General features: G+C 38.7%; 1 pseudogene; it reads left to right on the top strand.

Moving 5' to 3' along the window:
* Nucleotides 1–16,073: 16,073 nt before the first annotated feature.
* On the top strand, nucleotides 16,074–66,412 carry LOC100299976 (UV radiation resistance-associated gene protein-like; annotated as a pseudogene).
* Nucleotides 66,413–72,089: the final 5,677 nt, after the last annotated feature.

Genomic DNA, 72,089 nt, shown 5'->3' with positions numbered 1-72,089 from the left:
GAATGAGATTCTTGCTGGGTACAGTAATCTGGGCTGTAGGTTATTTTCTTTCATCACTTTAAGTATGTTAAGCCATTCCCTCCTGGCCTGAAGAGTTTCTATTGAAAGATTAACTGTTATCCTTATGCGAATCGCCTTTTGTGTTATTTGTTTTCCCCTTGCTGCTTTTAATATTTGTTCTTTGTGTTTGATCTTTGTTAATTTTATTAATATGTGTCTTGTGGTGTTTTGCCTTGGATTTATCCTGTTTGGGACTCTCTGGGTTTCTTGGACTTGGGTGATTATTTCCTTCCCCATTTTAGGGAAATTTTCAACTATTATTTCCTCAAGTATTTTCTCAATGTCTTTCTTTTTGTCTTCTTCTTCTGGGACTCCTATGATTCAAATGTTGGGGAGTTTAATGTTGTCCCAGAGGTCTCTAAGGTTGTCCTCATTTATTTTAATTAGTTTTTCTTTTTTCCTCTCTGATTCATTTATTTCTACCTTTCCAGCTTCTACCTAACTAATCCTATCTTCTGCCTCTGTTTTTCTACTGTTGTTTCCCTCCAGAGTGATTTTTATCTCATTTATTGCAGTATTTATTATATATTGACTCTTTTATATTTCTTCTAGGTCCTTGTTAAACCTTTCTTGCATCTTCTCCATCCTTGTCTCCAGGCTATTTATCTGTGATTCCATTTTGTTTTCAAATTTTTGGATCATTTTCAGTATCATTATCCAGAACTCTTTATCAGGTATATTCCCTATCTCTTCCTCTTTTGTTTGATTAGGTAGGCATTTACCCTTTTCCTTTACCTGCTGTGTATTCCTCTGTCTCTTCATCTTGTTTATATTGCTGTGTTTGGGGTGGCCATTCTGTATTCTGGCAGTTTGTGGAGTTCTCTTTATTGTGGAGTTTCTTCACTGTGGCTGGGGTTGTATGGGTGGCTTGTCAATGTTTCCTGTTTAGGGAAGCTTGTGACGATGTTCTGTTGGGTGGAGCTGGGTTTCTTCTCTCTGGAGTGCAATGAAGTGTACACCAATGAGTTATGAGATGTCAGTGGGTTTGGAGTGGCTTTGGGCAGCCTGTATACTGAAGCTCAGGGTTGTTTTCCTGTGTTGCTGGAGAATTTGCATCGTATGTCTTGCTGTGGAACTTGTTGGCCCTTGGGTGGTTCTTAGTTTCAGTGTAGGTATGGAGGCGTTTGATGAGCTCCTGTCGATTAATGTTCCCTGGAGTCAGGAGTTCTCTGGTGTTCTCAGGATTTGGACTTAAGCCTCCTGCTTCTCGTTTTCAGTCTTATTTTTGCAGTAGCCCCTAGGCTTCTCCATCTATACAGCACCATTGATAAAACATCTAGCTTAAAGATGAAAAGTTTCTTCACAATGAGGGACACCCAGAGAGCTTCATAGAGTTACATGGAGAAGAGAAGAGGGAGGAGGGAGATAGAGATGACCCAAATGAGATGAGGTAAAATCAAAAGAGGAAAGAGCAAGCTAGCCAGTAATCACTTCCTTATGTGCGCTCCACAGTCTGGACTGCTCAGAGATATTCACGAAGTTATACAGAGAAGAGAAGAGGGAGGAAGGAGACAGAGGTGGCCAGGAGGATAATGGGGGGAATCAAAAGGTGAGAGACAGATCCAGCCAGTAATCAGTTCTCTAAGTGTTCTCCACAGTCTGAAACACACTAAGAGATTCACAGAGTTGGGTAGAGAAGAGAAGGGGGAGGGAGGAGATAGTGGAGACCTGCTGGAGAAGGAGAGTCCAAAGTGGGAGAGAGCAGTCAAGCCAGTAATCTCGCTCCCAAGTAATAATGGGTACTGAAGATGGGGTTCTTAAAGGTACAAAACTGATAACAAATACCAAAAAGCAAAGATTAAAAATCTAGAGTAGAAGTTGGATTTTCAAAAGTTCAATATTAAATTAAAAAAATCACAAAAATTATAAATAAATATATATATATGAAATCTGCTTTATAAGATAGGGTCTCTTTTTTTTTTGAAAAGTATTAGTAGGTTATAAAAATGAAAATTAAAGGAGTAGTAGAGGACTTAAAATTAAATAAAATGAATTAAAAAAGAATGATAGTAGAAATATACCTAGGACTTTCCTTGGTGTTGTTGTGCGCAGCGTGGGGTCAGTTCATTTTCGGATAGTTCCTTTATCCAGCTTATATTTCTCAAGATCTATAGGCCCCTTCCTATGTGCTACTGCTGATGCTGCTAAGTTGCTTCAGTCGTGTCCGACTCTGTGCGACCCCATAGACAGTAGCCCACCAGGCTCCCCCGTCCCTGGGATTCTCCAGGTAAGAACACTGGAGTGGGTTGCCATTTCCTTCTCCAATGCATGAAAGTGAGAAGTGAAAGTGAAGTCGCTCAGTAGTGTCCGACTCTTAGCGACCCCATGGACTGTAGCCCATCAGGTTCCTCCGTCCATGGGATTTTCCAGGCAAGAGTACTGGAGTGGGGTGCCATTGCCTTCTCCGCTTGCTTGTAGTTGGTACTAACTACAGGGTTTTAATCTATTGCACCTGTCACTTCCAAGGACGATCCCTCTGTTTTAGCTTCTTCTGTATGCTGGTCTCTTCATTGTCTAATTTCCGGCCTGACACAAGGGGGCGGTAGTGGACACGTTTTTAGGCTCACTTGTTCAGTCGTGCTGTAGGGAGGGAGGGACGCTGCTAACAAATAACAGTGACATGTGCTAGCAGTGTCTCAGCCAAAGTGGGTTTGCCCCTGCTCTTGGAGTGTGTGCTTTCCCTGTCAACACTGCTTAGGCTCTAGGTTGCTCTGTTGGGAACTGTCTGAGGCTGGCCCTGGGTTGTATGCCCTTCCAAGGTCTAAGCCACTCAGGTTCAGGTACTCGGGTAGTCCTCAGAGACACAGATTCAGTTGGGCCTGTGTTTTCTGCCCTTCCCAGGTCCAAGCAGCTCAGGTGACCAGGTGTTTGGCGAGCTTGGTCCCTGCTACTTAGCACTTCCCCCATCTCTGCCGCTCGGTTTTCTGGGTGTACAACTGGCACACCTTCTCAGGCAAGACGTTGACCATCCAAAATCCCAAGAAGTCTTAGTTAGCAGAAAAGTCTGATTGCATTTTGGTAGATAATGCCTCTCTGGGGCCGCGATTGCCCTCTTCTGACTCTGGCTGTCTGTCATTGGAGGGGAATGGCCTGCAGCCAGCTAGTCTGCTCAGTCCTTTGTTAAGTGAGCGGGCCTAATGTTATCTTAGGTTAGGGCTTTTTGCGTAGCTCTGGTCAGTCCTTTGTTCTGTGAGTGGGCCTGGTAGTGTCTTAGGTTAGGGCTTTCTGCATGGTTGCTATCCCATGGTCTGGTTTGCTAGCCCAAGTTAGTTCCTTCAGATTGCCCTCGGGGTATTCAGGCCAGGTCCTTACTCTAAGCAATGCAGCTCTTGTCTCCCTGCCCAGCTCCCGCTTGCTAGTGGCGGGTGCAGGCGTCTGTGCTGCTTCTCCGCTGGGGGAGTTACTGTTGGGCACGTAATCTATGGGTTTTAATTATTTACTTTTCCTCCCGGTTATGTTGCCCTCTGTGGTTCCAATGCTTGCCACAGACTTGGCAGTGAGACTGTTTCCCGGTGTTTGGAAACTTCTCTCTTTTTTAAGACTCCCTTCCGGGGACAGAGCTCCATCCCTACCTCTTTTTGTCTTTGGTATTTTTTTCCTACCTCCTTTTGAAGACAATGGGCTGCTTTTCTGGGTGCATGATATCCTCTGCCGGCATTCAGAAATTGTTTTGTGGAATTTACTCAGCGTTCAAATGTTCTTTTGATGAATTTGTGGGGCAGAAAGTGATCTCCTTGTCCTATTCTTCCACCATCTTAGGACCGCCTCTAGAGAAATTTTATACTTTGTTTTCAAAGTTTTAATTTGAAGTAAAAATGAAACATACAAATAGTCTAATAAGCAATTCATTTATGTGTGTGTGTGTGTGTGTGTGTGTGTGTGTGTGTGTGTAGAGCTCAGGAAATAGATGTAGGTTTAAGCTACAAATTTGAGAATCATGAGCTTATATCCAATAGTTGAAGATATAGAAGTAGATAAGGTAGTCTAGAGAAAGCACATAGACTGAAATGAAAGGCTTAGGGCAACACCCAGGGAACACCATGATTTATGGAATTATCAGAGGAATTATCAGAAAAAGATAAAGAGTAATCAGAAAAAGAGGAGTTAAAAAAATGTGAAATGACAGAAACCAAAAGAAGAAAGTTTTTCAAGAATAAGAAGTAGTTGGCAGAACCAAATGCTGAGCAGAAGTCAGATATTATGAGGTTATATATAAATTTACTGTATTTAGCAGTGAAAATATCACTAGGGATTTTTATGAGAAAAACTATTTGAAATGAATTAGGTTATGGCTTTCAGTTCAGTCAGTCACTCAGTCGTTTCTGACTCTTTGCAATCCCATGAACCACAGCACACCAGGCCTCCCTGTCCATCATCAATTCCCAGAGTTTACCAAAACTCATGTCCATTGAGTCTGTGATGCCATCCAACCATCTCATCCTCTGTCCTTCCCTTCTCTTCCCACCCTCAATCTTTCACAGCATCAGGGTCTTTTCAAATGAGTCAGTTTTTCACATCAGGTGGCCAAAGTATTGGAGTTTCAGCTTCAACATCAGTGCTTCCAATGAACATCCAGGACTGATCTCCTTTATGATGGACTGGTTGGATCTCCTTGCAGTCCAACAGACTCTCAAGAGTGTTCTCCAACACTACAGTTCAAAAGCATCAATTCTTTGGCTTTCAGCTTTCTTTATAGTTCAACTCTCACATCCATACATGACTACTGGAAAAACCATAGCCTTGACTAGACAGACCTTTGTTCGAGAAGTAATGTCTCTGCTTTTTAATATGCTGTCTTGGTTGGTCATGACTATTCTCCCAAGGACTAAACGTCTTTTAATTTCATGGCTGCAAACATCATCTGCAGTGATTTTGGAGCCCCAAAAAACAAAGTGAGCTGCAGTTGCCACAGTTTCCACTGTTTCCCCATCTATTTGCCATGAAGTGATGGGACCAGATGCCATGATCTTCGTTTTCTGAATGTTGAGCTTTAAGCCAACTTTTCACTCTCCTCTTCCACTTTCATCAAGAGGCTCTTTATTTCTTCTTCACTTTCTGCCATAAGGGTGGTGTCATCTGCATGTCTGAGGTTATTGATATTTCTCCTGGCAATCTTGATTCCAGCTTGTGCTTCCTCCAGTCCAGCATTTCGCATGATGTACTCTGCATATAAGTTAAATGATCAGGGTGGCAATATACAGCCTTGAGGTACTCTTTTTCCTATTTGGAACCAGTCTGTTGTTCCATGTCCAGTTCTAACTGTTGCTTCCTGACCTGCATACAGATTTCTCAAGAGGCAGGTCAGGTGGTCTGGTATTCCCATTTCTTTCAGAGTTTTCCACAATTTATTGTGATCCACACAGTTAAAGGCTTTGGCATAGTCAATAAAGCAGAAATAGATGGTTTTCTAGAACTCTCTTGCTTTTTCGATGATCCAGCAGATTTTGGCAATTTGATCTCTGTTTCCTCTGCTTTTTATAAAACCAGCTTGAACATCTGGACATTCACGGTTCTTGGCACAGGAGTGGCCAAGAGGAGCTACCCCACGTCCAAGTTCAGGGGCGGCAGCCGAGAGGAGCTACCCTGCATCCAAAATCAGGGGCTGTGGCCAAGAGGAGCTACGCCACATCCAAGGTAAGGAGCAGTGGCTGCACTTTGCTGGAGCAGCCGTGAAGAGATACCCCAAGATATCCAAGGTAAGAGAAACCCAAGTAAGATGGTAGCATTGATAGAGGGCATCAGAGAGCAGACAGACTCGCCAATATGATCACATGGACCACAGCTTGTCTAACTCAATGAAACTAAGCCATGCCATGTGGGGGCACCCAAGACAGACAGGTTATGGCTTTGCTCACTGCTAAATTATAACTTTATTTAGATGGAGTGAAAATTGTAATTGGTCATTTATGTTTTAAAATGAACTACTTCTCTTGAAAGCAGGTTTCAGTAAACTAAAAATAATAAGAAGGCCTGAACATTAGGTGTGTAATAGGGATGAATGCATTATCAAAAATGGAGAAAGGAGCAGCAGAAAGAGTATATGCCAGACCTAAAACCAGCTTTCTATACTCCCTATAGCTTGCTATACTCTCTTATGGCAAAAAGCAAAGAATAATAATAATAAAAAAAACTATTGATGAATGTGAAAGAGGAAAGTGAAAAAGCTGGCTTAAAACTCAGCACTCAGAAAACTAAAATCATGACATTCGGTCCCATAACTTCATGGCAAATAAATGGGGAGCCAACAGAAAAAATGATTGGACTTCATTTTCTTGGGCTTCAAAATCACTACAGACTGTGACAGCAGCCATGAAATTAAAAGATGCTTGCTCCTTAGAAGAAAAGCTATAAAAAACCTAGACAGCATATTAAAAAACAGAGACATTATTTGCAGATAAAGGTCCATATAGTCAAAGCTATGGTTTATCCAGTGGTCACACGTAGGTTTGAGAGTTGAACCATAAAGAACGCTGAGTGCTGAAGAATTGATGCTTTTGAACTGTTGGAGAAGACTCTTGACAGTCCCTCGGACTGCAAGGAGATCAAACTAGTTAATCCTAAAGGAAATCAGTCCTGAATTTTCATTGGAAGGACTGATGCTGAAGCTCCAATACTTTGGCCACCTGATGTGAAGGACTGACTCATTAGAAAAGACCCTGAAGCTGGGAAAGATTGAAGGCAGGAGGAGAAGGGGACGACAGAGGATGAGATGGTTGGATGGCATCACCAACTCAATGGATGTGCGTTTTAGCAAGCTTTGGGAGATGGTGAAGGACAGGGAAGCCTGGCATACTGCAGTCCATGGGGTCACAAAGAATCAGACATGACTGAGCGACTCAACAACAGCTCTAGCTTGCAACTTAGGATCTTTAAACTTTGCATGTTAGATTTTATAATGAATTAGCATCTATGCATTCAGAATCTTTATTCAATCCTATGGGATACTTGAGTGGTGAATGTGCTCATACATATTCTGAGACAGCTTTCCAAAGTAAGTATGGTGGTACCTTTTCAGTGTCCCCTAGATACCATTTCATGTGTAACTACTACTATATCCCCAAATGTAATCCACATATTGACAAGTCTCTACCCAGTGTGGCAGCATCCAGACTTGGGGAATAGTGTGGACTAACAAGTGTAAAATGACTGTAGAAAAATTCAAATCTGAATAGAATTAAATGTTGAATAAAATGATATAGTAGGAAAATTATGATGAACAGGGCAAGAACTGGATTCAAGACCTGCTTATTTTGGAGTTTTCTGGGTGTCATTGGGCAAAGTCTTTCACTTTCAGGGCTTCAGATTCTTCATTTTAGCACAAAAGTCATATACTAGGTGATCCTTAGGTTCTATTCTGGAACTATGATTCTCTGACTCTTCAGTTTAGCTGAAGAAGTTCTAAGTAAAATGTAAGAAAGGAAAAGTTAACAAAAAGCTTAACACATGACAGTGTCATATTGCTAAATAAATGAAAAAGTATTGCATACATCTTGTATAACCCAGGACCAAGAACTATTCCAGTCACAGAGGCTAGTCTGTTTTTGCCCCAGTCTCTTTATTCTTCCTTTCACACAACTTTACCCAAAGCACAGCCTTTCCCATTGACTTTATAGAAGGACGGCCACAGACATATATGACTGCTAAATACTAATGATAATAATTGCTATAAATTAAGTGCTAACTGTAAGCTGCTGCTACTGCTGCTGCTAAGTTGCTTCAGTCATTTCCAACTTTGTGCAACCCCATAGACGGCAACCCACCAGGCTCCCCCATCCCTGGGATTCTCCAGGCAAGAATACTGGAGTGGGTTGCCATTTCCTTCTCCAATGCATGAAAGTGAAAAGTGAAAGTGAAGTCGCTCAGTCATGTCCGACTCTTAGTGACCCCATGGACTGCAGCCTACCAGGCTCCTCCGGATGGGATTTTTCCAGGCAAGAGTACTGGAGTGGGGTGCCATTGCCCATTCTGGACTGTAAGCTAGGTACTTGCAATAAGCCTGTTGTTATTTCCATTTGAAAAGAAGGAAACTAAGGTACATGGAGGTTAATAAACTTACCCACAATTAGTATGTGACAGAGTCAGTATTCAAAATTAGACAGTTTAACACTAAATTCTATGATCTTCTTCAAGATGCTAAATTACCAATGAAATGTTATTCATTTGGTTCCTTAATAGACTACATTCGGGCATTCTTGTGCCCTTGAAAAACAAGATAGTGGGCCAGGGGAGAAAAGAACACATTTTATTTCACTGTGTGGGCATAAACTACTAATTCTTATGTTTTCCTGCAGTCATGGAACAAAAGTAAAAAAAAAAAAACTTAAAGTTACCACAGAGTATTAGATTCTGTATAGAACACTGGGTTTTTTCTATAAACTTAGCCACTGCTTTCCTTTCCTGGGTCTTATTTTCCAATGCCACCCTCCTTGAGTGTAAAAGGAGACAGACAAATAATACAATTTGATATAGATAGCGTAAGCTTTCGTGTTACTCTCATCAAGAAACAGTAAGCTTTAGAGCAGAGCTGGATTTACACAGGCACAAAATAATTTATTAGTCAATAGTGATGGTTTGAGAGGTGCAAAAAGATCCCTTGCCCCTTTTATCTTTTGATTGTAACATTACTGTTTGAAATTATATCAATTCTTTTTTTAATATAAATTTATTTATTTTAATTGAAGGCTAATTACTTTAAAATATTGTATTGGTTTTGCCATACATCAACATAAATCTGCCACAGGTGTACACATGTTCCCCATCCTGAACTCCCCTCCCACCTCCCTCCCCATACCATCCCTCTGGGCCATCCCAGTGCACCAGCCCCGAGCATCCTGTATCATGCATCAAACTTGGACTGGTGATTCGTTTTACATATGATATTATACATGTTTCAATGCCATTCTCCCAAATCGTCCCACCCTCACCCTCTCCCACAGAGTCCAAAAGACTATTCTATACATCTGTGTCTCTTTTGCTGTCTCGCATACAGGGTTATCGTTACCATCTTTCTAAGTTCCATATATATGCATTAGTATACTGTATTGGTGTTTTTCTTTCTGACTTACTTCACTCTGTATAATAGGCTCCAGTTTCATCCACCTCATTAGATCTGATTCAAATGTATTTTTTTAATGGCTGAGTAATACTCCATTCTGTATATGTACTACAGCTTTCTTATTTAAACAAAATTATTTTCCCTTTAATCCTTTACCCCTTAAGTACAAATACTGTTTTAAGCTATAGCCAGTAACTAATATTTCAATGTTAATTGGTTCATTGCATTACTTATTCTATTTCTAGCAAGAGAATGTAGCAGGAGGGCTATGAAAGGCTTTCAGAGAAACCGTCATTAAGAATATACAACTTAAATATAACTTTGATGGGTGAGTATTACTTTGGGGGGCAGAGACAATGGGGTAGATATAGTACTATGAGATTAAAAGCTTCATGAAGCAGAGAGTATGCCTGTCTATATACCACCTTATCATCATTACCTAAAACAATGTCTAACATATTAAAACCATGTTAAAATGTTACATTAATTAAATAATATTTATTATATTTAGAGAGAAAGTTGCATTCTAAGGCCCAGATGGGGGTTGTTTTGTACTTGAATTATACAAAGTAAGCTAACGAAGAGAAGGGCCCCAAGTCCTGTGCGTACTTCAAAGAATGACTGCTATAGGTGGAGGAGAATAGGAAAGGCTAAATTAGTGTAATAAAACATTTCCTCTGTGACAATCTACAGGGATGGGGTGGGGTGGGAGTTGGGAAAGAGATTCAAGAGGGAGGGGACACATGTATATCTTTGGCTGATTCATGCTGATGTATGGTAGAAACTAACACAATATTGTTATGTAGTTATCCTCCAATTAAAAAATAAAATAATTAAAATAAGACAAAAAAGTTCTTATGGATACCCATCCGTCTTTCCCCTGAACCCACGACTCAACTATTCCATGCTTTTTCCTGCCATTCAGTGTATATGTCTTTGGGTAGGTTCATATAGAACTTTCTTTTCTCATCATGGAGGCAGCCAGGTCAAGTAGAAAGATTATTAGAGTGAGAGGGTGATTTCTAGCTACATTTCAAAGTCAACTATGGTGTTCTTTATCCTCAGGCAAGTTACTTTACCACTTTGTGCCTGTGCCTTACTAAATGAGATCATGAATATGAAGATTCAAATTATTTGAAAAGTTTTCTGTGAGTAGAATCCTCCATCATTGGGGCCAATGTGTTGGGCCATGAAGAAGCAGGTAATTTCTTATTGTTAATCTTTCTGGAAAGGTAATACTCTGCAACCATCTCTGCTGGCTTAATTTCTAGAAAGAAACATGAAATTCAGATGAAACCAATGGAGAAAAATAGTGGTGAGATTATTCTGTATCCAAGCCTTTGTTATCTAAAACCAGCAGCTGTGTCTAGCAAGCACTGACAAACAGAGGTGGAAAGCATTCATGGTCCCGTAGTTGGAAAAAAGAGGATGTGGTCTTCAGTCTAGAAGGATTACCATTTGCCTAAAAGATATTTGCAGAGCTAGTATTTCAAGAAGGGCTAAAAACTTTAAATGAAATAAATGGAGCTTGACACTCATAAAGCAATTTTAAGAGTCATAGTCTCTAAACAATATAGTCTAACTATAGGCCTATGAAGGGAAACTGGAGAAATCCTCAACAGGCCATTGACCAAGCCATGGGTGCTTGCAGTGGGATTTCAAGAGTAAGACTCTCTGCCCACTACTGGTGTCACCTCTGTTTCAGTGAAGTTTAAAGAAGATGTTTGTGAAGGGATCCATACTCATGGATTGAACCCATGTCTTTTATGTCTGCTGCATTGACAGGCAGTATCTTTACCATTAGTGCCACCTGAAAAGCCCCAAGTTTGTTAGATTTTTCTTAAAAATCCATTGTGGTGAATAAAAAGCTTTTTTTTTTTTTTCTTTTAAATTTTATTTTATTTTTAAACTTTACATAATTGTATTAGTTTTGCCAAATATCAAAATGAATCCGCCACAGGCATACATGTGTTCCCCATCCTGAACCCTCCTCCCTCCTCCCTCCCCACACCATCCCTCTGGGTCGTCCCAGTGCACCAGCCCCAAGCATCCAGTATCGCGCATCAAACCTGGACTGGCAACTCATTTCTTACATGATATTCTACATGTTTCAATGTCACTCTCCCAAATCTTCCCACCCTCTCCCTCTCCCACAGAGTCCATAAAACTGTTCTATACATCAGTGTCTCTTTTGCTATCTCGTACACCAGGTTATTGTTACCATCTTTCTAAATTCCATATATATGCGTTAGTATACTGTATTTATGTTTTTCCTTCTGGCTTACTTCACTCTGTATAATAGGCTCCAGTTTCATCCACCTCATTAGAACTGATTCAAATGTATTCTTTTTAATGGCTGAGTAATACTCCATTGTGTATATGTACCACTCCTTTCTTATCCATTCATCTGCTGATGGACATCTAGGTTGCTTCCATGTCCTGGCTATTATAAACAGTGCTGCGATGAACATTGGGGTACACGTGTGTCTTTCCCTTCTGGTTTCCTCAGTGTGTATGCCCAGCAGTGGGATTGCTGGATCATAAGGCAGTTCTATTTCCATTTTTTTAAGGAATCTCCACACTGTTCTCCATAGTGGCTGTACTAGTTTGCATTCCCACCAACAGTGTAAGAGGGTTCCCTTTTCTCCACACCCTCTCCAGCATTTATTGCTTGTAGACTTTTGGATCGCAGCCATTCTGACTGGTGTGAAATGGTACCTCATAGTGGTTTTGATTTGCATTTCTCTGATAATGAGTGATGTTGAGCATCTTTTCATGTGTTTGTTAGCCATCTGTATGTCTTCTTTGGAGAAATGTCTGTTTAGTTCTTTGGCCCATTTTTTGATTGGGTCATTTATTTTTCTGGAGTTGAGCTGTAGGAGTTGCTTGTATATTTTTGAGATTAGTTGTTTGTCAGTTACTTCATTTGCAATTATTTTCTCCCATTCTGAAGGCTGTCTTTTCACCTTGCTAATAGTTTCCTTTGATGTGCAGAAGCTTTTAAGGTTAGTTAGGTCCCATTTGTTTATTTTTGCTTTTATTTCCAATATTCTGGGAGGTGCGTCATAGAGGATCCTGCTGTGATGTATGTCAGAGAGTGTTTTGCCTATGTTCTCCTCAGGAGTTTTATAGTTTCTGGTCTTACGTTGAGATCTTTAATCCATTTTGAGTTTATTTTTGTGTATGGTGTTAGAAAGTGGTCTAGTTTCATTCTTTTACAAGTGGTTGACCAGATTTCCCAGCACCACTTGTTAAAGAGATTGTCTTTAATCTATTGTATATTCTTGCCTCCTTTGTCAAAGATAAGGTGTCCATATGTGCATGGATTTATCTCTGGGCTTTCTATTTTGTTCCATTGATCTATATTTCTGTCTTTGTACCAGTACCATACTGTCTTGATAACTGTGGCTTTGTAGTAGAGCCTGAAGTCAGGTAGGTTGATTCCTCCAGTTCCATTTTTCTTTCTCAAGATCACTTTGGCTATTCGAGGTTTTTTGTATTTCCATACAAATTGTGAAATTATTTGTTCTAGCTCTGTGAAGAATACTGTTGGTAGCTTGGTAGGGATTGCATTGAATCTATAAATTGCTTTGGGTACTATATTCATTTTCACTATACTGATTCTTCCAATCCATGAACATGGTATATTTCTCCATCTATTAGTGTCCTCTTTGATTTCTTTCACCAGTGTTTTATAGTTTTCTATATATAGGTCTTTAGTTTCTTTAGGTAGATATATTCCCAAGTATTTTATTCTTTCCGTTGCAATGGTGAATGGAATTGTTTCCTTAATTTCTCTTTCTGTTTTCTCATTATTAGTGTATAGGAATGCAAGGGATTTCTGTGTGTTGATTTTATATCCTGAAACTTTACTATAGTCATTGATTATTTCTAGTAGTTTTCTGGTGGAATCTTCAGGGTTTTATATGTAGAGGATCATGTCATCTGCAAATAGTGAGAGTTTTACTTCTTCTTTTCCAATTTGGATTCCTTTTATTTCTTTTTCTGCTCTGATTGCTGTGGCCAAAACTTCCAAAACTATGTTGAATAGTAATGGTGAAAGTGGGCACCCTTGTCTTGTTCCTGACTTTAGAGGAAATGCTTCCAATTTTTCACCATTGAGGATAATGTTTGCTGTGGGTTTGTCATATATAGCTTTTATTATGTTGAGGTATGTTCCTTCTATTCCTGCTTTCTGGAGAGTTTTTATCACACCCCAAGACACATATTAATCAAATTAACAAAGATCAAACACAAAGAACAAGTATTAAAAGCAGCAAGGGAAAAACAACAAATAACACACAAGGGAATTCCCATAAGGATAACAGCTGATCTTTCAATAGAAACTCTTCAAGCCAGGAGGGAATGGCAAGACATACTTAAAATGATGAAAGAAAATAACCTACACCCCAGACCATTGTACCCAGCAAGGATCTCATTCAAGTATGAAGGAGAAATCAAAAGCTTTTCAGACAAGCAAAAGCTGAGAGAATTCTGCACCACCAAACCAGCTCTCCAACAAATACTAAAGGATATTCTCTAGACAGGAAACACAAAAACAGTGTATAATCTCGAACCCAAAACAATAAAGTAAATGGCAACGGGATCATACTTATCAGTAATTACCTTAAACGTAAATGGGTTGAATGCCCCTACCAAAAGACAAAGACTGGCTGAGTGGATACAAAAACAAGACCCCTACACATGTTGTCTACAAGAGACCCACCTCAAAACAGGGGACACATACAGACTGAAAGTGAAGGGCTGGAAAAAGATTTTCCATGCAAATAGGGACCAAAAGAAAGCAGGAGGAGCAATACTCATATCAGATAAAATAGACTTTAAAACAAAGGCTGTCAAAAGAGACAAAGATGGTCACTACGTAATGATCAAAGGATCAATCCAAAAAGAAGATATAACAATTATAAATATATATGCACCCAACATGGGAGCACCACAGTACGTAAGACAATTGCTAACAAGTATGAAAGGAGACATTAACAATAACACAATAATAGTGGGAGACTTTAATACCCCACTTACACCTATGGATAGATCAACTAAACAGAAAATTAATAAGGAAACACAAACTTTAAATGATACAATAGATCAGTTAGACCTAATTGATATCTATAGGACATTTCATCCCAAAACAATGAATTTCACCTTTTTCTCAAGCGCACATGGAACCTTCTCCAGCATAGATCATATTCTGGGCCATAAAGCTAGCCTTGGTAAATTCAAAAAAATAGAAATCATCCCAAGCATTTTTTCTGACCACAATGCAGTAACATTAGATCTCAATTACAGGAGAAAAACTATTAAAAAATCCAACATATGGAGGCTGAACAACACGCTGCTGAATAACCGACAAATCACAGAAGAAATCAAAAAAGAAATCAAAATTTGCATAGAAACAAATGAAAATGAAAACACAACAACCCAAAACCTGTGGGACATGGTAAAAGCAGTCCCAAGGGGAAAGTTCATAGCAATACAGGCACACCTCAAGAAACAAGAAAAAAGTCAAATAAATAACCTAACTCTACACCTAAAGCAACTAGAAAAGGAAGAAATGAAGAACCTCGGGGTTAGTAGAAGGAAAGAAATCTTAAAAATTAGAGCAGAAATAAATGCAAAAGAAACAAAAGAGACCATAGCAAAAATCAACAAAGCCAAAAGCTGGTTCTTTGAAAGGATAAATAAAATTGACAAACCATTAGCCAGACTCATCAAGAAACAAAGGGAGAAAAATCAAATCAACAAAATTAGAAACGAAAATGGAGAGATCACAACAGACAACACAGAAATACAAAGGATCATAAGAGACTACTATCAACAATTATATGCCAATAAAATGGACAACGTGGAAGAAATGGACAAATTCTTAGAAAAGTACAACTTTCCAAAACTGGACCAGGAAGAAATAGAAAATCTTAACAGACCCATCACAAGCATGGATATTGAAACTGTAATCAAAAATCTTCCAGCAAACAAAAGCCCCGGTCCAGACGGCTTCACAGCTGAATTCTACCAAAAATTTAGAGAAGAGCTGACACCTATCCTGCTCAAACTCTTCCAAAAACTTGCAGAGGAAGGTAAACTTCCAAACTCATTCTATGAGGCCATCATCACCCTAATACTAAAAAGCTTTTTAAAACTTAACCTTTCATTATAGTATTAAGAGAACTGCAGACTTTTAAACATAGGAATCCTGATTCTTTTCTAAAAAATGAACATAATGCAATATTTTTCTCATTCTGTTTGTTTTATTTTACTATCATTTTCTTCTATGTGGTCAAGATGGGAGAAATAATAGAAGGTAGATTAATAGAACAGATCACATTACACAGTTATGAAAGCTAGGTCACAAACTTGTCTGTGAGTTTCCTCATCTATGATGAAAAAGCTATATGATTAATTGACTTACTCTGTTTGGGCTGCTAAAAAAAAAAATCCCATAGATTGGGTGGCTTATGCATTTATTTCTCACAGTTCTGGAGGCCAAGACTTCTAAGATCAAGATGCCATCAGTTTTGGTACCTGATGAGAGCCCACTTCCTGGCTCTTAGATGGCCATCTTCTCTCTCATAGAAGGGGCCAGGGAATTCTTTGGGTCTCTTTTACAAGGGCATTAATCCTCTAATGATTTAATCACCTCCTAAAGGCCCCATCTTCAAATACCATCTCATTCTGGATTAGGTTTGAACAGATGAATTTGGAAGTTACATAAACACTTAAACATTCAGTCTATAGCCTTAATTAGATGATTCACAATATTGGTGAGGATAACATATTATTTTTTTCAGATAACACACTGTTTTAGGGCAGTGGTTTTCAGTGTGTGGTCCATGCATCACATGGGAACTTATTAGAGATATATATTTTGGGGCCTTACACCAGATCTACTGAAACAGAAACTTTGTGGATGGTACAGCTCTCCAGATGATTCTGAGGCATGGCCAAGTTTGTGAAGAACTGTGTTAAGGTAGGAGTTGTAAATTCTGTCTGGTTGCTTTGTGCCTAGGTAGAGGTAGTTACTTTGAGCTAGGCCTTAAAGAATGAGTCAGAATTCTGTATACCATATTTCTTCCTTTAGCTAAAAATAATTTGATGCATTTTTAAAACTAACAAATTTGCTATTGTGATGTTATAGGAAATAGCATTAGCTTTGTAGTTTCATATAGTTTACCTTTGTGCAGAATGATTTGGCATTATATATTAAAAACCTAGAAATTCCACTTTTGTTTGTTTGCTTTTTTTTAATTTTATTTTATTTTTAAACTTTACAAGACTTTATTCAAAGGAAATATTTACTCAAATGTACAAATGTGAGGATACATGAATATTTGCCAAGCATTGTTTATAACAGTGAAAAAATGGTAATCTGCCTCAATGTTACTAAATAAATTATAACACATAAATCTGATGCAATTCTAAGTAACCATTTGTGCAGAGAGAGCAAATTAGTCAAGATGGTATGTTCAGGCTCTCTTGCCCTATGTTTTGCAAATAATGACTGTGTAACAGCTGAGATCATTTATAGTATTTTACATGTATGTCATGAGGTTTATGTAACAGGTGAGATCAATTATACCACTGAGCATGTGCATCACTAGGTACTCCTTTGGTCACAGGCTACTTTGTGCAGTAGGTATATATGAACTCCACCTAGAAAGCAGTGGCATTATTGCTGCATCATGGCTGTGTCTGTTGGGTCACCCACGACAGGAGAGAATATAGCATGTCTATTGCTACAGCTTTGGCATCAGCCAGGAGAGAATAATATTATGGCCGCTGAGCAGCCAGGAGAGAGGTTGTGTTGTGTTAGGTTATGCTATAGCTGCTGCTATGGCTGCTGCCTCGGCCAGGAGAAAATAAACATATCTGTAGTTCCTCTGGCTCCTCGTGTCTCCTTCCAGCCTCTTAGCTTGTGACATACCTAGCCTGGGTTCAACTAAGAGTATGTATGGACAGTGTGAACAGCCAGACAGCATCAGGAACAGGATCAGCTATACAATTGAAGAAGTCAGCATGATGAAGAGCAATACACCATTAAATGGCTATTTAGATGTCTATTTATTGACAAGACACTACATTTAAAATTTTTTTTTTATTGGAGTATAGTTGCTTCACAATGTTGTGTTAGTTTCTGCTGTACAGCAAAGTGAGTCAGTTGTATGTATACATATATCCCTTCTGTTTTAGATTTACTTCCCGTTTAGGTCACCACAGAGCACTGAGTAGTTCCCTGTGCTATACAGTAGGTTATTATTAGTTATCTATTTTATACATAGTAGTGTATATATGTTAATCACAATCTCCCAATTAATCCCACTCCCCCTTACCACTCCCCTTTGGTATCCATAAGTTTGTTCTCTACATCTGTGATTCTATTTCTGCTTTGCAAATAAGTTCATCTGTGCCATTTTTTCTAGATTCCACATACGTGTTCATATAAAATATTTTTCTCTTTTCTGTTTTTTTTTCTTACTTCACTCTGCATGGCAGTCTCTAGGTCTATTTATGTCTCTGCAAATGGATATTTCATTCCTTTTAGTATCTGAATATTGCATTGTATATATATACCACATCTTTTTTTTTTTTTAATTTTTAATTTAATAATTTTAAAACATGTGTTCCCCATCCTGAACCCTCCTCCCTCCTCCCTCCCCATACCATCCCTCTGGGTCGTCCCAGTGCACCAGCCCCAAATCTTTTTATCCATTCCTCTGTCAAAGGACATTTAGGTTGCTTCCATGTCCTAGCTATTGTAAATATTGTTGCAATGAACATTGGGGTACATGTATCTTTGTGAATTATTGTTTTCTCCAAGTACATGTTTAGGAATTAGATTGCTGGGTCACATGGTAGTTCTGTTTTTAGTTTCTTTGAGGAACCTCCATACTGTTCTCCATTAGTGGCTATACCAATTTACATTCCCACCAACAGTGTAAGAGGGTTCCTTTTTTCCACACCCTCTCCAGCATTTATTGTTTGTAGATTTTTTTAATGATGACCATTGTGACCAATGTGAGATGATACCTCATTGTAGTTTTGATTTGCATTTGTCTAATAATTAGTGATGTTGGGCATCTTTTCATGTGCTATTTTTACCATCTTTATGACAGGGCACTACAATCAGAGCAACTATGATTGAATATAAACTATGATTATAAAACATATATGTATATGAGTTAAAGTGGTAAAAATATCTTTATATACATCAGCTTGAAGATTTACAGCCACAGAATAAAATGTAAATGGTTATATACTAGAATGTTTGCATTGGAATTATTTGTGATAGATAGGTATATATTTTTATTTGTTTTTGCTTACATATATTTTCTAAAGTAAGGGATTCTCTGGTGGCTCAGTGATAAAGAATCTGGCTGCCAGTGCAGGAGCTACAGGAGATGTGGGTTCAACCCGGAGTCAGGAAGACCTGTTGGAGGAGGAAATGGCAACCCACTCGAGCATTCTTGCCTGGAAAATCCCACGGACAGAAGAGCCTCTGGTGGGTTTGCAAAGAGTCGGACGTGACTGAGTGTGCACGCTCACACACAAACACGCATTTTCTAATGTAAAACTCTATTCTTTGTGTGGGCTTCCCTGATAGTTCAGTTGGTAAAGAATCAGCCTGCAGTGCAGGAGACCCCAGTTCGATTTCTGGGTTGGAGACCCCAGTTCGATTTCTGGGTTGGGAAGATCCTCTGGAGAAAGGATAGGCTACCCACTCCAGTATTCTTGGACTTCCCTTGTGGCTCAGCTGGTAAAGAATCTGCCTGCAATGCAAGAGATCTGGGTTTGATCCCTGGGTTGGGAAGATCCCCTGGAGAAGAGAAAGGCTACCCATTCCAATATTTTGGCCTGGAGAATTCCATGTACTGTATAGTTCATGGGGGTCAAAAAGAGTTGGACATGACTGAGTGATTTTCACCCACTTTACATTCCTTGTGTAAAGAAATAATACACACTTCAAAACAAAGACTTTTAAGCAGACTTTATACACAGTTATTATTTGAGACTTGGAAATGTTCATTCTGTTCAAAAAAATGCATTTGTCCTGGAATATTCCTTTTGCTGTAACAATATACTGTCAAGTTTAGTGTTCTAAACTCTGGCATTTGTTTGTTTCTGAAAGTTTGAAGTAGTAGAAATTTTCCAAAAATTTGATTTTCTTCTTAGAAGTTCCTGGAAAATTAGAAATTGTTCTGTAGATGGAGACAAGAGACCTTGGTCTAACATTTGCTGCTAATTTTCTTTTCAAATTTGAAAATTTTAATTTCCCTGTTTTTGGTCTTAGTTTTCTCATCTATAAGAAGTTCTGAGATCAGAAGATCTCAATGGCTTGTAATAGTTTTAATATTCTAGGAATCTGCAATTAACTTAGAAACCAAACTATTTTCAGAGAATTATATGAGAAGTATGATGTCTAAAAAAATAAAATAAATTCAAACTCTCTAAAATGCAATTTTAAATGTGTTTCTGATGTTACCAGGAAGTTATTGATACTTTTATTCTTTATTATGATTTCTCCATTAATGAAATTTTAAAATAAATTATGTGCTAAAATATCAAAAGATATTTGAATGTTGGCATACTTATGACACCTGGTGGTCAAGTCAAACATCACAGCTAAATTCTAATTCTCCAGATACTTATTTCTATCTTCTGGGTAAGACATTTTGCCCCTGATTCATCCATTCATCCTGTACTATTCAGTCATTCATTCAATAAACACTTAGTGGGTCTCTAATATGTACAAGACAATTACTAGACACTTTATCATGGAAGAAAGGAGAAATAAGAGAATACATTTTTTATATGTCTGTGGTAGATTGCAGGCTATTCAAAGGAACATAATTAACTGCATGTAAAGGCAAATAATTGCAGCATGCTAGTGAGTGGGCTGCCATCTGTGGGGTCGCACACAGTTGGACACGACTGAAGCGACTTAGCAGCAGCAGTGTGTGAAGTGCACTAAATATAATTATCAAAATTAGGGATACTCTGAGGTTGTAGAAGTGATCTGTGGTTTGGAGAGGTCAGGAAAACCTTTCGTGGAGGAAGTGAGCCTTACCTTTCTTGAGGCCTCAGTTTTCCTTTTTGTAAAATACTGGTAATATTTTATTGTTGCACAGGATTGCTGTGAAAGATCTATTGAGAGTGTATATAAAGTATAGCACCTTGTCCAAAGTAGGCATTCAGCTATTTTTAACAATTATTATAACAAAATCAACGTTGATCAAGGAAGAGTTCATGTATATTAACTGTTCCTTAAATTTTATTTCAAGAATAATTTTGTTCTACCTTATATGGCTTTTTATTAGTTGAACACAACTGAGAGTACACGCACGCACACACACACACACACACACACCACACATAGAGAACATAAGACCAATTATTTTAGTTAGTTCAGTGACTAAACAAACCACAAAAAAGATAGTATTGGCCCTAGCTACATTTTGTTAAACTAACTGGTCGATTAAGCAAAACAATCAACTCAGTGGTGGGAGGCAGGGAACAGCACATTTAAAGTAGCTGTTTATCGGAATGAACTGATTGATTGCAATCAACAGTCAGTTAGTAAATACAGTTTATCAGAGAGCCAGTAAATACAGTTTATCAGAGAGCCCCATGTAGTCAACACAAATGAACCAAATAGGTTGTTTTGCACTGTATGAACTGTGCATGGGTGGACTGACTTTTACATTTTTTTTTGACTTTTACATTTTTTAATTGTTTGTGTTTAGGCATTGTCCTTGACCCTATATTGCTTTCAATAGTCAATGTTAAGTCTGTCTTATTTTCCTTTTAATTTTATAAATGTGAAGCAAACTAACTGCTTTTACAAGTGATGAAAATCACAAGAGAGTATTAAGAAAGCATTTATCCTTTTGTCCTGCAATCAAATGCATGTTATATTTCCTAAAAAATCAAACATAGGGGTTCCTAAACTGTCATTTTCATGGGTAAAATAAGCTGTATTGTAGTCTCTTTTGACTAAAAGGAAAATGTTCTGATCCAAAGCCAAGTATAAGAACTATTTCATATCTGGGATGGATATTTAACCTGGATAATGGAAGATTTGAGAAATGACAGAATTGCTATCCTTAGATATTTCAAGAGTTTCATGCATAACAGGAAGTAGGATTTATTTAGTTTTGGTAGGCAAAACTGGTTGAAATGACAGGGATGTGGGTTTTTGGCTTACTAGAGGGAAGGATTTCTAACAATTATGATTGCTAGAAATGTAACTGTCTACATTAACAACTTTTTCACTGAACTTGCCCTAAGAGCTGAAGTAGAGGCAACCCCTTTTGCTACATCTACCACCAGATATCTTTTAGTCCTTCACACACTCTGGTAGTTGCTTGCAATGGTTGCAAGGATAGTCTCAATAAACATGAACATCTGAAGCTACTGAAATTGTATTAATAAACCCAGATCTCTAAAGTTACTGAAGCTTCAAGAAAGTGCAAAGTTATATAAACAGAGCTAATTGTGCTTTTAGACAAATTCTGAAAGAGACAATGGTTATCTGAGTTGCACTATTTTTTCCAAACCCTTATCTTCCCAAGGCCTAGTGACCAGCCAGCTCTTTCCCACGCCTTTATCCCACGTTTCATTCCTAAATGTTCATAGACTCATTTAAGCAGTCTTCTAATCCCTGGTAAGGTTGCCACTCAAAATAGGCTGATGATAGGGCAAGACAGATCTCAAATTTTGACAATACAGATAGAATTGTAAAACCAAATGGAAAACAAGAATCTTAAAATATATGTTTAGGGACTATTTGTCAGTGAAGACTTGCTTGTTGGTTATCTCTGCAAGCTTGATTACTTCTTCTTTTGACTACTAAGGAAAAAACCTGACTGAGGCTACTGCCAATATAGTGATTTTTTTTTTTTTTTGATTCCCCAAAATATCTTCGACAATACTGTTGTAGATTGGCAAGCTATTTTCAGTTTACATAGAAAAGATCTTTTGAATTTATCAAAGTTCACACTTGGATACCTCTTTGCTAGACAAGTTTATTTGTATACCCAAACATGGACTGATATTCCCTTGACTATATTTATAGACTATTTTCTGCAGAAATACTCATTCTGATGCTTTCCCTAAGGAAGGATGGGAAGCAACAGCACAAACAGTACAAGAGCAAAGTACACTGATCTTCAAATATCATTTCAGTACTCCCTCTATGCAGCTACTTACATCCTAAGATTTATCCCTAGTCTACGGGCCAACAGTATAGCCTTGTGGATTCTGTGTCACTTCATCAGCAAGAATAATAAAGCCATTATTTCCATAATCAACTTCTCTGTGGCTAATTGTGCTCACGTGCTGTCCTTAACCCTTCTGGATTTACTATTAAATCAGCCACCATTGGCCTTTCCAGAGAACCCGTTTCTTTCTGTACTTTTACCTGAATTATCTCAATATCTATGCCAGCATTTGTTTCTTGACATGTAACAGCCTTCAGAGATACTTCTTTCTCCTCAAGCCCTTCAGGACCAGAGGCTGGAATAGGTACGATCTGAGCATCAGTGCTGCAATCTGAGTGATGGTAGGGACTGCCTGTTTGCCACTTGCAATTCTGAGAAATGTTGGATTAGATAACAACACTGAACACTCTGAGCCCTGACTTGCTGATTTAGGGTTTCAATACATTAGCATAGCATCTACTATTGGCATGATAATTGTAGTTGAACTTGGAAAGTTTGTGTTCTCTGTTGTAATTATTACTTATTGTACAGGGAGAACAGGAAAACTTTTACAAGAATTCCAAGTTCTTCCTCAAACCACCAAAGATAAAAAAGGCTTTGTGGATGGTCCTTATATGTGTGGTAGTATTCACTGTGTGTTTCACACCTTACTACCTCAGTTTCTCATTCTTTATGGTGGTGAAGCAATAAACTCTTTTAAAACTGCTCCTTTATTAAGAGCACTCTATTTTTCCATATAATTTCCCTGTCTCTTGTAAATCTAAATTGCGGTTTTGATCCAGTTGTGTATTATTTTAAGATCTCAGAATTTTCTGATGGATTTTCAGAAAGTGGTAGTTTGGTTCTTCAGTCATGTGTGAAATGCAAGGATAGTGCTTTGGAAATTCAGCATAGGAAAGAGGGTTTTAAAACTATCTCTCTTGAATTTTGGGACGCTTCCAAAGTAATGTAAGAAAAGAATTACTTTTAAAATTAAAAGAATAATCTATATGCTCTATGAATTTATCTATGTCATCTTGAAGATCTTTCTTTAAAAAAGTTTTATACTTAAATGTGCCTCAAACATGGCACTCTTCCATTCATCCTCAAAATGATGATTCTTAAAAAAAATTAATGCTTATATTTTCTGTCAAAATGGAAGCATTGTTCTATGGAGCATATGTATGACAAAATATTTTTCCTTACAGAAAAGGATAAATAAAATCAATTGTACACCTGTTCCTCAACAATGGGTACAAAATTTTCACCTTCTCTTGTAAGAAGCAAAATGCAAATTGAAAACAGATGGACACAGATGAATTGTCTACACATTTTTAAATGCACAGGAGAGTAACACAATCCTAGCCTTACCAAAAAAAATATACAGAGGTGGAGTGGCCAAGGTGACAGAGTAGGAAGACCTGATCTCACCTTCTTCCACAGTTCAGTTAAGTTCAGTTCAGTTGCTCAGTCGTGTCCGAATCTTTGCGACCCCATGAATAGCAGCACGCCAGGCCTCCCTGTCCATCACCAACTCCCGGAGTTCACTCAGACTCACGTCCATCGAGTCAGGGATGCCATCCAGCCATCTCATCCTCTGTCGACCCCTTCTCCTCCTGCCCCCAATCCCTCCCAGCATCAGGGTCTTTTCCAGTGAGTCAGCTCTTCGCATGAGGTGGCCAAAGTACTGGAGTTTCAGCTTTAGCATCATTCCTTCCAAAGAAATCCCAGGGCTGATCTCCTTCAGAATGGACTGGTTGGATCTCCTTGCAGTCCAAGGGACTCTCAAGAGTCTTCTCCAACACCACAGTTCAAAAGTATCAATTCTTCGGTGCTCAGCTTTCTTCACAGTCCAACTCTCACATCCATACACGACCACTGGAAAAACCATAGCCTTGACTAGACAGACTTTTGTTGGCAAAGTAATGTCTCTGCTTTTGAATATGCTATCTAGATTGGTCATAACTTTCCTTCCAAGAAGTAAGCGTCTTTTAATTTCATGGCTGCAGTCACCATCTGCAGTGATTTTGGAGCCCAGAAAAATAAAGTCTGACACTGTTTCCACTGTTTCCCCATCTATTTCCCATGAAGTGATGGGACCAGATGCCATGATCTTCGTTTTCTGAATGTTGAGTTTTAAGCCAACTTTTTCACTCTCCTCTTTCACCTTCATCAAGAGGCTTTTAAGTTCCTCTTCACTTTCTGCCATAAGGGTGGTATCATCTGCATATCTGAGGTTATTGAGATTTCTCCCAGCAATCTTGATTCCAGCTTGTGCTTCATCCAGCCCAGCGTTTCTCATGATGTATTCTGCATAGAAGTCAAATAAGCAGAGTGAAAATATACAGCCTTCACATACTCCTTTTCCTATTTGGAACCAGTCTGTTGTTCCATGTCCAATTCTAACTGTTGCTTCCTGACCTGCATACAAATTTCTCAAGAGGCAGATCAGGTGGTGTGGTATGCCCATCTCTTTCAGAATTTTCCACAGTTTCTTGTGATCCACACAGTCAAAGGCTTTGGCATAGTCAATAAAGCAGAAATAGATGTTTTTCTGGAAGTCTCCTGCTCTTTTCATGATCCAGCAGATGTTGGCAATTTGGCCTCTGGTTCCTCTGCCTTTTCTAAAATCAGCTTGAACATCTGGAAGTTCACGGTTCACATATTGCTGAAGCTTGGCTTGGAGAATTTTGAGCATTACTTTACTAGCGTGTGAGATGAGTGCAATTGTGCGGTAGTTTGAGCATTCATTGGCCCTGCCTTTCTTTGGGATTGGAATGAAAACTGACCTTTTCCAGTCCTGTGGCCACTGCTGAGTTTTCCAAATTTGCTGGCCTATTGAGTGCAGCACTTTCAGAGCATCATCTTTCAGGATTTGAAACAGCTCAACTAGAATTCCATTACCTCCACTAGCTTTGTTCGTAGTAATGCTTTCTAAGGCCCACTTGACTTCACATTCCAGGATATGTGATTCTAGGTGAGTGATCACACCACTGTGATTATCTGTGTCATGAAGATCTTTTTTGTACAGTTCTTCTGTGTATTCTTGCCACCTCTTCTTAATATCTTCTGCTTATGTTAGGTCCACACAATTTCTGTCCTTTATCAAGCCCATCTTTGCATGAAATGTTCCCTTGGTATCTCTAATTTTCTTGAAGAGATCTCTAGACTTTCCCATTCTGTTGTTTTCCTCTATTTCTTTGAATTTCCTCAATTTCTGACAAAAATGTGGTCCACTGGAGAAGGGAATGGCAAACCACTTCAGTATTCTTGCCTTCAGAACCCCATGAACAGTATGAAAAGGCAAAATGATAGGATACTGAAAGAGGAACTCTCCATGTCAGTAGGTGCCCCACATGCTACTGGAGATCAGTGGAGAAATAACTCCACAAAGAATGAAGGGATGGAGCCAAAGCAAAAAGAATACCCAGTTGTGGATGTGACTGTTGATAGAAACAAGGTCTGATGCTGTAAAGAGCAATACTGCATAGGAACCTGGAATGTCAGGTCCATGAATCAAGACAAATTGGAAGTGGTTAAACAAGAGATGGCAAGAATGAACATCAACATTCTAGGAATCAGCGAACTGAAATGGACTGGAATGGGTGAATTTAACTCAGATGACCATTATATCTACTACTGCTGGCAGGAATCCCTCAGAAGAAATGGAGCAGCCATCATGGTCAACAAAAGAGTTCAAAATGCAGTACTTGGATGCAATCTCAAAAATGACAGAATGATCTCTGTTCATTTCCAAGGCAAACCATTCAATATCACAGGAATCCAAGTCTATGCCCCAACCAGTCACGCTGAAGAAGCTGAAGTTGAACGGTTCTATGAAGACCTACAAGATCTTTTAGAACTAACACCCAAAAAAGATGTCCTTTTCAATATAAGGGCCTGGAATGCAAAAGTAGGAAGTCAAGAAACAGCTGGAGTAACAGGCAAATTTGGCCTTAAAATATGGAATGAAGCAAGGCAAAGACTAATAGAGTTTTGCCAAGAAAATACACTGGTCACAGCAAACACCCTCTTCCAACAATACAAGAGAAGACTCTACACATGGACATCACCAGATGGTCAACACCAAAATCAGATTGATTATATTCTTTGCAGCCAAAGATGGAGAAGTTCTATACAGTCAGCAAAAACAAGACCAGGAGCTGACTGTGGCTCAGATCATGAACTCCTTATTGCCAAATTCAGACTTAAATTGAAGAAAGTAGGGAAAACCACTAGACCATTCAGGTATGACCTAAATCAAATCCCTTATGATTATACAGTGGAAGTGAGAAATAGATTTAAGGGCCTAGATCTGATAGATAGAGTGCCTGATGAACTATGGAATGAGGTTCGTGACATTGTACAGGAGACAGAGATCAAGACCATCCCCATGGAAAAGAAATGCAAAAAAAGCAAAATGGCTGTCTGGGGAGGCCTTACAAATAGCTGTGAACAGAAGAGGAGCGAAAAGGAAAGGAGAAAAGGAGAGATATAAGCGTCTGAATGCAAAGTTCCAAAGAATAGCAAGAAGAGATAAGAAAGTCTTCCTCAGCGATCAATGCAAAGCAATAGAGGAAAACAACAGAATGTGAAAGACTAGAGATCTTTTTTTACACAAGCACACCACAGTTACAAATACTTACTGGTCAATTATTGATGAGAACAACCTGAACACTAACAGAAAAGATATTTTACAACTAAAGATGTAAAGAAGCAGCCACAAGATGGAAAGGAGGAGTGGACACACAGTATAGTCAAGAGTCATATCCCTGGGTAAGTGACCCCCAAACAGGAGAATAACTGCAATTGCAGAGATTATCCACAAGGAATAAGGGTCCAAGCCCCACACTGAGCTCCCCAGGCCAGAGACATTTCACGGGAAAGATAAGCCTCTATAATATTTGGCTTTCAAGGCTAGTGGGGCTTACTTTCAGGAAAACTTAAGTGCTGTGGGAAATACAGACTCCCCTCTAAAAGGACACACACTAAATCTCACAAGCTCTGAGACCCAGGACACAAGTAACAATTTGAAAGGAACTTGGGTTATATTCACTTGCTGATCTTGGAAATTCTCTCAGAGAAGGCAATTGGGACTCACTCTAGGGTTATATACAGTGGTGACAGCCATTTTTGGACCTGTTGTCCTGTTGTGGGTGAGGCTAGGTTTTGTGTGTTGTGGTGAACAGGGCCAGTTCCAAGGGATCTCAGGGGTGTTCTTATGTTGGACCAACATCAGCAATGTTGGAAACACCATTTTGAGATTCTTTCTCTAACAGGCTGTTTGATGTAGAACCTCCTCTTAGCTCCCCTGAAACTGGCCCTGCTCACCACAACACCCAAAACACAGCCTCATCCCCAACAGGACAACAGGTCTGTGAATTCAAGACCTCAAAACTAGAGTACTCAGTATCAAGCTCGACCTACCAGTGGGCCTGAACTAGCCCTTGGGTCCAGTCTTACTCCTCAGCAGTGGGAATTAGGCCTAGGATGATTGGGTCCTAGACCTTCTCACTTGTGGGTGGACACCAATTCTGGGACCTTTTCATACTGCACCCAGAGACCCCAGGATCCTGTGGGCCAGAACTAGCCCCAGAACTCTTTTGTTCCTAGCTCTATCTACTATTGGGTGGATACCAACTCTAGGACTCCATCCCATAGCCAGAGACCCCAGATCTTAGCTCTGCACATAATGTGCTGGTAGTATTTTTGGGGATCAAAACTTACCCACTAGTGGGAAGGCAGCAACATTAGGATACCCAGAGCACCAGATCCACCCATGAGGAGATTGACACCAGCCCCAGGACAGCTTCAGCGTCTCAGCCACCTGCCTTCGGCCATGGCCCAGCCCAACAGCAGGTGGATACTAGGTATGGGATCCCAACCCTGCAGTCAACTACCTGGCACCATATACATGACATGGCACCATATACCAGTGGACTGGCACCAGTTTGGGAACTCTCCCGGTCATGCAGCTAACCATGGAAGGACCCTGCCCCATATACCAGAAGCTGGCAATCTTCACGCAAGGCAGGGCCTGGCAGCCAACTAGATTAGGAGACAGCCATGCTTACAAGTTTCTATAGTTGTCAGCTTATCATAGCAGAAAGACCCACATAACCCATACAGAGGCCACTCCAAAAGCATATAGCTCTGGTGACACGAAGGAAGTATGCTGTTAAGCCCCATAGCATGTCTCCTACATAAAGCCATTTCTCTAAGGTAGGGAAATGTAAACAGTTTACCAAATACATAGAAATGAAAGAAAATTAGACAAAATAAAGTGACATAGGAATATGTTTCAAATGAAGGAACAAGGAAAAAAAATCCCAGAAGAACTAATTGAATTGGAGATAAGCAACTACCCAATAAAGCATTCCTAGCAATAATCTTAAAGATGCTCAAAGAACTCAGGACAAAAAAACAGTTGGACACAGTTAGAACAGTAAAAAAAAAGAGTTAGACAATATAAAGAGGCACCAAACAGAGATAAATAATGCAGTAACAATTAAAAAACACACTTAGATGAGTCAACAGTAGATTAGATAATATTATACTTAGGGATAGATCAGCAAACTGGAAGACATAATAGAGGAAATTATTTTAGCCAAACAGAAAAAAGAAAATAGTAAAAAATATGGGAATATTTTAAAAGACCTCTGAGATGGCATAGGGATGAGATATGGTTATATAAATATATTAAATATATATATATATTTCATGATAAGCACAACTGAAAATCCATAATAGATGCAGAACGCCAAAAACTGAAAAGAATCCAAACATAACACTGAAGATAGTTACCAAATCATAAGGGAAGACAGCAAAAGTAAAATAAAGGAACACAAAGGAATATGTCTATCGGGAATTACTTTAGATATAAATGGACTTTACTTTCAAATTAAAAGAGAAGAGTGGCTGAATGCATATAAAAATAAAGCCCATATATTGGGCTGAGCAAAGAGTTCCCTTGGAGCCTCAAAAAAACTTTTTGGCCAACTCAGTATATGCTACTTATAAGAGATTCACCTAGGTTTTGAAGACACACATGAACAGAAAATGAGAAAATGGAAAAACATATGCCATGGAGTGGAAATGGAAAGAAAGCAGAGGCAGCAATATTTCTATCAAACAAAATAGACCTTAAAACAAACACTATAATAAGACAAAGAAGGACATTACATAATGATAAAGGGATATATACAAGAAGAATATATAACACTTGTAAGTACATATGTGCCCAGCATAAGTACATAAGTGCCTAAAGCAAATATTAACAGACATAAAGTAAGAAATTGACAATAACATAATAAACATAGGAAACTTTAACTTCCCACCTACACAATGGACAGATCATCCAGACAGAAAATCAGTAAACACTGGCCTTAAAATTACAGAGTAGAACAACAAGAGAATAGAAATTCTTTTCAAGTGCACATGAAACATTCTCCAGGACAGATCACATGCTAGATGACAAAACAAGTCTTGGTAAATTTAAGAAAACTGAAATCATATCAACCATATTTTCTAACCACCATTCTATGGACTAGACTATAAATCAACTACATGGAAATAAACTGCAAAAATCACAAACATGTGAAGGCTTAAATAATGTGCAACTAAACAATCAATTGGGGAGGGCAGTCCTAAGATGGTGGAGGAATAGGATCAGGAGACCACTTTCTCCCCCACAAATTAATCAAAAGAACATTTGAACACTGAGTAAATTCCACAAAACAACTTCTGAATGCTGGCAGAGGACATCAGGCACACATAAAAGCAGCCCAGTGTCTTCGAAAGGAGGTAGGAAAAAATATAAAAGACAAAAAAGAGACAGAAGAGCTAGGGACAGAGCTCTGTCCTGGGAAGGGAGTCTTAAAAAGACAGACGTTTCCAAACACCAGGAAACACTCTCACTGCCGAATCTGTGGAGAGCCTTGGAACCACAGAGGGCAACATAACTGGGAGGAAAAATAAATAAATAATTAAAACCCACAGATTACAATCCCAACGGTAACTCCCCCAGTGGAGAAGCAGCGCAGATGCCTGCACCTGCCACTAGCAAGCGGGGGCTGGACAGGGAGGCGCGGGCTGCATTGCTTAGAGTAAGGACCGGGCCTGAATGCCCTGAGGGCAATCTGAAGGAACTAACTTGGGCTAGCAAACCAGACTGTGGGATATCTACCATGCAAAAAGCCCTAACCTAAGACACCGCCAGGCCCACTCACAGAACAAAGGACTGAACAGAGCTAGCCTGCTGCAGACGATCCCCCTCCGGTGACAGGCAGCCAGAGCCAAGAGGGGGCAATTGCGGCCCCAGAGACACATTATCTACCAAACTGTAAGCAGGCTTCTTTGCTAACTAAGACTTCTTGGGGTTCTGGACAGTCAACATCCACCTGAGAAGGTGTGCCGGCTGTACACCCAGAAAACTGAGCGGCAAGGATGGGGGAGGCGATAAGTCACAGTAACCGTGCTCGTCAAACACCTCATCACCTGAGCTGCTTGGACCTGGGAAGGGCACAAAACGGAGGCCCAACCGAGTCTGTGCCTCTGAGGCCTACCCGAGTACCTGAACCTGAGCGGCTTAGACCTGGGAGGTGCATGTAGCCCAGGGTGGGCCTGGGATGGTTCCCAGTGGAGCAACCTAGAGCCTGAGCAGTGTGGGCAAGGAGGGCACACACGCCATGAGCTGGGGCACGCCCATTGTGGCTGAGACACTGCGAGCACATGCCAGTGTTATTTGTTTGCAGAGTCCCTCCCTCCCCCCAGGGCGACTGAACAAGTGAGCCTAAAAAAGTGTTCAACACCACTCTCTTGTGTCAGGGTGGAAGACCAGCAAACAGAAGAAGTTAAAACTGAGCGAACCTCCTTGGAAGTGACAGATGCAACAGATTAAAATCCTGTAGTTAGTACTGACTACATCAGATCAGATCAGTCTCTCAGTCATGTCCGACTCTTTGTGACCCCATGAATCCCAGCATGCCAGGCCTCCCTGTCCATCAACAACTCCCAGAGTTCACTCAGACTTACGTCCATTGAGTCAGTAATGCCATCCAGCCATCTCATCCTCTGTCGTCCCCTTCTCCTCTTGCCCCCAATCCCTCCCAGCATCAGATTCTTTTCCAATGAGTCAACTCTTCGCATGAGGTGGCCAAAGTACTGGAGTTTCAGCTTCAGCATCATTCCCTCCAAAGAAATCCCAGGGCTGATCTCCTTCAGAATGGACTGGTTGGATCTCCTTGCAGTCCAAGGGATTCTCAACAGTCTTCTCCAACACCACAGTTCAAAAGCATCAATTCTTCAGTGCTCAGCCTTCTTCACAGTCCAAATATCACATCCATACATGATCACAGGAAAAACCATAGCCTTGACTAGACGAACCTTTGTTGGCAAAGAAATGTCTCTGCTTTTGAATATGCTATCTAGGTTGGTCATAACTTTCCTTCCAAGGAATAAGTGTCTTTTAATTTCATGGCTGCAGTCACCATCTGCAGTGATTTTGGAGCCCAGAAAAATAAAGTCTGACACTGTGTCCACTGTTTCCCCATCTATTTCCCATGAAGTGATGGGACCAGATGCCATGATCTTCGTTTTCTGAATGTTGAGCTTTAAGCCAAATTTTTCACTCTCCACTTTCACTTTCATCAAGAGGCTTTTAAGTTCCTCTTCACTTTCTGCCATAAGGGTGGTGTCATCTACATATCTGAGGTTATTGATATTTCTCCTGGCAATCTTGATTCCAGCTTGTGTTTCTTCCAGTCCAGCGTTTCTCATGATGTACTCTGCATATAAGTTAAATAAACAGGGTGACAATATACAGCCTTGACGTATTCCTTTTCCTATTTGGAACCAGTCTGTTGTTCCATGTCCAGTTCTAACTGTTGCATCCTGACCTGCATACAGGTTTCTCAAGAGGCAGGTTAGGTGGTCTGGTATTCCCATCTCTTTCAGAATTTTCCACAGTTTATTGTGATCCACACAGTCAAAGGCTGTGGCATAGTCAATAAAGCAAAAATAGATGTTTTTCTGGAACTCTCTTGCTTTCTCCATGATCCAGTGGATGTGGGCAATTTGATCTCTGGTTCCTCTGCCTTTTCGAAAACCAGCTTGCACATCAGGAAGTTCACGGTACATAGGAGGGGCCTATAGGTCTTGAGAAATATAAGCTGGATCAAGGAACTATCTGAAAACGAACTGACCCCACACTACCCACAACACCAGATAAAGTCCTAGATATATTTTTACTATTTTTACTATCATTCTTTTTTACTGATTTTTAAACATTTTAAGTCCTCTATTATTCCTTTAATCTTTATCTTTATAACCTACTATTACTTCAAAAAAAAAGAGAGAGAGAGCCTATTTTTTAAAGTAAACTTCATATATATATATATATTATAATTTTTGTGACTTTTTTTTTCTTTAATATTGTTTTTTTGAAAATCCAACCTCTACTCTAGATTTTTAATCTTTGCTTTTTGGTATTTGTTATCAATTTTGTACCTTTAAGAACCCAATCTTCAGTACCCATTTTTATTTGTGAGCGAGATTACTGGCTTGACTGCTCTCTCCCCTGTTGGACTCTCCTTTTTCTCCACCAGGTCGCCTCTATCTCCTCCCTCTCCCTTCTCTTCTCTATCCAACTCTGTGAATCTCTTAGTGTGTTTCGGACGGTAGGGAACACTTACAGAACTGATTATTGGCTGGATCTGTCTCTCTCCTTTTGATTCCCCCCTTTATCCTCCTAGCCACCTCTGTATCCTTCCTCCCTCTTCTCTTGTCTGTATAACTCCGTGAACATCTCTGAGCAGTCAAGTCTGTGGAAAGCACAGAAGGAAGTGATTACTGGCTAGCTTGCTCTTTCCTCTTTTGATTCCACATCATCTCGTTCGGGTCACCTCTAACCCCCTCATCCCTCTACTCTTCTCCATGTAACTCTGTGAACCTCTCTGGGTGTCCCTCATTGTGGAGAAACTTTTCATCTTTAACCTAGATGTTTTATCAACGGTGCTGTATAGATGGAGAAGTCCTGAGACTACTGTAAAAATAAGACTAAAACCCCAGAAGCAGGAGGCTTAAGTCCAAATCCTGAGAACACCAGAGAACTCCTGACTCCAGGGAACATTAATTGACAAGAGTTCATGAAATGCCTCCATACCTACACTGAAACGAAGAACAACCCAAGGGCCAACAAGTTCCAGAGCAAGACATACGATGCAAATTCACCAGCAACACAGGAACACAGACCTGAGCTTCAATATACAGTCTGCCCAAAGTTACTCCAAACCCACTGACATCTCATAACTCATTACTGAACACCTCATTGCATTCCAGAGAGAAGAAATCCAGCTCCACCCAACAGAACACCATCACAAGCTTCCCTAAACAGGAAACATTGACAAGCCACCTGTACAACCCCAGCCACAGCAAGGAAACTCCAAAATAAAGAGAACTCCACAATAAAGAGAACTCCACAAACTGCCAGAATACAGAAAGGCCACCCCAAACACAGCAATATAAACAAGACGAAGAAACAAAGGAATACCCAGAAGGTAAAGGAACAGGATAAATGCCCACCAAACCAAACAAAAGAAGAGATAGTAAATATACCTGATAAAGAATTCCTAACAATGATACTGAAAATGATCCAAAATCTTGAAAACAAAATGGAATCACAGATAAATAGCCTGGAGACAAGGACTGAGAAGATGCAAGAAAGGTTTAACAAGGACCTAGAAAAAATAAAAAAGAGTCAATATGTAATGAATAATGCAATAAATGAGATTAAAAAAAACACTCTAGAGGGAATAAATAGTAGAATAATTGAGGCGTAAGATAGGATTAGTGAGGTAGAAGATAGAAAGGTAGAAATAAATGAATCAGAGAGGAAAAAAGAAAAACAAATTAAAAGAAATGAGGACAATCTCAGAGACCTCCAGGACAATGTTAAATGACCCAACATTTGACTCACAGGAGTCCCAGAAGAAGAAGACAAAAAGAAAGACCATGAGAAAATACTTGAGCAGATAATAGTTGAAAACTTCCCTAAAATGGGGAAGGAAATAATCACCCAAGTCCAAGAAACCCAGAGAGTCCCAAACAGGATAAATCCAAGGCAAAACACCACAAGACACATATTAATAAAATTAACAAAAATCAAACACAAAGAACAAATATTAAAAGCAGCAAGGGAAAAACAACGAATAACACACAAGGGGATTCCCATAAGGATAACAGCTAGTCTTTCAATAGAAACTCTTCAGGCCAGGAGGGAATGGCTTAACATACTTAAAGTGATGAAGGAAAATAACCTACAGCCCAGATTACTGTACCCAGCAAGGATCTCATTCAAATATGAAAGAGAAATCAAAAGCTTTACAGACAAGCAAAAGCTGAGAGAATTCAGCACCACCAAACCAGCTCTCCAACAAATGCTAAAGGATCTTCTCTAGACAGGAAACACAAAAAGGGTGTATAAACTCGAACCCAAAACAATAAAGTAAATGGAAACGGGATCATAATTATCAATAATTACCTTAAAAGTAAATGTGTTGTATGCCCCAACCAAAAGACAAAGACTGGCTGAATGGATACAAAAACAAGACCCCTATATATGTTGTCTACAAGAGACCCACCTCAAAACAAGGGACACATACAGACTGAAAGTGAAGGGCTGGAAAAAGATATTCCACGTAAATAGAGACCAAAATAAAGCAGGAGTAGCAATACTCATATCAGATAAAATAGACTTTAAAACAAAGGCTGTGAAAAGAGACAAAGATGGACACTACATAATGATCAAAGGATCAATCCAAGAAGAAGATATAACAATTATAAATATATATGCACGCAACATAGGAGCACTGCAATATGTAAGACAAATGCTAACAAGTGTGAAAGGGGAAATTAACAATAACACAATAATAGTGAGAGACTTTAATACCCCACTCACACCTGTGGATAGATCAACTAAACAGAAAATTAACAAGCAAAAACAAACTTTAAATGATACAATAGACCAGTTAGACCTAATTGATATCTATAGGACATATCACCTCAAAACAATGAATTTCACCTTTTTCTCAAGGGCGCACGCAACCTTCTCCAGGATAGATCGCATCCTAGGCCATAAAGCTAGCCTTGGTAAATTCAACAGAAGTTGAAATCACTATTAGATCTCAATTACAGGAGAAAAACTATTAAAAACTGCAACATACGGAGGCTGAACAACACACTGCTGAATAACCAACAAATCACAGAAGAAATTAAAAAAGAAATCAAAATATGCATAGAAACGAACGAAAGTGAAAACACAACAACCCAAAACCTGTAGAACACTGTAAAAGCAGTGCTAAGGGAAAGTTCATAGCAATAGAGGCATACCTCAAGAAACAAGAAAAGAGTCAAATAAATAACCTAACTCTACACCTTAAGCAACTAGAAAAGGAAGAAATGAAGAACCCCAGGGTTAGTAGAAGGAAAGATATCTTAAAAATTAGGGCAGAATTAAATGCAAAAGAAACAAAAGAGACCATAAGAAAAAATCAACAAAGCCAAAAGCTGGTTCTTTGAAAGGATAACTAAAATTGACAAACCATTAGCCAGACTCGTCAAGAAACAAAGGGAGAATAATCAAATCAATAATATTAGAAATGAAAATGGAGAGATCACAACCGACAACACAGAAATACAAAAGATCATAAGAGACTACTATCAGCAACTATATGGCAATAAAATGGACAACTTGGAAGAAATGGACAAATTCTTAGAAAAGGACAACTTTCCAAAACTGAACCAGGAAGAAATAGAAAATCTTAACAGACCCAACAAAAGCACAGAAACTGAAACTGTAATCAGAAATCTTTCAGCAAACAAAATCCCAGGTCCAGACGGCTTCACAGCTGAATTCTACCAAAAATTTAGAGAAGAGCTAACACCTATCCTACTCAAACTCTTCTAGAAAATTGCAGAAGAATGTAAACTTCCAAACTCATTCTATGAGGCCACCATCACCCTAATACCAAAACCTGACAAAGATCCCACAAAAAAAGAAAACTACAGGCCAATATCACTGATGAACATAGATGCAAAAATCCTTTACAAAATTCTAGCAATCAGAATCCAACAACACATTAAAAAGATCATACACCATGACCAAGTGGGCTTTATTTCAGGGAGGCAAGGGTTATTAAATATCCACAAATCAATCAATGTAATACACCACATTAACAAATTGAAAAATAAAAGCCATATGATTATCTCAATAGATACAGAGAAAGCCTTTGACAAAATTCAACATCCATTTATGATAAAAACTCTCCAGAAAGCAGGAATAGAAGGAACATACCTCAACATAATAAAAGCTATATATGACAAACCCACAGCAAACATTATCCTCAATGGTGAAAAATTGAAAGCATTTCCCCTAAATTCAGGAACAAGACAAAGGTGCCCACTTTCACCACTATTATTCAACATAGTTTTGGAAGTTTTGGCCACAGCAATCAGAGCAGAAAAATAAATAAAAGGAATCCAAATTGGAAAAGAAGAAGTAAAATTCTCACTGTTTGCAGATGACATGATCTTCTACATAGAAAACCCTAAAGACTCCACCAGAAAATTACTAGAGCTAATCAATGACTATAGTAAAGTTTCAGGATATAAAATCAACACACAGAAATCCCTTGCATTCCTATACACTAATAATGAGAAAATAGAAAGAGAAATTAAGGAAACAATTCCATTCACCATTGCAACGAAAAGAATAAAATATTTAGGAATATTTCTACCTAAAGAAACAAAAGACATATTATATATATATATATATGTGTGTGTGTGTGTGTGTGTGTGTGTGTGTGTGTATATATATATATATATATATATATATATATATATATATATATATATAAAACACTGATGAAAGTAATCAAAGAGGACACTAATAGATGGAGAAATATACCATGTTCATGAATCGGAAGAATCAATATAGTGAAAATGAGTATACTACCCAAAGCAATCTATAGATTCAATGCAATCCCTATCAAGCTACCAACGGTATTTTTCCAAGAGCTAGAACAAATAATTTCAGAATTTGTATGGAAATACAAAAAACCTCAAATAGCCAAACCAATCTTGAGAAAGAAGAATGGAACTGGAAGAATCAACCTGCCTGACTTCAGGCTCTACTACAAAGCCATAATATCAAGACAGTGTGATACTGGCACAAAGACAGAAATATAGATCAATGGAGAAAAATAGAAAGCCCAGAGATAAATCCACACACCTATGGACACCTTATCTTTGACAAAGGAGGCAAGAATACACAATGGAGAAAAGACAATCTCTTTAACAAGTGGTGCTGGGAAAACCGGTCAACCACTTGTAAAAGAGTGAAACTGGAACATGTTCTAACACCATACACAAAAGTAAACTGAAAATGAATTAAAGATCTAAATGTAAGACAAGAAACTATAAAACTCTTAGAGGAGAACATAGGCAAAACACTCTCCAACATAAGTCATAGTTGGATCCTCTATGACCCACCCCCCAGAATATTGGAAATAAAAGCAAAAATAAACAAATGAGACCTAATTAAAATTAAAAGCTTCTGAACAAAAAAGGAAACTATAAGCAAGGTGAAAAGACAGCCTTCAGAATGGGAGAAAATAAGAGCAAATGAAGCAACTGACAAACAACTAATCTCAAAAATATACAAGCAACTCCTACAGCTCAATTCCAGAAAAATAAGTGACCCAATAAAAAAATGGGCCAAAAAACTAAACAGACATTTCTCCAAAGAAGATATACAGATGGGTAACAAACACATGAATAGATGCTCAACATCACTCATTATCAGAGAAATGCAAATCAAAACCACAATGTGGTACCATCTCAGGCTGGTCAGAATGGCTGCTATCCAAAAGTCTACAAGCAATAAATTCTGGAAAGAGTGTAGAAAAAGAGACCCCTCTTACACTGTTGGTGGGGATGCAAACTAGTACAGCCACTATGGAGAACAGTGCGGAGATTCCTTGAAAAACTGGAAATAGAACTGCCTTGTGACCCAGCAACCCCACTGCAGGGCATACATACCAAGGAAACCAGAATTGAAAGAGACACATGTACCCCAGTGTTCAATGCAGCACTGTTTATAATAGCCAGGACATGGAAGCAACCTAGATATCCATCAGCGCATGAATGGATAAGAAAGCAGTGGTACATATACACAATGGAGTATTACTCAGCCATTAAAAAGAATACATTTTAATCAGTTCTAATGAGGTGGATGAAAGAGGAGCCTATTATACAGCGAAGTAAGCCAGAAAGAAAAACACCAACACAGTATACTAACACACATATATGGAATTTAGAAAGATGGTAATGATAACCCTGTATATGAGACAGCAAAAGAGATACAGATGTATAGAACAGTCTTTTGGATGCTGTGGGAGAGGGAGAGGGTGGGATGATTTAGGGGAATGTCATTGAAACATATATAATATCACATAAGAAATGAATACAGGATGCTTGGGGCTGGTGCACTGGGATGACCCAGAGGAATGGTACTGGGAGGGAGGTGGGAGGCGGGTTCAGGATGGGGAACACATGTACGCCCATGGCAGATACATTTTTATGTGTAGCAGAACCAATACAGTATTGTAAAGTAATTAGCCTCCAATTAAAATTCATTTTAATATTTGGCAAAACTAATACAATTATGTAAAGTTTAAAAATAAAATAAAATTTAAAAAAAGTAAAAAAAAAAATTTAATTAAAATAAATAAATAAATAAACCATTAATGGATCACTGAAGATCTCAAAGAGGAGATTAAAAAAATACACGAAGAAAAGTACAAATGAAAACACAATGATCCCAAATTTATGGGATTCAGGCAAAAGCTTTTATGAGGGGGTAGTTTATAAAAGTGCAAGCTTTTCTCAGGAAACAAACAAACAACAAATCTCAAATTAAACCACCCAAGCTTACACCTATTGGAACTAGGAAAAGAAGAACAAAGAAAATCCAAAGTTAGTAGAAGGAAATAAATTATAAAGATCAGAGCTGAGGTAAATTAATTAGAAGCAAAAATCATAGAAAAGATCAATAAAACTAAGAGCTTTGAAAAGATAAATCAAATCAATAAATTTTTTGTCAGATTCAAGAAAAAAGAGAGGACCAAAATCAATGAAATGAGAAATGTAAAAGAAGTACAAATTATACCAAAGAAATACGAAGTATCATAAGAGCTTACTATGAACTATATACCAATAAAATGAACAACATAGACGTGTACAAATTCCTAGAAATGTACAATCTTACAAGACTAAAAAAGGAAAAAATTGAAAATATGAACAGAACAATTATCAATAAGGAAATTGAATCAATAATTAAAAAATAACTGTCTTCTGAAGTCCAGGAACCTTTGTCTTCATGAATGAATTCTCTTAAACATATAGAGAAGAGTTAATATCTACTTTTCTCAAACTAGTCAATAAATTTGCAGAGGAAGAATTGCTTTTGAATTCATTCTAAGAGGCCAACATCACTCTTGTTACCAAAACCAGAAAAGGATATCACACAAAAAAGAAAATTACAGGCCAATATCTCTAATAAACATAGATGCAAAAAATCTCTACAAAACATTAACACAACAAATACAACGATATATTAAATAGGCCATGCATCATGATCAAGTGGGATTTATTCCAGGAAGAGAAGATGGCTCAATATCTGCAAAATAATATGATATATCACATTAAGAAATTGAAGAATAAAAATCATATGATCATTTCAACAGATGCAAAATAAGCTTTTGACAAGATTCAATAACCATTTATGATAAAAAGCTCTCCAGAAAGTGAGCATAGAGAGAACACACACAATATAATAAGTATGTATATGAAAACCTACAGCTGACATTATACTCAATGGTGAAAAGCTGAAAGTATTTCTTCTAAGATCAGGAAAAAGACAACAATGCCCACACTTACCACTTTTATTTAACATAATATTGAAAGTCCTAGCTACAGGAATCAGGAATCCAAATTGGAAAGGAAGAAGTAAAACTGTTACTGTTTACAGGTGACATGATACTCTATACAAAAATTCTAAACATGTCACCAAGAAAACTACTAGAACTCATGAAAGAATTCTCTAAAGTATAGGTTACAAGATTAATACCCAGGAATCTGTTGCATTTCTATACACTAAAAAGGAATTTTAAGAAAAAAAGAGAAAGCAATCTTATTTACTATGACATGAAAAAGAATAAAATATATAGGGAAAATTCTAATTAAATAGGCAAAAGGCCTGTACTCCAAAAGCTATAGCTCATTGATTAATGAAATTGAAGAAGACACAAACAGGTGCAAAGATATACCATGCTCATGGATAGGAAGGATCAGTATTGCTAAAATAACCGTACTACCCAAGCCAATGTACAGATTGAATGCAATCTCTATCAAATAACAATGTCATTTTCACAGAATTAGAACAAATATTTCAAAAATATGTATGGAACACAAAATATCCTGAATGGCCAAAACTTTCATGCTCCCTGATTTCAAACTGTACTATAAAGCTATACTACACTAAACTATAAATCAAAATTCTATGATATAGACACATAAATTAATGGTAGAGAATAGACAGCCCATAAATAAACTTCACACTTATATGGGGCAATTAATATATGACAAAGGAGGTATAAATATACATTGGGAAAGGATCACTCTTCTGGGAAAACAGGACAGTTACATGCAAAACAAACAAATGGGGTTATTTTTCACATGATATACAAAAACAAAGCCCAAATGGATTAAATACTTTAATATAACCACCTGAAATCATAATACCTTTAAAAGAAAACATAGATAGTATTCTGTGAAATCTGTATTAGCAAGATTTTTTTGGATATGTCTCCCCAGGCAAGGGAAACAATAGGAAAAAATAAATTTAACTATATCAAACTAAAAAAAAAAAAAGCAAACAAAAAAAAATCCTTTTGAACAGCAAAGGAAACTATCAATGAAATGAAAAGGCTACATAGCAAATGGGGGGAGATATTTGTAAGTGTTTATCTAGTAAGACATTAATATCCAAGATATACAAATCACCATCAAAAAACTAAACAATTGGATTAAAAAATGGGCAGAGGACCTGAATATACATTTTCCCAAAGGCAACATACAGATGACCAAGAGACACATTAAAAGATGCTAAACATCACTAATAATCAGAGAAATGCAAATAAAAACTAAAATGAGATATCACCTCACACCTGCCAAATGGCAATTATCAAGAATTACAAAAATAAAAGTTTTGGCAAACATTTGGAGAAAAGTATACCCTTGTGCACTGTTAGTTGGAATTTAAATTAACACACTCACTATGGAAAAAATTATAGAAATTTCTCAAAGAGGTAAAAATAGGAACTATCCTACAATCTAGCAATACCACACCTGGATATTTATCCTAACAAAACAAATACAATAATTAAATATGATATATGCACTGATATTTCTTGCAAAATTATTTACAATAGCCATTATAAGGAAGCAAACCCAGTGCCCAGCAATAAATGAATGAATATTGAAGATGTGGTACATGTATGCAATTTAACATTAGTTATAAAAAGAATGAAACCTTACTATTCACAATTACATGAGAGGACCTTAAGTTCAGTTCAGTTCAGCCTCTCAGTCATGTCTGACTCTTTGCGACCCCAGGAACCGCAGCATGCCAGGCCTTTCTGTCCATCACCAACTTCCGGAGTTCACTCAAACTCATGTCCATCGAGACGGTGATGCCATCCAGCCATCTCATCCTCTGTTGTCCCCTTCTCCTCCTGCCCCCAATCCATTCCAGCATCAGAGTCTTTTCCAATAGGTCAACTCTTCAGAAGAGGTGGCCAAAGTATTGGAGTTTCAGCTTCAACATCAGTCCTTCCAATGAACACCCAGGACTGATCTCCTTTAGGATGAACTGGTTGGATCTCCTTCCAGTCCAAGGGACTCTCAAGAGTCTTCTCCAACACCAAAGTTCAAAAGCATCAATTCTTTGGCACTCAGCTTTCTTCACAGTCCAACTCTGATATCCATACATGACCACTGGAAAAACCATAGCCTTGACTAGATGGACCTTTGTTGGTAAAGTAATATCTCTACTTTTTAATATGCTATCTAGGTTGATCATAATTTTCCTTCCGAGGAGTAAGTGTCTTTTAATTTCATGGCTGCAATCACCATCTGCAGTGATTTTGGAGATCAAAAAAGTAAAGTCTGACACTATTTCCACTGATTCCCCATCTATTTCCCATGAAGTGATGGGACCAGATGCCATGATCTTTGTTTTCTAAACGTTGAGCTTTAAGCCAAATTCTTCACTCTCCTCTTTCACTTTCATCAAGAAGCTTTTGAGTTCCTCTTCACTTTCTGCCATAAGGGTGGTGTCAGCTGCATATCTGAGGTTATTGATATTTCTCCTGGCAATCTTGATTCCAGCTTGTGCTTCCTCCAGCCCAGCATTTTGCATGATGTACTCTGCATATAAGCTAAATAAGCAGGGTGACAATATACAGTCTTGAGGTACTTCTTTTACTATTTGGAACCAGTCTGTTGTTCCATGTCCACTTCTAACTGTTGCTTCCTGACCTGCATATAGGTTTCTCAAGAGGCAGGTCAGGTGGTCTGGTATTCCCATCTCTTGCAGAATTTTCCACAGTTGATTGTGATCCACACAGTCAAAGGCTTTGGCATAGTCAATAAAGCAGAAATAGGTGTTTTTCTGGAACTCTCCTGCTGCTGTTTTGATTACCCAGTGGATGTTGGCAATTTGATTTCTGGTTCCTCTGCCTTTTATAAAACCAGCTTGAACATCTGGAAGTTCACAGTTCATGTATTGCTGAAGCCTGGCTTAGAGAATTTTGAGCATTACTTTACTAGTGTGTGAGATGAGTGCAATTTTGTGGTAGTTTGATCATTCTTTGGCATTGCCTTTCTTTGGGATTGGAATGAAAACTGACCTTTTCCAGTCCTGTTGCCACTGCTAAGTTTCTCAAATTTGCTGGAATATTGAGTGCATCACTTTCACAGCATCATCTGTCAGGATTTGAAATAGCTCAACTGGAATTTCATCACCTCCATTAGCTTTGTTCATAGTGATGCTTTCTAAGGCCCACTTGACTTCACATTCCAGGATATCTGGCTCTAGGTGAGTGATCACATCATCGTGATTATCTTGGTCTTGAAGATCTTTTTTGTATAGTTCTTCTGTCTATTCTTCCCACCTCTTCTTAATATCTTTTGCTTCTGTTAAGTCCATACCATTTCTGTTCTTTATCAAGCCCATCTTTGCATGAAATGTTCCCTTGGTATCTCTAATTTTCTTGAAGAGATCTCTAGTCTTTTCTATTCTGTTGTTTTCTTCTATTTCTTTGCATTGATCACTGAGGAAGACTTTCTTATCCCTCCTTGCTATTCTTTGTAACTGCATTCAGATGGGTATATCTTTCCTTTTCTCCTTTGCCTTTAGCTTCTCTTCTTTTCTCACCTATTTATAAGACCTCCTCAGACAACCATTTTGCTTTTTTTGCATTTCTTTTTCTTGTGGATGGTCGTGATCAATGCCTCCTGTACAATGTCACAAACCTCCATCCATAGTTCAGGCACTCTATCAGTCTAATCCCTTGATTCTATTTGTTCTTTCCATTGTATAACCATAAAGGATTTGACTTAGGTCATACCTGAATGGTCTTGTGGTTTTCCCTACTTTCTTCAATTTAATCTGAATTTGGCAATAAGGAATTCATGATGTGAGTCACAGTCAGTTCCCAGTCTTGTTTTTTTCTGACTGTATAGAGCTTCTTCACCTTTGGCTGTAAAGAATACAATCAATCTGATTTTGGTATTGACCATCTAGTGATATCCATTTATAGAGTCTCATAAACCTCATAATATTTATTAATATCAACTTTATAGAGACTAGCCTTTTGCACATCTAACTAAAGTTTAACATTAAGAAAGAAGAAGAAGTGAAGTCACTTAGTCATGTCCGACTCTTTGTGACCCCACGGACGCTAACCTACTAGCCTCCTCCATCCATGGGATTTTCCAGGAAAGAATATTAGAGTGAGCTGCCATTTCCTTCTCCAGGGGATCTTCCCAACCCAGGGGTCGAATCTGGGTCTCCTGCACTGCAGGGAGACTCTTTACCATCTGAGCCACCAGCAAAGACATTAAGACAACAAGACTGGAAATCAGGTTATCTGAAACTCAGTCCCTATCCTAACATCACTTACTATAAGTGTAATCACTTACTATATAGTACTCTGCTATATGTAAATAATAATTAACTGGTCCTGATTCATTAAAATATATAATCTCAGTCTTGTGCAAGTCACTTCTGTGTTAGATGACTAATTCCATGGAAATGAATACTTATTCTCATTTAAATCTTTGAATGCTACTACCAGTAATCATGTCTTTATGTCTTGGTTTGACTCAGTTTACAAATTTGATGTTTAACTAACATGCATAGTTTGACTCAGGGTATCCAAAGGCAGAGGGCTAGCATGAGTCAGGTTTAAAAACAGGAATAGAAAGAAAGGAAGGAAAGAAGGAAGACACCTAACTTGGGAAGAAGATAAATAATAAGGTTGTAGAAAGGTTGAAGAAGATAAATAATAATGTTGCAGGGCTCCCTAACCTTGAGCCCAAACTAACCTTGAGTCAGCAAAATGGTGATAATTAACTCATTGAAAAAGATTATTTGCAGTCCTCCAGGCCTAGGTTCTGTTCTGTTTCTGTTTTCTCTCTGGCCCTGACTCTGTTACTGATTGACATGTACTGGTGGCTGATTTACTGATTACATAATTATGGAAGAAACTGTTTCTTTCACAGAGGAAAGAGCATTGGCATGCAGTTAGGATATCCAAGTTCTCAACCATACTCCGTTGCTCCTTTGCTGTAACCTGCCACAAATTATTAGTACTCTTTGGGCTTCAATTTTTTCTGCCAAATGAGAGGGTTGGATTTTATGATATATGAGATCCCTTCTAGTTCTGTCATTCATTGTCTCTAAGAAGGAATATCAGACTTTCTGAGAAAGTACAGGTACATTAATGCAAGTGTGTGGGACACTGGGGGAATAGTAAGGCACAAATTATCTGGGGTAGATTAGTGAAGGCCAAAGAAGGTTATAACTTGAAAGAAGCAAAGATTAAAGGCTGATATGCTTTATGATTGCTGATAATACACCCAGGCCCCTTTGTTTATGCTTCACTTATGTGGACACCTATGGACCATGCAGATTAGTACCATAGTCAGAGGACAGCTAGTAAAGATAAGAATAGGCACCAGAACTAAATTCAGTTAAAATGAGAAGTAAGAAACATCTAACCCCTTCCCTTGCTCTTCCCAGAAAGTTCAATTAGAAATTGGTTCAAGGAGAGGAATCAAGATGGCAGAATAGGAGGACATGGAATTCACCTCTCTTCACAAGTACATCAAGAATATACCTAAAAATGGAACAATTCTCACAAAGCACCTGTTGAACACTAGCGGAAGACTTTGTACATCTAAAAGAATAAGAAAAATCCCCATACCACTGAAAAAAAAAATTAAAGAGGAAACAAGAAGGATCCATCACACTTTGTGGGAAGCTGAAAGTGAAGAGAAGTTCCCACACTCAGAAAAGCCTCTTCACAGTGGGGAAATAAACTGGGGTGGAAAGGAAACTTCAGGCAGGCTGGAGGGGAACAGAGAAATCAGTCAGTCTGTGGGAGGCTGAACAGTGTAAGAAGTGTGCTTATGGTTCATACCACAACCTGGCATACCCCAGCCTGAGCCATGTATCTCCTGATAAGAAGGGAGTTTGGGTGCTGGGAAGTGGGGTTTGAAGAGCAGACCCAGTGAAAGTAAAGCTGTTGGTGTCCTAAAGGACAGCTGAAGTGACAGCCTGAAGGGATGGGAGTGAGGAGATCCACAACTGAGAGAGTTTATGGAAGAAGCCTGGGCCACCGTAGAAACAATATGTCATTGTTGACTGGTGTTCAAGGGTCAGGGCCACCATTGCAACCTCTTTACCCACCAACTGGTCCCTGCCTTCATGGGCACTGGGAAGGACACCTGTTTGAGTAGGCTCACTCCTCAAGCCAAAGCCTCCTCCACACATGCAGGCTCTGGGGTTCTGATCATCTCCATCCTGAAAGCCTCCTTTGGCCATGCAAGCTCCAGTGGACCTGCAAGGCTTTTTGAGAGTCAACCCTGGGCACCCCAGCCTGAAATGTAATCTGGCAATGCTAGTACAGGCAGAGTGTTAAAACATGGGGTTAAGAGAGCAGATCTGGGGAGACGACTGCCATTGGCTGTGTGGAGATAACCTAAAGGGATGGAAATGAGGGGTTCTGGGAAATGAAGTGAGGGGCTCCACTGCCAAGAATGCTCCTAAAGGAAACATTGTCTGCCTTGGAAATATAACACGATTTTTTAGTGGTGCACAAGGGGCATAGCCACTATCCTGGTCTCTCTCCCCACACACCAGCTCTTGCATCCATTGGCGCTAGGAAGGACTCTCATCAAAGAAAGTGTGCCACAGTCTGTTGCAACTTCCTGCCAGTCTCTGCCACTTCAGGTTCTTTATGCACACCCCAATTGTGCCTGCCTTATTCCTCCCTGGCCTGAGTGAGTAACTGTGTCCCAGTAAGTTGCTACTTTTGCTCCTGATCCCCTGGGTGGAGAACATACTCCTGAAGGTAGTCCATAGGCAGAGGTGGGGGAAAAGACAAAGCTGAATCCTAGGGGTTGTGCAACCAAAGAAGAGCAACAGAAATCTCTCTGTGCAGCTTCACAAGTGGTGAATTAAATCTCTGAAATCAGCATGATAAACCCTGCCCCTTGGGAATATCTGAATGGACAACAAATGCTCCCACAACTGAGACTGGTCTAGTCTTAGCATCTGTGGAAGTTGAGGACAAGTACACAAGGGAGCTGGGTCAGATCAAAGTTGGAGCTGACCCCACAGTGCCCACAGTACATCCAGAGACCTACCTAAAGGTACTGGAAGACCTCCTGGGGAGGTGAGGCTTAGTTGTGACACTGACAGCAGAGGACTCAGGAAAATAATATTATCACTATTATTTATGTTTCATTGTGTTCTTCTGTTTTATTATTTTCTTTAAAAATTTTTAATATATTTATATTTTATTAATTTTTACTTTGCTGCATTTTCTCTTGTTTTTTTTTTGTTTGTTTGTCTTACCTTTTTAATCTTTTATTTCAAATATTTTTTGTGTTTTTTTTGCCTTTATTCTTTTATTTTTTGTTTTTCTGGTTCTTTGTTTTCTTGCTTTTTGTTTCCTTTATTTTTTTGTTTGCTTCTTTTTTTTTTTTGGTTTCATTTTGTTTTGATCATTTATCTTCAGTTCTGTTGGTCTGATTGTTTTCTTCTTTAGCTGTTACTTTTATTATTGATGTTTATGTTTGGTTTTATTTTTCTGTTTGCTTTCTTTTTCTGGCCATGTTATGTGGCTTGTAGAGTCTTTTTTCCCCTGCCAGAGGTTGGGCTTTAGCCTACAGGGTGGAAGTGGTGAGTCAACGGCTCTGGACCACCAGTGAATTCCCAGGCCCAGGAAATATGAATTGGTGTGGGGTCTCCCAAAGGTTTCCATCTCAGCACCAAGACCTGGCACCACCCAATAGCCTACAGGCTCCAGTGGAGGATGCCTCACATTAAACAACCAGGAAGATAGAAACACAGCCCCATCCAGCAGCAGACAGGCTGAGTAAAGCTGTATGGAGCTAACAGAGACCCCCAAACACACAAACCCAAGTGGTCCTGCCAATCAGAGGGACAAGGCTTAGCTCCAGCCACCAGAGTACAAGAACCAGTCCCTCCCAACAAGAGGCCAACACAAGGCCATGAACCAATCACAAGCACCAGGAGGCAGACTGTAGAAGAGGAAATATGACCCTGCAACCTGTTGCAAAGTATACCACAAACAGTAACTTAGACAAAATGAGATGACAAAGAAATATGTTACAGATGAAGGAGCAAGGTAAAAACACACAAGACTTAATAAATGAAGAGGAAATAGGCAATCTACCTTAAAAAGTATTCGGAGTAATTATAGTAAAGATGATCCATTATCTTGGAGATAGAAAAAAGACATGGCTCAGGAAGATAAAAGACATTTTTAACAAGGGCCTAGAAAAACTAAAGAACAAGCAAACAGTGATGAAAAACACAATAACTGAGCTGAAAAATGGACTAGAATGAATCAATAGCAGAATAACTAAGGCAGTAGAATGGATAAGTGAATTGGAAGGTAGAATGATAGAAATAATTGCTACAAAGTAGAAAAAAGAAAAAAATGAAAAGTAATGAGGGCAGTCTCAGAGACTTCTGGGATATTTTAAACACAGAGACATTCAAATAATAGAAGTCCCAGAAGAAAAAAAGGACTTTGAGAAAGCATTTGGAGATTATAAATGAAACTTCCATAACATGGGAAAGGAATTAATCAGCCAAGTCTGGAAAGTGCAGAGAGTCCCATACAGGATAAACCTGAGGAGAAACACACTGGGACTTATATTAATCAAACTAACAAAAAATAAATACAAAGAAATATATTAAAAGCAACAAGAGAAAAGCACAAGGGAATCCCCATAAGGTTAAGAGCTGGGGTTTTTTGGCAGAAACTCTGTAGACCAAAAGAAAATGGTTTAATATATTTAAAGAGATTAAAGAGAGAAAAACTACAACAAATATTAATATACCCAGCAAAGATCTCATTCAAATTTGATGGAGAAATCAAAACCATTACAAACAAGTGAAAGCTAAGATAATTTAGCACCACCAAATCAGATTTACAAGAAATGCTAGGCAGGAAGAAAAAGATCTACAAAAACAAAGTCAGAACAATTAAGAGGAACATACATATCAATAATTACCTTAAATGTAAAGGGATTAAAGTTTCAACCAAAGGACACAGACTGCCTGGATGAATATAAAAACAAGATCTGTACATATGCTGTTTAGAAGAAACACACACTTCGGATACATACAGATTGAAAATGAGGGGATGGAAAAAGATATTCCATGCAAATGGAAAAAAAAGAAAGTGGAAGTAACTATACTTATATCAGACAAAGTGAAAATTAAAGTCACTCAGTTATATCTGACTCTTTGCCATACCATGGACTATACAGTCCATGGAATTCTCCAGGCCAGAAAACTGGAGTGCCTTTCCCTTCTCCATGGGATTTTCCCAACCTAGGGATCAAAGCCAGGTCTACAACATTGCAGGCAGATTCTTTACCAGCTGAGCCACAAGGGAAGCCCAAGAAAACTGGAGTGGATGGCCTATCCCTTCTCCAATCCAGGAATCAAACCAGGGTCTCCTGCATTGCAAGAGGATTCTTTACTAACTGAGTTAAGAGGGAAGCCCATATCAGATAAAATAGACTTTAAGATAAAGACTGTTACAAGAGACTGGGCTTCCCAGGTGGTGCTAGTGGTAAAGAACCTGACTGCCAGTGTTAGAGACAGAAGAGACTTGTGTTCTATCTCTGGGTCAGGAAGATCCCCTGGAGAAGGAAATGGCAACTCACTCAAGTATTCTTGCCTGGGAAATCTCATAGACAGAGAAGCCTGGTGGGCTACAGTCCATACAGTTGCAAAGAGTCAGACATGACTTAGTGGTTAAGCACAAGAGATTAGGAAGGACACTATGAAATAATCAAGGGATAAAGCCAAAAAGGACATATAACAATTGTAAAAATATATTCAACAGACATAGGTACACCTCAATACATAAGGCAAATGTTAATAGTCATGAAAAGAGAAATCAACCATGATATAATAATAGTGGGAAACATTAACACCCTGCTTACAATAGTGGACAGATCAGACAGAATACAAATAAGGATACAAGCTTTAAATTACACATTAGACCAGATAGACTTAATTGATATTTATAGAGCATTCCATCTAAAAACATCAGAATATACTGTCTTCTCAAGTGCACATAGAACATTCTCCAGAATAGATCTCATCTTCGATAACAAATCAAGCCTTGGTAAATTAATGAAATTAAATCATATCAAGCATCTATTCTGATCACGATGCTATGAAATTAGATATCGATTACAGGGAAAAGACAAAAAAAAGAAAACTGTAAAAACATGGGGGAAAATAACTAAATAACTAAGAGATCACTGAAAAAATCAATAAATATATATCTAGAAACAAATGACAATGGAAACAAGATAATAAAAAACCTATGGAATGCAGGAAAAACCATTTCAAGAAGGAACTATGTAACAATTCAATCCTACCTTAAGTAATAAGAAAAAAAAAAAAAAACCTTCTAATAAACCTCCTAACCTTACACAGAAAACAATTAGAGAAAGAACAACAAAAACAAAAGACCCAAAGTTAGTAAAAGGAAAGAAATCACAAAGATCAGAACAGAAATAAAAAGAAAAAAAAAAAAAAAACAATAGCAATGATCAATAAAAGTAAAATCTGGTTCTTTGAGAAGATAAACAAATGGATAAACCATTAGCCAGACTCGTCAAGAAAAAAAGAGAGAGGACTGAAATCAGTAACATTAGAAATGAAAAAGGAGAACACATAACTGACACCACAGAAATACAAAGGATCATAAAAGACTACTACAAACAACTATATACCAATAAAATGGACCACTTGGAAGAAATGGACAAATCCATAGGACAGTACAAACTTCCAAGACTTGACCAGAAGAAATAGAAAATATGAACAGACCAATCACAAGCATGGAAAGTGATACTGTGATTAAACATCTTCCAACAAACAAAAGCCCAGGACTAGATGTTTCTAGAGTTAAATTCTATCAAACATTTTGACAAGAGCTAACACCTATTCTTCTCAAACTCTTCAAAAAAAAAAAAAAAAACTATCACAGAGAAGAACACTCCCAGGCTCACTCTACAAGATCACCATCAGCATGATTAAAAATATCAGACAAAGATATTACTGTAAAAGAAACTTAGAAGTCAATGTCACTGATGAACATAGACAAAAATTCCTCAAGAAAATACTAGCAAAGTGAACTAACAACACATTAAAAGGATCACGTACTATGGTCAAGTGGGGTTTATCCCAGGGATGCAAAAGTGGATTCTTCAATATATGCACATCAATCAATGTGATACACAATATTAACAAACTGAGGGATAAAAACCACAAGATCAACTCAGTGGGTGCAGAAAAAGCTTTTGAAAATATTCAACACCAATTTATTATATACAAAAAAATAACTCTCAAGAAAATGGGCATAGAGGGAACCTATCTCAACATAATGAAGGCCATATAAAAGAAACCCACAGCAAACATCATTCTCAATGGTGAAAAACTGAAAGCTTTTCCCCTAAGATCAGAAATGAACAAGGATGTCCACTCTCACCAGTATTATTCAACATAGTTTTGGAAGTCCTAGCCAGGACTATCAGACAACAAGAAGAAATAAAAAGAATCAAAAATGGAAAAAAAAAGAAGTAAAATTGTCATTGTTTGCAAATGACATGATACTGTATATAGAAAATTCTAAAGATGCCACCAGAAAACAACCAGAGCTAATAAATGAACCTAGTAAAGTGTCAGGATACAAAACTAATACACAGAAACCTCTTGCATTCCTATAACCTAACAACAAATATCAGAAAGTGAAATCATGGAAACAACCCCATTTGCATTCCAACAAAAGAATAAAATACCTAGGAATAAACCTACTTAAGGAGGTAAAAGACCAATAGTCATAAAACTGAAAGATACTGATGAAAGAAATCAAAGATGACACCATCAAATAGAGAAATATACCTGTTCTTGGACTGGAAGGATAAATATTGTGATAATAACTATCTTTCCCAAATCAATATAAAATTTCAATGTAGTTCAGTTCAGTCGCTCAGTCGTGTACGACTCCTTGTGACCCCATGAACCGCAGCACATCAGGCCTCTCTGTCCATCACCAACTCCCGGAGTCCACCCAAATCCATGTCCATCGAGTCGGTGATGCCATCCAACCATCTCATCCTCTGTTGTCCACTTCTCCTGCTGCCTTCAATCTGTCCCAACATCAGGGTCTTTTCAAATGAGTCAGTTCTTCACATCAGGTGGCCAAAGTATTGGAGTTTCAGCTTCAACATCAAACTTTCAAATGAACACCCAGGAATGATCTCTTTTAGGGTGGACTGGTTGGATCTCCTTGCAGTCCAATGCACTCTCAAGAGTCTTCTCCAACACCACAGTTCAAAAGTATCAATTCTTTGGTGCCCAGCTTTCTATTTAGTCCACTCTCACATCCATGCATGACCAGTGGAAAAACCATAGCCTTGACTAGACAGACCTTTGTTGGCCAAGTAATGTCTCTGCTTTTTAATATGCTGTCTAGGTTGGTCATGGAGAAGGCAATGGCACCCTACTCCAGTACTCTTGCCTGGAAAATCCCATGGACAGACGAGCCTGGGGGCTGCTGTCCATGGGGTTGCACAGAGTCTGACACGACTGAAGCCACTTAGTATCAGCAGCGGCAGGTTGGTCATAACTTTCCTTCCAAGGACTAAGCGTCTTTTAATTTCATGGCTGCAGTCACCATCTGCAGTGATTTTGGAGCCCAGAAAAATTAAGTCTGACACTGTTTCCACTGTTTCCCCATCTATTTGCCATGAAGTGATAGGACCAGATGCCATGATCTTAGTTTTCTGAATGTTGAGCTTTAAGCCAACTTTTTCACTCTCCTCCTTCACTTTCATCAAGAGACTCTTCAGTTCTTCTTCACTTTCTGCCATAAGGGTCGTGTCATCTGCATATCTGAGGTTATTGATATTTCTCCTGGCAATCTTGATTCCAGCTTGTGCTTCATCCAGCCCAGCCTTTCTCATGATGTACTCTGCATATAAATTAAATAATCAGGGTGACAAGATACAGCCTTGACATACTCCTTTTCCTATTTGGAACCAGTCTGTTGTTTCATGTCCAGTTCTAACTGTTGCTTCCTGACCTACATACAGGTTTCTCAAGAGGCAAGTCAGGTGGTCTGATATTCCCATCACTTTCAGAATTTTATACAGTTTGTTGTGATCCACACAGTCAAAGGCTTTGGCATAGTCAATAAAGCAGAAAGAGATGTTTTTCTGGAACTCTCCTGCCTTTTTGATGATCCAGTGGATGTTGGCAATTTGATCTCTGCTTCCTCTGTCTTTTCTAAAACCAGCTTTAACATCTGGAAGTTCATGGTTCATGTATTGCTGAAGCCTGGCTTGGAGAATTTTAAGCATTACTTTATTAGCATGTGAGATGAGTGCAATTGTGTAGTAGTTTGAGCATTCTTTGACCTTGCCTTTCTTTAGGATTGGAATGAAAACTGACCTTTTCCAGTCCTGTGGCCACTGCTGAGTTTTCCAAATTTGATGGCAAATTGAGTGCAGCACTTTCACAGCATCATCCTTCAGGATTTGAAGTAGCTCAACTGGAATTCCATCGCCTCCACCAGCTTTGTTCGTAGTGATGCTTCCTAAGGCCCACTTGACTTCACATTCCAAGATGTCTGGCTCTAGGTGAGTGATCACACCATCATGATTATGTGGGTAGTGAAGATCTTTTTTGTACAGTTCTTCTGTGTATTCTTGCCACCTCTTCCTAATATGTTCTGCTTCTGTTAGGTCCATACCTTTTCTGTCCTTTCATTGTGCCCATCGTTGCATGAAATGTTCCCTTGGTATCTCTAATTTTCTTGAAGAGTTCTCTAGGCTTCCACATTCTATTGTTTTTCTCTATTTCTTTGCATTGATCATTAAGGAATGCTTTCTTATCTCTCCTTGCTATTCTTTGGAACTTTGCATTCAAATGGGTATATCTATCCTTTTCTCCTTTGCTTTTCACTTCCCTTCTTTTCACAGCTATTTGTAAGGCCTCCTCAGACATCCATTTTGCTTTTTTGCATTTCTTTTTCTTGGGAATGGTCTTGATTCCTGTCTCCTGAACAATGTCTTGAACCTACATCCATAGTTCATCAGGCACTTTGTCTATGAGTTCAAGTCCCTTAAATCTACTTCTCACTTCCACTGTATAGTCATAAGGGATTTGATTTAGGTCATACCTGAATGGCCAAATGGTTTTCTCCACTTTCTTCAATTTCAGTCTGTATTTGGCAATAAGGAGTTCATGATCTGAGCCACAGTCAGCTCCCGGTCTTGTTTTTACTGACGGTATAGAGTTTCTCTATCTTTGGCTTCAAAGAATATAATCCTTCTGATTTTGGTGTTGACCATCTGGTGATGTCCATGTGTAGAGTCTTCTCTTGTGTTGTTGGAAGAGGGTGTTTTCTATGACCAGTGTGTTCTCTTGAGAGAACTCTATTAGCCTTTGCTCTGTTTCATTCGGTACTCCAAGGTCAAATTTGACTGTTATTCCAGGGGTTTCTTGACTTCCTACTTTTGCATCCCAGGCCCTTATATTGAAAAGGACATCTTTTTTGGGTGTTAGTTCTAGAAGGTCTTGTAAGTCTTCATAGAACTGTTCAGCTTCATTCTCTTCAGCATCATTGGTTGGGGCATAGGCTTGGATCACCATGATATTGAATGGTTTGCCTTGGAAATGAACAGAGATCATTCTGTTGTTTTTGAGATTGCATCCAAGTACTGCATTTTGGACTCTTATGTATTATGATGGCTACTCAATTTCTTCTAAGGGATTCCTGCTCACATAGTATAAATAATGGTCATCTGAGTTAAATTCACCCATTCCAGTCCATCTTAGTTCGCTGATTCCTAGAATGTTGATGTTCACTCTTGTCATCTCCTGTTTGACCACTTCCAATTTGCCTTCATTCATGGACCTAACATTCCAGGTTCCTATGCAACATTGCTCTTTACAGCATCCAACCTTGCTTCTTTCACCAATCCCATCCATAACTGGGTGTTGTTTTTGCTTTGGCTCCATCCCTTCATTCTTTCTTGATTTACTTCTCCACTGATCTCCAGTAGCATACTGGGCACCTACCAACCTGGGGAGTTCCTCTTTCAGTGTCCTATATTTTTGCCTTTTCATACTGTTTATGGGATTCTCAAGGAAAGAATACTGAAGTGGTTTGCCATTCCCTTCTCGAGTGGACCACATTCTGTCAGACCTCTCTCCACCATGACCCGTCCGTCTTGGGTGGCCCCACAGGGCATGGCTTAGTTTCATTGAGTTAGACCAGGCTCTGGTCCATGCGATCAGATTGGTTAATTGTCTGTGACTGTCGTTTCAGTCTGTCTGCCCTCTGATGCCCTCTCTCAGTGCCTGCTGTATTACTTGGTTTTCTCTTACTTTTGATGTGTGGTATCTCTTCACGGCTGCTCCAGCAAAGCGCAGCCACTGTTCCTTACCTTGGACTTTGGGTTCAAGCAATCTTTGTCAAATTACCAACTCCATTTTTCACATAATAAGCAGGAAAAAAATCACAGTTTTTATGGAAATACAAATAACCAAAATTAGCCAAAACTATCCTGAGAAAGAAAAACACAGCTGGAAGTATTCACAACTATCACTTCAAACTACACTATAAAACTACAGTCATCAAGACAGTATAGCCCTGTCAGAAAAATAGAAATATAGATAAATAGAACAGGATTAAAGCCCAGAGGAAAATCCAATGCTCAGTGGTCACCTAATCTATGACAGAGTTGGCAAGAATATACAACGGAGAAAAGACAGTCTTCTCAGTAGGTGTTTCTGGAAAACTTGACAGCTAAAATTAAAATAATGAAATTAGAACATACTCTAACACTATACATAAAAATAATCTCAAAGTGACTTAAAGACCTAACTAAAGGTAATGTCAGCACTCTAAATCTTTTCGAGGAAATCATTGGCAGAACACTCTTTGATATAAATCACAGAAGTTCTTTTTTGACCCACTTTCTAGATTAATGAAAATAAAAACAAATATAAAGAACTGGTATCTAATTAAACTTAACAGCTTTGCATAGTCAGTTGCATAGTCAGTTGCTCACATGTCTGACTGTTTGTGACCCCATGGACTGCTGCTCATCAGGCCTTCTTGCCCATCATCAACTCCTGGAGCCTGCTGACACTCATGTCTATTGAATCGGTGATTCCATCCAACCATCTCATCCTCTGTCGTCCCCTTCTCCTCCTGCCTTCAATCTTTCCCAGCATCAGGGTCTTTTCAAATGAGTCAGCTATTTGCATCAGGTGGCCAAAGTATTAGAGTTTCAGCTTCAGCATCAGTTCTTCCAATGAATATTCAGGACTGATTTCCTTTAGGACTGACTGGTTGGATTTCCTTGCAGACCAAGGGACTCTCGAGAGTCTTCTCCAACACTACGATTGAAAAACATCAATTCTTTGGCCCTCAGCATTCTTTATAGTTCAACTCTCACATCCATACATGACTACTGGAGAAACCATAGCCTTGACTAGATGGACCTTTGGTGGCAAAATAATGTCTCTGTTTTTTAACATACTCTCTAGGTTGGTCATAACTTCTATTCCAAGGAGCAAGTTTCTTTTAATTTCATGGCTGCAGTCACCATCTGCAGTGATTTTGGAGCCCCCCTCCCAAAATAAAGTCTCTCACTGTTTCCATTGTTTCCCCATCTATTTGCCATGATGGGATGGGACCAGATGCCATGATCTTCGTTTTCTGAATGTTGAGCTTTAAGCCAACTTTTTCACTCTGCTCTTTCACTTTCATTAAGAGGCTCTTTAGATCTTCTTCACTTTCTGCCATAATTGTGGTGTCATCTGCATATCTGAGGTTATTGATATTTCTCCCGGCAATCTTGATTCCAGTTTGTGGTTCATCAAGTCCAGCATTGCTCATGATGTACTCTGCATATAAGTTAAATAAGCAGGGTGACAATATACAGACTTGATATACTCCTTTAAAAAATCATTTTTGCCAGAGATAAATCCACGCACATATGGACATCTTATCTTTGACAAAGGAGGCAAGAATATGCAATGGATTAAAGACAATCTCTTTAACAAGTGGTGCTGGGAAAACTGGTCAATCACTTGTAAAAGAATGAAACTAGAGCACTTTCTAATACCATACACAAAAATAAACTCAAAATGGATTAAAGATCTAAATGTAAGACCAGAAACTATAAAACTCCTTGAGGAGAACATAGGCAAAACACTCTCCGACATACATCACAGCAGGATCCTCTATGACCCACCTCCCAGAATATTGGAAATAAAAACAAAAATAAACAAATGGGACCTAATTAAACTTAAAAGCTTTTGTGCAACAAAGGAAACTATAAGCAAGGTGAAAAGACAGCCTTCAGAATGGGAGAAAATAATAGCAAATGAAGCAACTGACAAACAACTAATCTCAAAAATATACAAGCAACTCCTACAGCTCAACTCCAGAAAAATAAATGACCCAATAAAAAAACTGGGCCAAAGAACTAAATAGACATTTCTCCAAAGAAGACATACAGATGGCTAACAAACACATGAAAAGATGCTCAACATCACTCATTATCAGAGAACTGCAAATCAAAACCACAATGAGTTATCATTTCACACCAGTCAGAATGGCTGCAATCCAAAAGTCTACAAGCAATAAATGCTGGAGAGGGTGTGGAGAAAAGGGAACCCTCTTACACTGTTGGTCTGAATGCAAACTAGTACAGCCACTATGGAGAACAGTGTGGAGATCCCTTAAAAAACTGGAAATAGAACTGCCTTATGACCCAGCAACCCCACTGCTTGCATATACACTGAGGAAACCAGACTTGAAAGAGACACGTGTACCCCAGTGTTCATCACAACACTGTTTATAATAGCCAGGACATGGAAGCAACCTAGATGTCCATCAGCAGATGAATGGTAAGAAAGCTGTGGTACATATACACAATGGAGTATTACTCAGCCATTAAAAAGAATACATTTGAATCAGTTCTAATGAGGTGGATGAAACTGGAGCCTATTATACAGAGTGAAGTAAGCCAGAAAGAAAAACACCAATACAGTATACTAATGCATATATATGGGATTTAGAAAGATGGTAACAATAACCCTGTATACGAGACAGCAAAAGAGACACTGATATATAGAACTGTCTTTTGGACTCTGTGCGAGAGGGAGAGGGTGGGATGATTTGGGAGAATGGCATTGAAATATGTATAATATCACATATGAAACGAGTCACCAGTCCAGGTTCGATGCATGATACTGGATGCTTGGGGCTGGTGCACTGGGACGACCCAGAGGGATGGTATGGAGAGGAAGGAGAGAGGAGGGTTCAGGATGGGGAACACATGTATACCTGTGGCAGATTCATTTTCATATATGGCAAAACCAATACAATATTGTAAAGTTAAATAAAATAAAATTTAAAAATAATTAAATAAAAGATTAAAAAAATGCAAAAAAAAAAAATCATTTTTGCCTAGTCACTGAAACCATAAACAAGAACAAAAGGTAAACCTCAGAATGGAAGGATATACTTGCAACTAAGCAACTGACAAGGGATTAATATACAAAATATACAAACAGCTCATGTATTTCAATATCAAAAGAAGAAAAAACCCATTTGAAAAATGACTGAAGAACTAAATAGACATTTCTATAAAAAAGTCATACAGATCGCCAACAAACATGAAAAGATTCTCAGTATCACTAATCATTAGAAAAATCCAAATCAAAACTACAGTGAGGTAACACCTCACAGCAGTCAGAATGGCTATCATCAAAAAATCTACAAAGAATAAATGCTAAAGAGGATGTGAAGAAAAGGTAACCCTCTTATACTCTTTGTGGGAATGTATATTGATATAGTTATTATGGAGAACAGTATTGAGGTTCCCTTAAAGGTAAAAAATAAAAATAAAAAGAACTACCATATGACTCAGAAAACCCACTCCTGGGCATATATCCTAATAAAACCATAATTCCACAAGATACATGTACTCCAATGTTCATTGCAGCACTAATTTCAATAATCAGGATATGGAGGCTACCTAAACGTTTATCAACACAGGAATCAAGAAAGAAGATGTGGTACATATATATAATGGAATATTATTCAGCCACAAAAAGAAACTAATTTGTACCATTTGTAGAGAGAGGTGGATGGACCTAGAGACTGTCATAGAGAGTGAAATAAGTCAGAAAGAGAAAAACAAATACCGTGTAATATTGCATATATGTGGAATTTACAAAAATGACATGGATGTACTTATTAACAAAGCTGAAATAAAGACAGAGATGTAGAAAAAAAAATGTGTGGATACCAAGTTGGGAAGTGTGGTGGGTTGAACTGGAAGACTGTGACTGATGTATATACCCTACCATATATAAAATAGATAACTAATGAGAATGAAGTTTATAACACAGGGTAATCTACTCAATGCTCTGTAGGTACCAAAATATGAAGGAAACCCTTCCTGTACATAGGAAACCCATCCTATGTATAAAAGAATGTATACATATAGTGGACTCACTTTCTTGTACAGCAGAAACAAACTCAATTTTGTAAAGCAACAACAATTCAGTAAAAATTAAAGAAATTTCTTCAAAACATTAATGCAAAAAGTTGGTAGCAAAACATTGTGCACATTACAATTTTAGTTTTGTTTATATAATTAATGGGGAAAAAAGCACACCAGAGTTGTAATAGTGATTATCTCAGAGCACAAATAACTTTCCTTTCTGTGCTTTTATGCATTTTTAAAATTGTTTTACTATAATATTCTTAATGGACTCCAGTTCAGTTCAGTTACCTAGTCATGTCTGACTCTTTATGAACCCATGCATTGCAGCACACCAGGCATCACCAATTAGCTTGCTCAAACTCAAGGCCATCGTCAGTGATGCCATCTAAACATCTCATCCTCAGTCATCCTCTTCTCCTCCTGCCTTCACTTTTCCAGCATCAGTGTGCTTTCCAGTGAGTCAGTTCTTTGCATCATGTGGCCAAAGTATTGGAGTTTCAGCTTCAGCAACAGTTCTTCCAAAGAATATTCAGGACTGATTTCCTTTAGGATTGACTGGTTTGATCTCCTTGCAGTTCCAGGGATTCTCAAGAGTCTTCTCCAACATCACACTTCAAAAGGATCAATTCTTCACCATTCAGCTTTCTTTATAGTCCAACTCTCACATACATACATGACTATTAGAAAAACCATAGCTTTGACTGGACAGACCTTTTTTGGTAAAGTAATGTCTGTTTTTTAAGAGCCTGTCTAGGTTGGTCGTATCTTTTCTTCCAAGGAACCAGCGTCTTTTAATTTCATGGCTGCAGTCACCATCTGCAGTAATTTTGGAGCCCCCCCCCCCAATAAAATCTGCCACTATTTCCATTGTTTCCTCATCTATTTGCCATGAAGTGATGGGACCAGATGCCATGATCTTAGTTTTTTGAATGTTGGGTTTTAAGTCAGCTTTTTTTGCTCTTCTCTTTCACTTTCGTCAAGAGGCTCTTTAGTTCTTCACTTTCTGCCATAAAGGTGGTGTTATCTGCACATCTGAGATTATTGATATTTCTCCTGGCAATCTTGATTCCAGCTTGTGGTTCATCCAGCCTGGTATTTTTCATGATGTATTCCGCATACAAGTTAAATAAGCAGGGTGACAATATACAGCCTTGACGTAATTCTTTCCCAATTTGGAACCAGCCCATTGTTCCATGTCGAGTTCTAACTGTTGCTTCTTGACCTGCATACCAATTTCTCAGAAGATAGGTAAGGTGGTCTCGTATTCCCATCTTTTGAAGAATTTTCCACAATTTATTGTGATCCACACAGTCAAAGGCTTTGGTGTAGTCAATAAACCAAAAGTAGATTTTTTTTTCTGGAACTCTCTTGCTTTTTTGATGATCCAATGGATGTTAGCAATTGATTTTTGGTTCCTCTGCCTTTTCTAAAACCAGCTTGAACATCTGGAGGTTCATGGTTTATGTACTGTTGAAGTCTGGCTTGGAGAATTTTGAGCATTACTTTGCTAGTATGTGAGATTAATGCAATTGTGTGATAGTTTGAACATCCTTTGACATTGCTTTTCTTTGGGATTGGAATGAAAACTGACCTTTTCCAGTCCTGCGATCACTGCTGAGGTTTCCAAATATGCTGGCATATTGAATGCAGCACTTTCACAGCATCATCTTTTAGGATTTGAAATAGTTCAACTGGAATTCCATCACCTCCACTAGCTTTGTTCATAGTGATGCTTCCTAAGGCCCACTTGACTTCGCATTCCAGGATGTCTTATCTGGGTCATTAAGATCTTTCTTTTTAATAGTTCTGTGTATTCTTACCAACTCTCCTTAGTATCTTGCCACTTCACCTTAATATCCTCTTCTTCTTTTAGGTTCATACCGTTTCTGTCCTTTATTATGCCCGTCTTTGCATGAAATGTTACCTTAGTATCTCTGATTTTCTTGAACAGATCGCTCATCTTTCCCATTCTGTTGTTTTCCACTATATATTTGTTTGCTTTGTTTACTCTGGAAAGTTTCTTATCTCTCCTTGCTATTCTTTGGAACTGTTCATTCAAATGGAAATGTCATTCCTTTTCTCATTTGCCTTTCATTTCTCTTTTCTCAGTTATTTGTAAGACCTCCTTTGACAACTGTTTTGCGTTTTTGCACGTCTTTTTCCTGGGGATGGTCTTGATCACCACCTCCTGCACAAGGTCACAAACTTTCATTTATAGTTCTTCAGGCACTGTATCTACAGGGCGAATCCCTTGAATCTATTTGTCACTTCCACTGTATACTCATAAGGGATTTGATTTAGATCATACCTGAATCTTCTAGCAGATTTCTCTACTTTCTTCAATTTAAATCTGAATTTTGCACTGAGGAGTTCATGATTTGAGCCACAGTCCACTCCTGGTCTTTTCTGTTTGTTTGTTTTGGCTGACTGTATAGTGTTTCTCCATTTTTGGCTGCAAAGAATATAATTGATCTGATTTCCGTATTGACCATCTGGTGACGTCCATGTGTAGAGTCATCTCTTTTGTTGTTAGAAGTGGGTGTTTGTTATTACCAGTGCCTTCTATTGGCAAAACTCTGTTAGCTTTTGCCATGCTTCATTCAAGGCAAAAGACCAAACTTGCCTATTACTTCAGGTATCTCTTGACTTTCCTACTTTTCCATTCCATTTGTTGTTGGTGGTGGTGGTGCTGTTAGTTCTAGAAGGTCTTGTAGATCATCATGGAACTGTTCAATTCATCTCCTTCAGCCTTAGTGTTTGGGGCATAGACTTGGATTAGTGTGATATTGAATGGTTTGCATTGGAAATGAACAGAGATCAGTCTGTCATTTTTGAGACTGCAACCAAGTCCTGCATTTTAGAACCGTTTGTTGACTATGAGGGCTACTCCATTTCTTCTAAGGGATTCTTGCCCACAGTAGTAGATATAATGGTCATCTGTATTAAATTCGCATATTTTGGTCCATTTTAGTTCACTGATTCCTAAAATGTTGATGTTCACTATTGCTACTCCTGTTTGACCATTCCCAATTTACCTTGATTCATGGACCTAAAATTCCAGGTTATTATGCAATACTGTTCTTTACAGCATCAGACATTACTTCCATCACCAGTCACATCCACACCTGGGCATTTCCACTTTGGCTCTGTCTCTTCATTCTTTGTGGAGTAATTTCTCCACTCTTCTCCAGTAGCATATTGGGCATCTACTGACCTGGGAAGTTTCATCTTTAGGTGTCACATCTTTTTTATTTTCATACAGTTCTTGGGGTTCTCAAGGCAAGAATACTGAAGTAGTTTGCTATTCCATTCTCATTCTCACGTTTTATCAGAACTCTACCATGACCACTCAGTCTTGATAGCCCTACAGGGAATGGCTCATGGTTTCATTGAGCTAGACAAGGATGAAGCAGGGCAAATGCTAATAGAGTTCTACCAAGAGAACACACTGGTCATAGCAAACACTCTCTTCCAACGACACAAGAGAAGACTCTACACATGGACATCACCAGATGGTCAACACCAAAATCAGATTGATTATATTCTTTGCAGCCAAAGAAGGAGAAACTCTATACAGTCAGCAAAAACAAGACCAGGAGCTGACTGTGGCTCAGATCATGAACTCCTTATTGCCAAATTCAGACTGAAATTGAAGAAAGTGGAGAAAACCACTCGGCCATTCAGATATGACCTAAATCATATCCCTTATGACTATACAGTGGAAGTGAGAAATAGATTTAAGGGACTAGATCTGATAGACAGAGTGCCTGATGAACTATGGATGGAGGTTCATGACATTGTACAGGAGACAGGAATCAAGACCATCCCCAAGAAAAAGAAATCCAAAAAAGCAAAATGGTTGTCTGAAGAGGCCTTACAAATAGCTGTGAAAAGAAGGGAAGCAAAAAGCAAAGGAGAAAAAGAAAGATATACCCATTTGAATGCAGAGTTCCAAAGAATAGCAAGGAGAGATAAGAAAGACTTCCTCAGCCATCAATGCAAATAATTAGAGGAAAACAATAGAATGGGAAAGACTAGAGGTCTCTTCAAGAAAATTAGAGATACCAAGGGAACATTTCATGCAAACATGGGCTCAATAAAGGACAGAAATGGTAGGGACCTAACAGAAGCAGAAGATATTAAGAAGAGGTGGCAAGAATACACAGAAGAACTGTACAAAAAAGATCTTCAGCGTTGGTCCGGGGCCCACTCCCCCCACTGCCCATGGGCCGGGCCGCCACGCCCCCGCCAGGTTCTTCTGTGGGGGCCCTGCATGTGGAGCTGTCATCTCAGCAGTGGCATCTTCAGAACATTGCTGCCTGGAACATTGTTAATAGCCATCAGCTCCTTGATACCTACTTCACACTTCACTTGTGTAACAGTGAAAAGGTATACAAAGAATTTTATAGGAGTGAAGTGATTAAGAATTTCTTGAATACAATATGGTGGAGTCTTGATTTTGGAATAATGCCAGACTGTCTGGATACATCTGTGTCTTGTTTTGTGGTAAAGATATGGGGTGGAAAGGAGGACATCTACCAGCTGTTGACTGAATGGAAATCTGTTTGGACTGGTTTAAATACCTGGGTCAGCAGATTCATGCCCGCAACCAGAATGAAATAAATCTGGGGCTGAATGATGGCTAATATGGTGCTGCATTTGAACATAAGGGTTATTCAAATGCTCAGAAGAATATTCGTCATCAGGTGTATCAGAACTGTGTTTGAAATTCTTATGATGTCTTCTCTTTGCTGCAGCTTCATAGAGCCCAGTGTGCAATTAAACAGACTCAGGTAACTTCAGAAAATTGGAAAGGGAATTGACGAAAAAACTAAAACTCACATCTACAAGCAATGGGCTGAAAAAAGAAAGTGAGTGTCTGCAATTAAAAATTTTGGTGCTTCGAAATGAACTGGAAAGACAGAAGAAAGCTTTGGGACAGGAAGTAGTCTTGCTGCATAAAGAAAAAATTGCATTACAGAACAAAGGAAGTACATTTTCAGCTGAGCACCTCAAGCTTCAACTCCAAAAGGAATCCCTAAATGAGTTGAGAAAGGAGTGCACTGTGAAAAGAGAACTCTTTCTGAAGACTAATGCTCAGTTGACAATTCGTTGCAGGCAGTTACTATCTGAGCTTTCCTACATTTACCCTATTGATTTGAATGAGCATAAAGATTACTTTGTATGTGGTGTCAAGTTGCCCAATTCTGAGGACTTCCAAGCAAAAGATGATGGAGGCATTGCTGTTGCCCTTGGTTATACTGCACATATGGTATCCATGATCTCCTTTTTCCTACAAGTGCCCATCCTGTAATTCATAAGGGATCTAGATCAACAATCAATGATAATATTAATGACAAGCTGACTGAAAAGGAGAGAGAGTTTCGATTATGCGCAAAAGGAAGAGAGAAGTTGCAGTTTGATTACGGTGTCTATCTTCTGAAACAAAAATAGAGCACAGCTAAGATATCAACATGAACTAGGGACTCCAGACTTGAGGCAAACCCTTTCTAACCTGAAAAACTTCATGGAGCATGGACTAACGGTCAGGTGTGACAGACATCACACCTCCAGTGCAAACCCTGTTCCAAAGAGACAAAACTCCATATTTGGGGTGCAGATGTAGGTTTCTCTGGGGGAATCCCTTCACCAGACAAAGGATACTGGAAACGGGCCAGCTCAGAGAGTGAGAGAGTCCAGTACAGAACCCCTCCCCCCAGTCATAACTCTGCACTCGTCCAGCCTGTGACCCTTGTGCCCTCCACAGGAGAATCTGACAGAAAGACAGCATCTGTCTTCCTCCTTGGACACCTCCTTGGACCTCTCCAAAGAAAACAAGAAAAAAAAAAAAGGGGGGGGGGTAGATCTGGGTGACAGCTTAAATGGAGGCCACATGAGTGTGAAAACTAGCCAGGAGCAAGGACAAGCCCTCTCGGGGCCTCCGGCCACAATCAACAGCACCCTCCTGCCCAGTGAGTAGGCCAGCTTGTCTGGCGCCCAGCTCCCCGGGGGCTTCCACCCAGTCTCGGAAGCTGTGCTCTGCTTCACCGTGGAACAAGCAGAAGAGATCATTGGAATGGAAGCCACAGGCTTCACCTCAGGCGATCAGCTGGAAGCATTTAACTGCATCCCCGTGGACAGTGCTGTGGCAGTGGAGTGTGATGAACAAGTTCTGGGAGAGTTTGAAGAGTTCTCCCGAAGGATCTATGCACTGAACAAAAATGTATCCAGCTTCCGCAGGCCACGTAGGAGTTCTGATAAGTGAAGCAAGCGGACAGATGGTAGGACCAGGATGGAGTCACTGCTTGAAATGAGGATAAAGCTGCACTGGTTACCCTTTGTAGTAATTATGACACAAAATGAATATTAATGGAGGATATTCCTCAGAAAAATAGACTTTGTGAATCAAGGAGGGACTCAGGATCATTGTCTATCAATGGGCCAGATAAAGTTAGATTTTGCTTGCAAGATTTTGCTTTTCAGGCCTGACAATTGTTTTAAGGCAAAAGTCACTCTCTAGCTTGAGTCACCTTATAAGCATTTGTCTGCTTTTTTATTTACACTTATATGTTATCCTCAGAGGGAAGATGATAATATATAGATAATATAATGAACTAGCCTTTAGATTTTCATTGGATTTGCCCTCACCATAGTTTATGAAACTTTTGGGAAAATTGAATATTCAGTAAAAGGTCTCCACCATTGACTGAAGAATCTTTGGCCATCCATTAGGTTGATGTGTAAGAAGCACAGTGGTCTCCTATAAAAGGCCCATCGGCCTCTGCCCCCAAGCTCCACAGTCAACCCAGCTGTTATGCCATTGGGGCAGTAGATGCCTTGTGCATCCTGACCCCAGAGAACATCACATTTGCTGGTTCTTTAATGCAGTTGCCATGACCTTCCACCTCTTTCAGTCAGCCATAACTTTGATGCAGCCCTCAGATTATATGAAAAACCTCACCTCTGGAGGATCCTAGGGGACCCTCAAGGACACTCCCCCCAAGGTTACTATAGTCAGACTGTATCAAGTTCCCTCTGGGGGCCAAAGTTTTTATGTGGGTAGATGCTGTTGTCAAAAACTGGGTGTGCTTTCTGGCAATGTTCACTGTATAGAAATCCCTATATGTAAATCCCATGTCAATTTATTAAATTTCAGTGGAAAGGAGGCATTGTGTATGATGAAATATGCGTAGGGAGTCAGGCTGTCCAGTGTGAAAAATGCAAGGCAGTTGATTTAGTTGGATTCAGAGACTAGATGAGGGATAGAATACTATTGGTATGTGTGCAATTACATAAATATTAAATTATGTTTTTGAAGTCCACTTTCATTTCTGGAGCTCAGATTTCATTTGCTATTGCTGTATATTTTATATACCCAAGGGCATTACCTCAGGGTTGCAAGCAGTTTAAGGAGATTTTATGCTTATATCCATGTATTAAATAGAAGAATAAAAATTGAGTTTACTTGAAAAAAAGAATCTTCATGACCCAGATAATCACAATGGTGTGATCACTCACCTAGAGCCAGACATCCTGGAATGTGAAGTCAAGTGGGCCTTAGGAAGCATCGCTACAAACAAAGTTAGTGGAGGTGATGGAATTCTAGTTGAACTAGTTCAAATCCTAAAAGATGATGCTGTGAAAGAGCTGCACTCAATATGCCAGCAAATTTGGGAAACTCAGCAGTGGCCACAGGACTGGAAAAGGTCAGTTTTCATTCCAATCCCAAAGTAAGGCAATGCCAAAGAATGCTCAAACTACCACACAATTGCACTCATCTCACATGCTAGTAAAGTAATGTTCAAAATTCTCCAAGCCAGGCTTCAGCAATACATGAGCCGTCAACTTCCAGATGTTCAAGCTGGTTTTAGAAAAGGCAGAGGAAGCAGAGATTAAATTGCCAACATCCACTGGATCATCAAAAAGTAAGGGAGTTCCAGAAAGACATCTATTTCTGCTTTATTGATTATGGAAAAGCATTTGACTGTATGGAACACAATAAACTGTGGAAAATTCTGAAAGAGATGGAAATACTAGACCACCTGACCTGCCTCTTGAGAAACCTGTATGCAGGTCAGGAAGCAACAGTTAGAACTGGACATGGAACAGCAGACTGGTTCCAAATAGGAAAAGGAGTACATCAAGGCTTTATATTGTCACCCTGCTTATTTAACTTATATGCAGAGTACATCATAAGAAATGCTGGGCTGGAGGAAGCACAATCTGGAATCAAGATTGCCGGGAGAAATATCAATAACCTCAGATATGCAGATGACACCACCCTTATGGTAGAAAGTGAAGAAGAAATAAAGAGCCTCTTGATGAAAGTGAAAGAGAAGAGTGAAAATGTTGGCTTAAAGCTCAACATTCAGAAAACTAAGATCACAGAATCCAGTCCCATCACTTCATAGAAAATAGATGGGGAAACAGTGGAAACAGTGTCAGACTTTATTTTTCTGGGCTCCAAAATCACTGCAGATGGTGATTGCAGCCATGAAATTAAAAGATGCTTACTCCTTGTAAGCAAAATTATGACCAACCTAGACAGCATATTAAAAAGCAGAGACATTACTTTGCCAACAAAGGTCCATCTAGTCAAGGCTATGGTTTTTCCTGTGGCCATGTATGGATGTGAGAGTTGGACTATAAAGAAAGCTGAGCACTGAAGAATTGATGCTTTTGAACTGTGGTGTTGGAGAAGACTCTTGAGAGTCCCTTGGACTGCAAGGAGATCCAACCAGTCCATCCTAAAGGAGATCAGTCCTGTGTGTTCACTGGAAGGACTGATGTTGAAGCTGAAACTACAATACTTTGGCCACCTATTGCAAAGAGCTGACTCATTTGAAAAGACCCTGATGCTGGGAAAGATTGAGGGCTGGAGGAGAAGGGGACGACAGAGGATGAGATGGTTAGATGGCATCACTGACTTGATAGACATGGGTTTGGGTGGACTCTGGGAGTTGGTGATGGACAGGCAGGCCTGGCGTGCGGCGATTCATGGGGTCACAAAGAGTCGGACACGACTAAGAGACTGAACTGAAATGAACTGAGACAAGGATATGATCCATGTGATCTGTTTGGTTAAATTTCTACGATTGTGATTTTCATTCTGTCTGTCCTCTGATTAATAAGGATTAAAGGCTTGTGGAAGCTTCTTGATGACAGGGACTCTCTGTGGTTAATCTGGGTCTTGCTCTGATGGGCGGGATCATGCTCAGTAAATCTTCAAAGCAATTTTCTGTTGATGGGTGAGGCTGTGTTTCCTCCTTGCACTTTGGCCTGAGACCAAATTATGGTATGGGTAATGGTGGTAAATGCCAACCTACTTCAAACGGATTTATGCCAGCATGCTGCAGCTCCCAGAATTGTTGTATTCAGAGCACCTACCCCTGTAGCAGGCCACTGTTGAACCACGCCTCTGCCTGAGGTCCTGGACACTCACACACAAGTGGCTCAGTCCCTTGTGGGGTCACTGCTCCTTTCTTCTGGGTCCTGTAGTGCAGGTTTTCTTTGTATCCTCCAAGAGTCTGTTTCCCTAGTCCTGTGGAAGTTCTATAATCAAATCCCATTGGCCTTTAAAGTCAAATTCCCTGGGTGTTCTCAGTTCCTTTGCCAGATCCCCAGTTTGGAAAATCTCTGCAACAGATTAATTTCCAAAATATACAAATAAGTCCTAGGGTTTAAGACAGTAAGTACCATTATAAACAACTAATGGAATATAATGGAATAAGTAATATTGATAACATCAGTTTGCAAAGAGACTTAATCATATTAAATCAAGACCTGGCTGGTTCATTTTTCTGTTGTGAATTTTATCTGCATAAAAACTCCAATTTTAAAAAATAACTATCTCTGTATAGAGATAACCAAGAGTACTGCTAAGAGTTGTTTCTTCTCTTATTTTCAAATATTTGAAAAGCATTGAATTTAAAATACTTCAAAATCAATGCATCATCCTAAGTGTTCTTGATATGCATTACTAAAATAAAAATACCAATAACTTTATCAATTGCTTAATACATACCAGAGACTTTACATACACTATTTTACTTACTTCATGTACCTGAAGGTGTTGAAAAATATTTGAATATGTGATGATATTCTATTTTTGTGATTCAATGTTATAATTATGATAAGATGGTTGGTATTATTATCATGCTGCTTTTACTGATAGAAACAGTAAAGCTCCATGTCTATGCTCTTCCTGTTACAAAATATTTGCTTCCTATGTTTTGGAATTAGGCACCCCTGGATCCAAATTTCAGCTTCACCACTTTCTGCTCAGGTATCCTGGGACATTAAGGTATCCAAGTTAAATTTCCTCCTTTGTAAAATACTCTTAACAAAGGTTATTGTGGGTAGAGTTTAAATGGTATACCTGCACAATAATAAGTGGGCAATAAATATTAGTGGCTTTCCTATTTACTTCTGTTATTCCTAGGTGGTTTTTCAGTACATCTAACACAGTTAAAATTCCATTCACATGATTTTCAGAAGTGTCTTGGACTGAGTTAGAATTTCTGGATGACTATAGCACTTAAAGGTAGAGTCCTGCAACTGAACATTTATTATAGTGCCTCTGAAATACTTCTAGCTGTGAGTCATACCTCACCAACCATCCTGCAAGCTCCTAGAAAACAGAAGTCTTGTCCTGTACCTCTTTGAATTCTACCTGGAACTAGATGCAGAGTTGAAAATATAGCATAATGTTTGGGCAAAGGTCTATAAAGGGTGCTGTTACTACCTTTGACTGTATCATCTCAAGCAAATCATTTAACATTTATGAGTTTGATTTTTCATTTTTAAAAATGGAGAAAAATAACATAATATCTACCTTATAGACTGAATGACAAAATGCACATAAAATATTAAGTACAGTGACCAATACATAGTAAATGTATAAAAACTGGAGTTGTAATAATATTAGTATAAATTTCAGATATCAGTAAATAAAGGATTGATTACTCTATTCCAAGCAATATACTATATTAATCATAGTCCTGTGAGGGTTTTTTATACTATGAAAGCCAGCACTTAAATATTTTTTTTATTTATATTTTTCTTTATATGTTTTAATGTCATCTGAAAAATCATACTTTGCTATCACTGTTTTATCTATAAACATTATATTCTCATATTTATTAAAACATTTTATTTTTTCTATTTTTAAAATTTTAATTTTTAAAATTAGAGTATAATTACTTTACAATATTATGATAGCTTCTGCCATACATCAACATGAATCAGCTGTAAGAATACATATGTCTCTCTCTCTTGAACTGCATGTCCCATCCCACCCCTCTAGGTTGTCACAAAACACTGGCATTCTTGAGTCACAGAGCAAATGTCCACAGAGCAAATGTCCACTGGCTATTTTTTCACATGTGCATGTTATGGTAATGTACATGTTTCAATGCTACTCTCTCAAATCATCCCAGCCTTTCCCCACTGTGTCTAATAATCTGTTCATTACGTCTGTGTCTCCATTGCTGCCCTGCCAGTGGGATCATCAGTACTATCTTTCTAGATTCCATATATATGCATTAATATGTGATATTTGTTTTTTTCTTTATGAATTACTTCACTCTGTATAATAGGCTCCAGGTTCATCCAGTTCATTAGAACTGATTCATATATGTACCTTTTTGTAGCTGAGTAGTATTCCATTGTGTATATGTGCCACAACTTCTTTATCCAGTCATGGGTCAATGAACACATAGGTTGCCATGGCCTAGCTATTGTAAATAGTGCTGGGATGAACATTGGGGTACATATGACTTTTTAAATTATGGTTTCCCCAGGGTATATGCCCAACAGTGGGATTCCTGGGGTACCAGTTCAGTTGCTCGGTCGTGTCCGACTCTTTGTGATCCCATGGACTGCAGCATGCCAGGCCTCCCTGTCCATCACCAACTTCCAGAGCCTGCTGAAACTCATGTCTATTGAATTGGTGATGCCATTCAACTATCTCATCCTCTTTCATCCCCTTCTCCTCCCGCCTTCAATCTTTCCCAGAATCAGGGTCTTTTCCAATGAGTCAGTTCTTTGCATCAGGTGGCTGAAGTATTGCAGTTTCAGCTTCAGCATCAGTCCTTCCAATGAATATTCGGGACTGATTTCCTTTAGGATTGACTGGTTTGATTTCCTTGCAGTCCAAAGGACTCTCAAGAGTCTTCTCCAATACCACAGTTCAAAAGTATCAATTCTTTGGCACTCATATGGTAGTTTTATTCCTAGTATTTTAAGAAATTGCCATATTGTTC

This window comes from Bos taurus, chromosome X (genome assembly GCF_002263795.3).
Source record: "Bos taurus isolate L1 Dominette 01449 registration number 42190680 breed Hereford chromosome X, ARS-UCD2.0, whole genome shotgun sequence".
NCBI classification, from domain to species: Eukaryota; Metazoa; Chordata; class Mammalia; order Artiodactyla; family Bovidae; genus Bos; species Bos taurus.
Note: the sequence above shows the minus strand (reverse complement) of the source record. Positions and strands in the feature narration are given on the sequence as shown.